Source organism: Conger conger, chromosome 15 (assembly GCF_963514075.1).
Source record: "Conger conger chromosome 15, fConCon1.1, whole genome shotgun sequence".
In the NCBI taxonomy this organism is placed as follows: domain Eukaryota; kingdom Metazoa; phylum Chordata; class Actinopteri; order Anguilliformes; family Congridae; genus Conger; species Conger conger.
This window is the reverse complement of record NC_083774.1, coordinates 6,126,015-6,195,571: the sequence shown is the minus strand read 5'-3', so window position 1 is coordinate 6,195,571 and position 69,557 is coordinate 6,126,015. Positions and strand designations below refer to the sequence as shown.

The 69,557-nt window shown below is 48.9% G+C and overlaps 4 protein-coding genes across 6 annotated transcripts; 3 read left to right on the top strand and 1 right to left on the bottom strand.

Moving 5' to 3' along the window:
• The first annotated feature begins 959 nt into the window (after nt 1-959).
• si:ch211-256a21.4 (uncharacterized) lies at nt 960-4,762 on the top strand. Of its 2 annotated transcripts, none has more exons than XM_061222609.1 (3): nt 960-1,522; nt 2,818-3,033; nt 3,745-4,762. In XM_061222609.1, exons 1-3 carry the CDS (start codon nt 1,348-1,350, stop codon nt 4,059-4,061), a joined length of 708 nt encoding a protein of 235 aa, XP_061078593.1. In that variant the 5' UTR covers nt 960-1,347; the 3' UTR covers nt 4,062-4,762. The 2 variants fall into 2 exon arrangements, with proteins under 2 accessions (XP_061078593.1, XP_061078592.1); XM_061222608.1 differs by having other exon boundaries at nt 2,794-3,033.
• Nucleotides 4,763-26,001: 21,239 nt separating this feature from the next.
• rag1 (recombination activating 1) lies at nt 26,002-32,304 on the top strand. The gene is made up of 3 exons (XM_061222514.1): nt 26,002-26,327; nt 27,854-29,001; nt 30,539-32,304. The coding sequence occupies exons 1-3, from the start codon at nt 26,002-26,004 to the stop codon at nt 32,302-32,304; spliced, it is 3,240 nt and encodes a 1,079-aa protein (XP_061078498.1).
• A 3,309-nt stretch (nt 32,305-35,613) lies between these two features.
• On the bottom strand, nt 35,614-39,168 carry rag2 (recombination activating gene 2). The gene is made up of 2 exons (XM_061222268.1): nt 39,054-39,168; nt 35,614-37,540 (listed from the first exon to the last, which is right to left on the bottom strand). Exon 2 carries the CDS (start codon nt 37,525-37,527, stop codon nt 35,908-35,910), a length of 1,620 nt encoding a protein of 539 aa, XP_061078252.1. The 5' UTR covers nt 37,528-37,540; nt 39,054-39,168; the 3' UTR covers nt 35,614-35,907.
• On the top strand, nt 38,034-48,611 carry iftap (intraflagellar transport associated protein). Of its 2 annotated transcripts, none has more exons than XR_009705011.1 (6): nt 38,034-38,177; nt 41,365-41,501; nt 43,247-43,356; nt 45,259-45,313; nt 48,134-48,379; nt 48,496-48,606. XR_009705011.1 is itself a non-coding variant. In XM_061222269.1 (6 exons), the coding sequence occupies exons 1-6, from the start codon at nt 38,167-38,169 to the stop codon at nt 48,583-48,585; spliced, it is 537 nt and encodes a 178-aa protein (XP_061078253.1). In that variant the 5' UTR covers nt 38,035-38,166; the 3' UTR covers nt 48,586-48,611. The 2 variants fall into 2 exon arrangements, 1 of the variants encoding a protein (XP_061078253.1); XM_061222269.1 differs by having other exon boundaries at nt 38,035-38,177; nt 48,134-48,267; nt 48,496-48,611.
• Nucleotides 48,612-69,557: the final 20,946 nt, after the last annotated feature.

Genomic DNA, 69,557 nt, shown 5'->3' with positions numbered 1-69,557 from the left:
TAGCGTCTGTGGCTGGATGCTTAGGGAGGGGGGAAGTGAAATTACTGTAGTTTTGGGGACTTTCTCTCTCGCCGAGAGGAGAGTTCGGTAATTTTGCGACCGGTTGAGAAAGTGAAAGAGAGCTTGTTGTTGCGGATGTTTTTTTGGATTGTCAGGTCAAGCGGGGGGGCGGGAGGGGGGTCGACGTGTTTTCCCCATTGGAGGGGGGAGAGGGGGGGCGTTCGCTGAGGTGAGAGGGTGTTCTCACCGCTCACCGTGTGGAAATGCCACTGTGACAGTATATCGTCATGGTTACAGTGCGCCCCTGCCGAAGTCGGGTTTCCGTGGCGGCTACTGTGATCTTTAACCCCGCCCACCCCAGCGGCGCCTCATTGGTCACTTTCGTTTGCGGGGGGGGTTTCCGGGCCCGAATATGTGCTACTGAACCCAGGTGACGTCTACGCCGGTGGGCAGGGTGTGGAGAAGCGTGAGTGTGCGTGCGCTCGTTCTGCCGCTGGATGACGTCTTGCCGGTCATGCATCAGACCGAAACAGTGCGCTCTCTCTCTTTCTCTTTCTCCTTCTCTTTCTCGTTCTCTCCCTCTCCTCTCTCAAATTCAAATTCAGACGGCTTTATTAGTATGTATGGAAATCAACCGTTGTTGCCGAAGCAATACAATACTTGTTTTAAAAAGCCGGTTCGTTCAGTAGGAGCTTTGCGAGTCCCTGTCAAAGCCTGCATGGCATTTCCTCTGTTTTGCGGTGGGGGGGGGGTGGGTTTCACTTTCCCCCCGCGGCCTACTGTAGCTGTGAGTCACGGTGGGGTGGAGGGGGGTCCTGGAGAGTTTATAACCGCAGTGGGGGCCGGGGCGGGTATTTCCACTGCAGGGGGGCTCGGTGTCGTATGACGGCCGGCGGAGGGGCGGGGCTAGCGGGGCGTGTGGGAGGCGTCAGGCGGAGGTGAGTGGCGCTGCGGTCGCTCGTGCTCTCATTCGCTGTCCTGACTGCTCGTGTGGCGCTACGTACGGACGTGTCTGAGCGAGCCTGAGACCCGCGGCGTTCTCCGTGCGTTTAGTAACGCTCCAACTCGTCCAGCGAGACGGTCCGCCCTGTCGTCTCTGCTCGTCTCTGAAGCCCCTTTCGCAACGGACCTGCGCGGACGGAACGAAACGAGAACTCTCAGCGGTGAGTACGTGTTGTGAAATATTTCACCGTCGCTGTGGATCTGGAGCTTCTCTGGCGTCTCGGAGCGGAGAAGCGCGCTGGTCTGAGGACCTCCCCGTGGCTGGGCTTGCTGTAACATCCCTGTCAGAGCTGCTGTTGGTGCTCACCGGGTCTGCTGTGTGTTCCCCCGTCTCTCAGCCTGAAGATGATGAAGGCCCTGGAGCTGGACGACCTGGCAACCCGGTTCCGCTTCGCGGAGGCCAGTGTGGGGGTGCTGGGGTGCCTGTCCGTGGGTTACGCCGTGTGGACGCCCTGCTGGTTCGGGGGCCGCGGGCTGTGGACCGCGGAGAACACCACCACGGGCACTGACTCGATCCAAGGTATGTGGTGTGTGCGTGTGTGTCTTTGTCTCTGTCTGTTTGTGTGTGTGTGTGTGTCTTTGTCTCTATCTGTTTGTGTGTGTGTGTGTGTGTGTGTGTGTGCGTGTGTGTCTCTCTGTCTCTCTGTCTCTCTGTCTCTCTGTCTCTCTGTCTCTCTGTCTCTCTGTGTCTGTACACATGTCCCTGCTTGACGTGGAACAGTTCCATATCGCAGCACGATTCTGTGTTTAACTTTGTGAGGTATTGTTTTATAATGAAAGGAGGCTCAGTGTATATCTGAAGTCATTATAGGGTGCCTGTACTTATGGCTGTAATACAAAAATCCTGCACCTTTGATTGTTTTTAGTTTAACAATAGTTTAGTTTCCTAATTTACTCTGGGATCTGCCTCAGTCGATTGATTGGCTTTGATTGGCGGGTGATAACTGCGCCCCGTGACTGTTGTGCTGGTGGGTGGAAATCGGGGAAGACGCTTCGATCTGTCACTCATAGTTAAGGTCAAAGTTAAAGCCCCCCGCCCACACTCCGTCCAGTGAAATTGTTACTAAGATTAGTGAAATCCAGACCGCTGACGGAAATGTAGGGGCTTTTTCTGGGTGGATATTGAGAATAACCGCGGGGGGATGTGAGGGCCAGTGTGAGGAGCAGGAATTTGAGGGTGTGAGCACGTGCTGGCTTGTTCCTGGCCCCTCTGGGTTGTTTTCACTCTTAATTACTTTTCACCTGCTCTCCCGAACCGTGTCTGGACAGATTGAGTCCGGGACTTCCCCAAGCTCTGATCTGACTGGTCTTACTGGGCCCTCAGCTTTGGGAACCCCAGGGAATAAGTGGGGCTTTTTTGAGAACATACATCAGGGATTCTTGTGTGGTTGTGTGGTTGTGTGAAGCAAATGGTTGCGATTGGTTCAGCAAATGGCGATCCTTCATCCCATACAAAAACCTGCCAATCGAAAACATGGCTCTAAAACAGAGAACCTATCACGACACCGCCGAAGGTGAGCGGTACCTTTTTGAGCTGGGTGTCAGTGAGGTTTTGGACTCTGGTGCCGTGTTAAGTGTTCACAGAGGGAGCAGAGCTCTGAGACTCCGGCAGGCTGTAACTGTGTGGAGCCGCACAGCTGTAGCAGCTGGAGTTCCTGGCGGTTTGGCGGGTTGGGGCATGTTCTGGAGACGGGTACGGAATAAGAGTCGCCTGGAGGCACAGCGCATACCTTCCACCATTATTCACCACCTTCTTCCTTCTTCTCTCTCTCTCTCCCTCCCTCTCTCCAGCCCCCTCTCCCTCCCTCTCTCCAGCCCCCACTCCCTCCCTCTCTCCAGCCCTGGAGGCCGAGCAGGTCTTTGCGGTGCTGTCCTTCCTCATGGCGCTGGCTTCGGGCCTGCTGTGCCTGATCTTTGCCTGCTGCTGGACGAGCCAGACAGTGCGGTCCTACTCCAACACCCGCGCCCTGCTCATGGTGGGGCAGGCGCTGTTCCCCACCACCCTGATGCTCATCACGCTGGCTCCCACAGGTACAGTGCATTACATTACAATAATGGCATTGACGCTCTTATCCAGAGTGACGTACAGTTGATTAGACTAAGCAGGAGACAATCCTCCCCTGGAGCAATGCAGGGTTAAGGGCCTTGCTCAAGGGCCCAACGGCTGTGCGGATCATATTGTGGCATACAGCGTTATACTCAACCACAATTATACTGTCCATAACGATACCAGCATCTATTTATTTTATTTAACCAAAAGAAATCTATTTTTAATCAGTGTCCTGGCCAAGACAGCCAGCAGCACACACTGTATTCGTGTACGTGGTTACAGACAGACGATATAAAATAAATCAGATGATGAGAATGACAGAACACGGAGTAAATGCTTGTAAAACCAGGGACAAAACGGTCACAGTGGCAAAGATAGGAACACCGTTAGTCGAGTACAGGACCGCAAAGGGGCAGGTGAACTTACGGAAAATAAGCAGTTGTAGGAGCTCCAGTATTTCTTTTCCATTCTTTTGGAACGATAGTAGGCTTTGTCCGTGTCTATGGCTACATACTAGCGTACTATTCATACTAATTCTCAGGTTGATTTTCATTTAAGTGTAGTAGGAGCAGTGTGCCACCTATGCAGTTTCGAACACAGCCATTGTCATTGTGTTTTGAGGACAGAGCTGCGGTCGGCTGATTTGATTGGCCAAAGGTGTTCCTCACTTCCCCCTCTCGTCCAATCGGCAGGGTTCTTCTTCCTGGTGTGCTGGTCCCTCTTCACTAAGCAGCACTGGGAGGAGATCAGCGCTGACCCGGGCTCGCTGGGCTCCTCCTATTGGCTGGGGGCGCTGGGCTGGGCGCTGCTGCTGGGCGTGTTGCCGGGCGTGTTTCTGGTGGAGCAGTGCCTGGTGCCCGACCCCCTGCCACAGCTGAGGGAGGCAGCGGAGAAGTGGTGGCGCGTGAGGGCGTGTCAGCCCTACGACCCCCGCTCCTTCAGCGAGGGCCACGCCCAGACGGACTCCGCCTTCCTCCGCGGGGAGAAGAGGTACATGTCCTTTCCCTGATCCCGGTTTGGAGGGGCGACTCAAAACGCGCTTTCACTCGTCCTCACGCCCGATTGGTTTCCGAGGAGGGGCACTTCACTACACTTTCACCGGCCCCTGTTTGATTGGCTCGGAGGAGGGGCAACTTAAACGCACTTTCTTCCGATTGGCTCGGAGGACTGGTCTATTGAGCGTCTTCGACCCCGATCCTGCTGTCCGGTTGGCTGAACTGGGGTTGGTTAACGGGGTGGGGGCCGAGGATGGTTCGAGGGGCACGCCGTGGGTCAGAATTCATGGCAGCCCTCTCACTACGTTCTCAATGGAGCTGTCCATTCACCAGCGTGTGGGCAGGAAAGAGACAACCTCACACTGGCGTTTCTGTGGAGCGGACCTCATTCTGTGGCTACGGCCATCAGCTACGCCAGGCAGCTAATGATGGACCTGGGTTGAGCCACTGTCTGCTGGGAGGAAGAGGATGAAGAGGATGAAGAGGAGGAGGAGTGTGAAACCACTTCCTAATGAAAGACAATGCCAGAGCGTGCTCGGGAATTTGTGGGGTGTTCTTGAGGGCATGTGGCAAGCAAAACTTTTCAATTTCGACTGTGTGCACGCACGTGTGTTTGTCTCTGTGCGTATGTATGCATGTGCGTGCGTGTGTTTGTGCTCACATGTTACTTTGTGCTCATTTATGTATGCATGTGCGTGCGTGTGTTTGTGCTCACATGTTACTTTGTGCTCATTTATGTATGCATGTGCGTGCGTGTGTGCGCGTATCTCTGTGTGGGCACATGTGTTAGTCTCTGTGCTTGTGTGTGTGTGCGCTCGTGTCTTTGTCTCTGTACGGATATCTGCATGTGTGTGTGTCTGTGCACACGTTACATTGTGCTCATTTCTATGCGTTTTCTCATTTGTGAGAGCAAGAGAAGGTCATGAACTTTAACTCTTGTTGTCCTTACCTTTCCCATGGTGCCAGTATATGGTGAAGGCGAGACTTTATAATGTTCTTCATTAAAGCCCTCCCCATATAAATCACACTAGAATATCATTGTCACTTTTCTACTTGTTTCGAGAGAAAAAAGAGAATAATTTAACAATGAAAATGTACTAATATTTCCTGCAAGGCTTGTCATGTAAAAGTGTATCTTATCTTATGTGACAGTTCAATGCTAGATATTTATTGTAATTATTTTGTAGAAATTGCTGTTAATTTCAGACATGATAAAAAGGGATGAATTGTCTCCTTGTACAGGTTATGCTGTTAAATGTGTTTTATAATAAACCGCAACTTGACAGGCCCTCGTGATTTGTTGTACATTGTGTTCTCATGCAAAGATGAGCGTTCAAATTCTTACTGTTGGAAATCACTTTTTGTGTCACAACAGCGCCCCCTTCTGCTGAGCAAGGTAATCAACAGCCTTTTTATGCTGGCTCTCACAGCCAACATTAGCATTTCACTGGAACTGGAAGTCCTTTATGAATGACTGAGTAGGGGGCTATTTGCAATTATCTATTTAATTATCCATTTTTCATCTGCTTTTGACCATGATATGAAACCTATTTTCCATCACTTCTGGTGTGGCAAAATTGATCTTGTTCGAAATGGGATTGTATGTGCTGTGTCACATCATCTGTTGTCTTCCCTGGGTAATGCATCACTATTTAACTTTTAAGGGGCTTTTAAAAGTCCACTGAAGCACTGGTTCTTGGTATAATGATGGGGAAGGCAGTTGAGATTTGAGACCTGACTGCCCCAGTGTGAACAGGGTATCTATATTTAGTCAGGGCTTTGCTGTTAAGGGGTGCATGTGGTTAGATCCACTCAGCCCCCCCTCCCCACCTCATGTAATATAGTGACTTTTGTTGGACCAGTGCCCCCCCCCCTTGCCCCCCACGTTGACTGCAAAGAGGACCCTAAAATATTGGCCTACTGGCTGAAATCTTCACTGTTCTCAGAAGACTGATCTTGTTGGGAATAGATGTGCACACCTGGCACTGGGAAATAACTGTCTTATGGAGGTAATTTGTTGTTAACGATCAAAGGTTACTGTAAGGCCGTATATACATAATGGAACTAAATTAAAGTGCTGATGGTGGCGGCTATACGAAACAATACACACACACACACACGCCTACAGTAAGCGTGTACACACACACATGCATACAGTAAGCGTGTACACACACACGCATACAGTAAGCGTGTACACACATGCATACAGTAAGCGTGTACACACACACACGCCTACAGTAAGCGTGTACACACACACGCATACAGTAAGCGTGTACACACACACACGCATACAGTAAGCGTGTACACACATGCATACAGTAGGCGTGTACACACACGCACACACACACATGCATACAGTAGGCGTGTACACACACACACACACACACATGCATACAGTAGGCGTGTACACACACACACACACACACATGCATACAGTAGGCGTGTACACACACACACACACACACATGCATACAGTAGGCGTGTACACACACACACATACACACATGCATACAGTAAGTGTGTACACACACCCCCACTCCTGCGCACAATGACCAAAAACCGAAACCATAATGACACCTGCCAAAGAGTCAGGTGGTTCCCCGGGGGTCCTCCCCAAAATCCCCAACCTCACCAGTTTAATAACAGTTCATAAACCCGATGATGGTATGGTGAGTGTGGCACAAAATGGCAGCCGTGCATCACCCAGGTAGGTGCTGTACATCGGTGGGGAGTTTCCTCATAATCACAAAAAAAAAAAAAAGTGATTTGAGTTTAGAGAAGTTCAGTGAATATATGAGGAATTATCTTCATCCAGCGCATGCTGTTATTTGTGTATTACTTCTTGGATCACTCGAGCTCCCCTGTCTTTGTTTATTTTTTTAAATTCTTTGCTCGCTCTCAGTTCAGTTGACGGTCGTCTGCACAATTTATGGCTATTTTCAAAGATGGCTGATCTTTAGCAGCAGGATGGTTTCTCTGTCTGTCTCTCAGCTTCTGTTTCATTGCCCAGCCCACCCGGGGGGGATGTAGCTTTGGGACTCTTTGGGGAAAATTTGGGAAAGTTTCCACGCGGGAGTCCAAACTACGGAGTACTCCCACAGGATTATTATTATTATTTTATTTTTCCTTTTATAATTTTTAAGTCTCTCCCCCCCCCACCCACCCCATGCGTTCAAAGATGTCCAGCTTTGGTCGTGGCTGTTGATTGGATACTTCGTTCCCGTGCCAACCCGTGTTTATCAGCCGCTCGGCAGAGGATGTAAAAAGCCGCACTGCCGTAATTTATTTATTCTTGTTTGGGTTTTTTTTCTTTTTTTTTTCACCCCATCCCGCTAAAGTGAGAGAATTCATTTGATCCTGCTTCTCCATAATTGGGCATTAATCAGGTTTTGAACTAATTAACAGGCAGTTCCACCCTAATAGCAGCGAGTAATGAGTCGGTTATTAAATCTTCTGAGAATTGTTTTTCAATTTACCAATAGGGTAGCGCTTAATTATGGGCTGTGGAGGACGCAGCGCTCTTTCAAAGGTCGTGGAAACCTGACCGTGCGATCCCCATGCCGAGTGGACCCGCCCGGCCGCCCCCGTTTCATCTCAACAAACAGGGGCGAGTGAGGGCCCATCGATTATATCGGCAGGTCCATGCGAACGCCTGCTGCTCTCTCCGCGTAAGGGGGCGTAAGGGGGGGAGCCCCTTAGCCTCACGCGTCCATCCAACGCTAATGAAGGGCTGAGCTTTGGTCGAGAAACGGCTGCCTTTGACTGAACAGCCTCGAGTGAAATGAGCGTGGGAACGAGAGGGGTTTGTGATCGGCGTGGCCCCCCCCCTGGTGTGTTCGCGCTCCGTGCAGGTCAGACGGGGGTGAGGGACCGCGATGTCCGTGATCCTGTAATGGCTGCTCGTCTTGTGCCATCCGCAACCGGACATGGCTGAAACCGATCACAAGGGCGGCACAGCAGTTGGCACTGTTGGCTTGCGAGAAGGAGCTTCCGGACGGTTCCGGTGTCCTCCCTGTGTTTGGGTGGGTTTCCTCTGGGCACTCCAGTTTCTTCCCATGCTGAAAGGCATGTATGCCAGGTTAGGTGTACTACGGTTGCCCTTGACCAAGGCACTGGCCCTCAGAACGGGAGTTGATCCATGGGAACTGCCTTGTGGCTCCCCCACTTCTCGCAGTAGCTAGGATGGCTCAAATGCAGAGGACATACGCTTGTATGTCTCGTGTATGACTCGTGTTCCATTGGAAAAACAAAATGACTGACTCTGGCCATTTTTTTTGTTTCGGGGTGGTGTGACTTTTGCTTCTGTCCTGGTGTACTAATTATTGGCCACACCCATTTGCCCTTTGACCTCTCTTCTGCGTTTCCTGACCTGTCCTACGTCGCATGTGCATCATCGCTCTCTCCACTGACCCTCCTCTGTGGATCTCTGACCTGAGTGACAGGCTGATCCAGGTGGTGTTGATCACTCGCTCACACACACACACACACACATGTGCGCACACACACGCGCGCACGCCCCGGCGACGGGCGTGAAACGACGACGAGGCCGCGTTGGCGTTCCTCATTTCAATTAGAGCTCAATTACACAGCCTTGTCCTGCTAATTATACACCCACTTAAACGTGTGTGCTTAGAGAGATAAATAAATAAAGATGCCGGCTGCCAAAACAAGTTGAGGCTTAATCAGATTCCAGAGCCCGGCTCTCTCTCTCTGCCTGCCTGCCTGCCTGCCTGCGTGCATGCATGAGGGACGGAGCAGGTGCCTTTCCACTGCTTTGCCTTTTGGTGGCGCTGTTGTAACACATTTTTTTTGTTAAGTCTTCTTTCCGTGTGAATGAAGCAAAAGATATTTCCCCTCTGCCTCCATTTTATGATTAATGAAATCAAAGAAGATGAACTGAGCCCGTTTCTGCGCGTGTATGTGCGTGTTAGTGAGAGTGAGCCTGAGTATCTGTCGGTTTTTTTTATTGTTTATTAATGTGTGTATTGGTGTGTTTGAGTATGCGTGTCCCTGTGCGTGTATGTATTTGATTGAGTGAGGGTGTGTGCGCACTGTAGGTGAATCTAAGTGTGTGTGTGTGTGTGTGTGTAAAAATAAATGAGTAAATGTTTTCATAATGTCAGTTAAATGTTCCCAGACCTTTCTAGAATGTTCCCACATTTGAGATACTTAATGCTGTTTTGACTGAAACTGCCAACAGAATATCCTGCTCATTTTTTTTCCTGTGCACATCCAGTTTCATTCGGCTCTGCTAAGGAACAGCGCTTACAAACGTAAGGCGAGACTCATATTTCAGTTTCACCTCAGTGCTTTCTATAATTCTGCCACAGCTTTCATGGTGGCAGGAGACAAGAGACAGAGATGGAGGGAATTTGGGGGGGGGGGGGGGGGGGGTGATGATGTCAAGAAGAGGTGAGGTGGCGCGGTGTGGTCCAGTTGCTTAATAAAGATGTGAAACTTTTTGACGCTAGATGGTCGCAGTCTGCCTGGCGCCAGTATGTCAGGCTATCGGTATGAGTTGTGTGTCGTGACGGACAGGCGAATCACGGCCTGTCTGTCTCCCATCAACGCAAATTGGCTTTTGCGAAACGCGCCACCGTCCCCTCTAGCTTTCACCACATTGTTTGAAATCCTTTCGATCACCGAAAATCTCGATTTGATTCGGCCTAAATCTGCGGTCGTCAAGAGGGGAGTGCTCGGGACTCTCAGACCGCAGCTTGTCTTTTTTCCCGCTCTAAATAAGAACTTGTCAGGAGCGAACACCGCGTCCTGACGTCCTTCAGCGAATATCTGCTCTGTGCTGCTCCGGCGGAATCTTAAACATGCCTTTGCTTGCAGTAATGGGCCTCAGTTCTGACTTCTGCCGCTGATTGCCTCTTGTACGGAGAGAGAGAGAGAGAGAGAGAGAGAAACAAAAGTGTTTGAAGGATTCTGCATTTAAGGTCAGAACCGCCCCTGTGCAGTTCAGGTGCCAGCGCAACACTCGCTCCCCTCCGTCTGCGGTCGGATCGTTTGGCGGGCGCGCCGGCTCTCCAACAGACTGGCCGTCTCGTCTGCCTGACAATGAAGCTATTCCGCCACGTTATATTCATCGACGGGCGCTCGCACAATAGCAAACTGGTTAGTTTCCTTATCTCCGACTGTAACCAAGGAAATTAAATGACTAATATAATCACAGTTTTCCTCAACTGCGTGAGGCTGCTTTGCATATAGAGTGCCTTCGCGTTAGAGACAGGAGGCGGTGTAGTTACTCATCTGTCCGTAGTAATGGGCTCTGCTTTACACGCAGTGGGAACACAAGGCCTCCTTTCACAACAACAATGGCGTTAGCGGAAGTGCAACAGGAGCCTCGGCACAAAACGCCGTCGCACCCGAGTAAACTCTGCTCCCCCTTCCCCTGCCCTGTACAGGCTGCCACAATGTTGAGCATTTCAGTTGTCCCGCTAACAGGGAAGTGAGTAAATGGATCAGCGCCTGGGACTGCTGACTTTCTGCCAGAATTTGTGCAGATCCGGCCCACAGTCACTTGCTGTTGAATCCCCGTGAGTCTGGATTGAAAGAGTTTGCGATCTCAGGTTCAGTGTCCTCACACAGCCAACACTTGAATCTGACGAGGATAGAGGAGGAAAAGAGATCTGAAGGAAGATGGGGGGATGATGGTGACAGAGAGCAAAGGGAGGATGGAGGGATGATGTGACGGAGAGCAGAGGGATGATGGTGATGGAGAGCAGAGGGAGGATGGAGGGATGATGTGACGGAGAGCAGAGGGAGGATGGAGGGATGATGTGACGGAGAGCAGAGGGAGGATGGAGGGATGATGTGATGGAGAGCAGAGGGAGGATGGAGGGATGATGTGACGGAGAGCAGAGGGAGGATGGAGGGATGATGGTGATGGAGAGCAGAGGGAGGATGGAGGGATGATGTGATGGAGAGCAGAGGGAGGATGGAGGGATGATGGTGACGGAGAGCAGATGGAGGGATGATGGTGATGGAGAGCAGAGGGAGGATGGAGGGATGATGGTGATGGAGGGCAGAGGGAGGATGGAGGGATGATGTGATGGAGAGCAGAGGGAGGATGGAGGGATGATGTGATGGAGAGCAGAGGGAGGATGGAGGGATGATGTGATGGAGAGCAGAGGGAGGATGGAGGGATGATGGTGACGGAGAGCAGATGGAGGGATGATGGTGATGGAGAGCAGAGGGAGGATGGAGGGATGATGGTGATGGAGGGCAGAGGGAGGATGGAGGGATGATGTGATGGAAAGCAGAGGGAGGATGGAGGGATGATGTGATGGAGAGCAGAGGGAGGATGGAGGGATGATGGTGACGGAGAGCAGATGGAGGGATGATGGTGATGGAGAGCAGAGGGAGGATGGAGGGATGATGGTGATGGAGGGCAGAGGGAGGATGGAGGGATGATGTGATGGAAAGCAGAGGGAGGATGGAGGGATGATGTGACGGAGAGCAGAGGGAGGATGGAGGGATGATGGTGACGGAGAGCAGATGGAGGGATGATGGTGATGGAGAGCAGAGGGAGGATGGAGGGATGATGGTGATGGAGGGCAGAGGGAGGATGGAGGGATGATGTGACGGAGAGCAGAGGGAGGATGGAGGGATGATGGTGACAGAGAGCAGAGGGAGGATGGAGGGATGATGTGACGGAGAGCAGAGGGAGGATGGAGGGATGATGTGACGGAGAGCAGACGGAGGATGGAGGGATGATGTGACGGAGAGCAGAGGGAGGATGGAGGGATGATAGTGATGGAGAGCAGAGGGAGGATGGAGGGATGATGGTGATGGAGAGCAGAGGGAGGATGGGGAAAAGATGGAGAGAGCAGAGGGACATGAAGGAGAGAATGGGGAAGATGGAGGGATGTTGCAGAAGGAGAAAAACACTGAACCTCTGCCAAATTATTTTTGTGCGTGCGTGCGTGCGTGCGTGCGTGTAAGCCCTATACCTTTTTCAAGTGTGTGATGTTAGCTGTCCTGGGTTCTTGGTGTTGCATGTTGGGTTTGCATTGCTTACCCACTAACAACCCGCAAGGTTGGTGGTTCGATCCCCAGTATAGGCACAATAAGATCCGCACAGCTGTTGGGCCCTTGAGCAAGGCCCTTGAGCAAGGCCCTTATCACTGCATTGCTCCAGGGGAGGATTGTCTCCTGCTTAGTCTAATCAACTGTACATCACTCTGGATAAGTGCGTCTGCCAAATACCATTAATGTAATGTAATGTAATGTAATGTAATGTGACATTATTTAGATTTAAATTGGAGGTTCAGGGGTAGAATCCTCACAGTGTAGTTTATTGGTTTAATGGGAAGATGGGCTTGTAACCTGAAGGTTGTGGGTTTGAGTCCCAGATATATACTATGTAATAAAAACAAATGCTAAAAGTCGAATAAGATGCTCGGGGTAAGACGCTCTGATAAATGCCTGCAATGTACATGGCTAGCCATTTCCTGAGCTGGCTAAGTTTCAATGCTTTCTCTGTGGGAGCCATTTAAACACAAATATCCATCCATCCATCCATCCATCCATTATCTTAACCCGCTTATCCTGATCAGGGTCGCAGGGGGGCTGGAGCCTATCCCAGCATACATTGGGTGAAAGGCAGGAATACACCCTGGACAGGTCGCCAGTCCATCACAGGGCACACACACTCATACCTATGGGCAATTTAGACTCTCCAATCAGCCTAACCTGCATGTCTTTGGACTGTGGGAGGAAACCGGAGTACCCGGAGGAAACCCACGCAGACACGGGGAGAACATGCAAACTCCGCACAGAGAGGCCCCGGCCGACCGGGATTCGAACCCAGGACCAGTGCTACCCACTGCACCATCCGTGCCACCTAAACACAAATATATATATATATATACATATTTTTTATTGCAAAAATATTTTCTTGTCTGTGTGTTTGCCTTCTGCCCACCCAGTGTCAATAAAGACCTCGCAACATGAACATAGTTTCCCAAACTTTGGGAGAACATGAAATCCACCCCCCTTCCTGAATATAATCATGCTATATTGAGTCATACGATTAGTGTCCCAACCCACCCCCACCCCCCATGTTCTGCAGATTTGGTACTTCAATTCCGACATCCTGAAATAGCAAAATTCATCTCAATTGAAAATGTGGCAAAGAGCCAAGTTTCTGAAACACAGAGCATACACTGAACGGATCTGTAAAAAAGAATAAAAGTCTGTCTGTGTACCAAATGAATAGCCCTCTTCAAAATTCCAGGTTTTTTTTTTTTTCTTTTTCTTTTTACGTAATGTTAGCAGATACAACACAAGCCAAGTCTGTCCTGTTTGATGTTCAGCTGGTTCACTGATTGCTTTCAAGTCTCGATCATTAGACGCAAGTCTTGCACACTACGAGCCAAACTCACACACCATTGTCGAGGGCTTTTCTAAAACATTTTGAGTGGGACTGAACATGTCCAAATCCCACCCTACGCATTGCTTACAAGCCCGCACTGCTGATTCCAGAGATAGCCACGGTTCTCCTCCGAAACACAAGGGGGCCCCAGCTGCTTCTTTTCACATCCTGCTAACCTACCATAGAGCAGAGTCAGAGGAAGACCATTCAGTTGGCTTGAAGTGCTGTCCACAGACACTCGATCAACTAGTAGTTTTCTCATAATGGGATTGGTTTTATTGCTTTTGTTTGGCTATGTAAACAGTTTATTGTTGTTCCTACTTAAGTGTACACGCAGGGAGCACTTTGTTAGGTATTTATTCAACTTAGACTTATTGGTCTTCTGCTGCTGTAGTGTTTCCACTTAGACGTTTGTATTGTGTGTTCAGAGATGCTCTTCTGCATACCACTGTAGTAATGTGTGGTTATTACTACAGTGGTATGCTTCCTGGAAGCTATTACTGTCAGCTTCCTGTCAACTTCGACCAGTCTGGCCCTTCTCCTCTGACCTCTCTCATTAACAACACATTTCTGCCCACAGAACTGCTGCTCACTGGATGTTTTTTGTTTTTCCCACCATTCTCTGCAAACTCTAGAGACTGTTGTGCTTGAAGATCCCAGGACATCAGATTTCTTCCCCATTCTGACAATTGGCCTGAACAACAGCTGAACCTCTTGACCACGTCTGCATTCCTTTATGCATTTAGTTGCTGCCACATATTTGGCTGATTAAATATTTGCATTGACAAGCTGGTGTACTAATCTATCTAGTAAATTGGTCACTGAGTGTATATAATTCTTTCGCATTGTGTTGTATAAAAATATTTAGATATAATCCATCAGCTAAATCTACAAGGCCCAAGCCCCAAATCTTTGTTGTATTCTTAGCGCTTGAAACTGTACTTTCCTCTGGGGTCTTTCAGCACACTTGTCCCCGGTTATAAGTATGTGCGCTGAAAGAAATGGGGCTTAGTTTCATATTTTTCCCTCCTCCCCCAAGCATCAGTAAGTGTTTATCGTAGAATGTGCTCTCCTTTACGACTGGAAGATAGAGACTTGGGGAGGGAGAGGGAAGGGGAGAGTTAAGTAAGGAGCCAATTCACTTGAATATTGCAATCGGTGCCCTGTTTCACAAACAAAGATCACTGCGTTAGCTGTTTACCTGCACTGAGTAAGCCCTGGTGTCCTCCTGATAATCTGGAACATGGACTGAAGTGGGAAGAGCCATTCCAGGTTTTTACTCGACACCCTTATCCAGCTAACTCACTCATCCAGCTTTGTGAAATACTCCCCGGCTCTAATGACCTCCCTGCTCTCCAACAGAGGCTGGGCAGCATGCGAGGGTGGTACCGTGGCAACCCCGTCCCCCCTGCCCCCGCCCCCGCCCCCGCCCCCCCTCGTACCGCCCGGCTTTGCTGCCCTGGGGGTGGAGTGTTTGACCCAAATTTTGAGTTTTGATCGGCAATGTGATTTATCATTTTGAGCGCTTCTCGCAGATGCACTGATACTGTGTTTTCTCCAAGGATAACACCCCCCTGCAATCCCAGGGGCTGCTCAATTCATATTTTGTCCCAGACCTATTATTAGAGGATCTCATTTATTTATTCATTTATTTATTCATTTATCTCTTCCGCCTTTCTGTGAGAGGGTGTGTGTGTGTGTGTGTTTGGGGGAGCGTTCTTTTCTTTTTTCGAGGGGTGAGCATGTAGGAATGAAAAGTGATTTGAATTGGAGACGTTCCCTGGAGGGCAGGAGGGATGAAGGGAGTGAGAAAATGGAGCCGTGCGGGGGTCAGATTGATAGAAGCAGAGGGAGGGGGGGGCTCAGGCATAGAGATGTTTTCTTCATCATCATCATCATTATCATGCGGAGCTGATTGTAATCCGCTCTCTCTCTGTCTCTCCGTTCTGCATTATTCATTCACGTGCGGGAGCGGCCCTGTGTCGACGCCAGCCTCCTACCCCACACCTCCCCTCTCTGTACCCCCTCTCTCTACCCCCTCATCAACATCCCCCTCTCTCTACCCCCTCTCTCTACCCCCTCACCAACATCCCCCTCTCTCTACCCCCTCTCTCTACCCCCTCACCAACATCCCCCTCTCTCTACCCCCTCTCTCTACCCCCTCACCAACATCCCCCTCTCTCTACCCCCTCCCCAACATCCCCCCCTCTCTACCCCCTCTCTATCCACCCTCACCCACCTCACCATCGGAACCCGAATCTGCCTTCTAAACGGGACCGTTGTCCTCATGACCGACAAAATGTATAATTGGTAGCGATGGCCAGCACGTCGGTGGAATGTCCTCTTCACCCAGTCTCGGGAGAGGGCTGATAACTTTTCCCCCTCTGAGCTGCAGACATCGACAATTATGTAAATGTTGACCCGACGTGGATTTCATGCGAAGCCAGCCTTGTGTGCCCACCGCTAACCCCCCCCCCCCCGCCCCCCCCCAACAACCTCCCCATTCCATCGCATAATTACAACAGTGTGGATTGAATTAAAGATCTGGCCTCTGTGAATCAGCTGGTATCTTGCGCGCGTTGTCCTCCGCGTGAGTTATAATACCGCCGTCAGTGAAAAGGGCAGGACCGGCCTGGCATTTCCAATAATAGACTGTATTTAAAGGACAGAAAGTAATGATTAGATAAGCACAGAGGTGTCCTGCTGTTTGTCTTCATTGTGAGTCCAGGCTTCGGGGCCTCAGCCCAAGGCGGGGGGTCTGGTGCCGATGGAAACGCACACGCTCACAGCTCTCTCCATGTTTCCATGACAAGGGCATTGTCTCCTGTGATCCAGAGAGAGAGGGAGAGAGAGGGAGAGAGAGTGTGTGTGTGTGTGTGTGTGTGTGTGTGTGTCTGCTTCCTCCAGCCCCCAAGCTTACATTCCACCGCGTTACATTCACTGAATTCCCATTAAGTGACAATTTATGGAACTTTTGAAATGTAAGGGTCTTAATTTTCTGCATCCGTTTTCATTGAAATGAGCGCATAACATGAGTGAGTGCGTAACAATTTAACAGCTGACTTTGTGAGTCGAAAGTTCCAGAAAATGAATTAACTGGTCTAAATATGCACTCAAGCAAATGGAGATTTGTTGTAATTTGTGCAAAAGAATTGCTCAATTATTGCAAAAGTTTTTTTGACATTTAAAAAATTGTCACACGCCAAAAATGAAGTAACTTGTCACTGACGCAGCAAGTAAAGCTCACTCAAACAAAGCAGGAACACTATTGTAGAAAAAAGAAAAACAGTTGGAAACACCTGTGTTGTGGTGGCTCCATGGCTGTTTTGTGTGAGTCGTAACGCACGTGTATCGCGCTGAAAGGTTAATTTACCGGGGCGTGTTTGGAGAGAGATGTTCACTCAATGAATAGAAAATAAATTGCAGTGGCAGCCAAATGTGAAAATAGTTTTGTGTGATTCCTGCTGTCTGCAGATTGCATAGTTCTGCATGTGCTAAAGCTGTGATAGACCAGTAGTGCCAGTCCTGGGCCCTGACAGCAAATTAATCAACAATAAATGTATTGGAGAACTTTGACTTGGTGGGCAATTGATAAATATGAATAGCCAACGGTTCTGTACACAGTAAAAATACTTTGCAGAATAGGTGTACCTGTAACCCTAACCCAACTTTTTACCCAGTTTTACCCAAACAGTGTTACCCAACCTCTTCCACTGTCTGCCTGACTTTCCCATGTGTACATGGAGGTTAATTCTGTATTGCCGACCATTGTTCTCCTTGAATAATTTAGTGGCAGAAAAACAGCAAACAGGATGGTGGATGGTTAATGTGGCTCATTGTGGTGTTAAAAATTTCACGGTGCAAGCATAAGGAGATGGAGATGGAGTCAGAGCAGAGAGTCGGAGACTGTTACAGTATTAAAGTTACAGTTAATTAATCCAGAATGAAAGGTCATTCGTCCTAGTAACAGAGGCTGCCTACACACACACACACACACACACATGCACACACCACACACCACACCACTCCACACACACACACACACACACACATGCACCACACACACACCACTTCATACACACACACCTCTCCACACACACACACATACACACACACACACACACACACACACACCACACTGCACCAGACTACTCCACACACACCACACCACTCCACACACACACACACACACACACACACCACTTCATACACACACACACACTCACACACCACACTGCACCAGACTACTCCACACACACCACACCACTCCACACACACACACACACACACACACACACACACATGCACCACACACACACCACTTCATACACACACACACCTCTCCACACACACACACACACACACCACACTGCACCAGACTACTCCACACACACCACACCACTCCACACACACACACACAGACACACACACACACACACACATGCACCACACACACACACACACACGTACCACACACACCACTCCACTCCACACACACACACACACACACACAGACACACACAGACACATGCACCACACACACACCACTTCACACACACACACACACACACACACACATGCACCACACACACACCACTTCATACACACACACACCTCTCCACACACACACACACACACACACACACACGTACCACACACACCACTCCACACACACACACACACACCTCCCATGTTCCCCTGCAGTCCGGTTGGGTTTGTGTTGAGTCTTTACACCGTTTGTCACTAGCTGGCTCCCTGCCACCAGTGCTCTCTCTTTATGGAGTCATAGACTGATGCTCCCTTTCAGAGCTTTGCTTTAAGAGAAATGGACAATGAAAACTGAAGATTGTATTTTTATAGATCGGGGAGATTGTATTTCACTTTCCAGAACAAAGAATTTCTCGGGACATTTTTTTAATTTATTTTTTATTTTTTTAGTTTTTTTTGGAGGAAGGGGGATTGTAAATTTATCTTCTTTCTTCTGTGATAGAGTCACTGGGGAAAAGCAATCAAAAGGAGATTGAATATAGAGGGGCTGGATGTGTGAAAGGTGAAAGGTTGAGGCTCAAGTGAAAACAAAAGGTTGATACGAGCTCGACTTTTATGATCTTGGCGCGTGGTCCAAAGCGCAATCCACAAGTGCATTCACGGCATGGCCCGATCCTCTTCTGCTAGTTTAATGGTGGATAGTTTTAGAGCAAAGTGAGGTGGCAAAGTTCACAAGCGCTGGGCTTGGTGGCTTAAATAATTAAAAATGTGTGTCTCGGGACAGGCGTTCCACGAGATAAAACATCTTCAACGGAACGCCGTCTTCCACACCCTTTGAAGCCACCTGTCTTCACACCTTGGCAGATTGCTAATATAACGGAAGATTTAGCAAGACTGGGAGAAGACAGATTAACCTCTGTGGGAAGGAGACCTCAGAAGACTATGAGCCATGGCCACGCCTCGTTTTAAGACCCGCCCACCTGCAAGGGCACGAGGCCCGTCTCCCTCTCCATCCTCCGCTCATCCTCACTCCATCTCTTTGTCCCAGGAGTCCTTTCTTTTTTTTCTCATTTATTTCTGTGCTTGTTTCCTTATTCTTCTCTCTCTCTTTAAAAATAAATAAATGTTTGATTTATTTCCATAGGGCATATTTCCTCTGTGAAAGCCTCTCCCTGGTCTCTTTGTCATTCGAGAATAATAATAATAATAATAATTTTTTTTTTAAAAGACCTTGAGAGTAAATTGCAGCCTTACGCTCCGCGGGGAGTGGAGATGAGTAAAGGCGGTAAAAATAAGTAATTAAATCCATAAACGCATAAATAACTAACGTGAGCTTGATTAGCGAGGGACTATTTCTCTCTGTCTCCCCCCCCCCTCCCTGCCTCCGTCTCTCTCTCTCTCTCTCTCTCTCTCCCTCCCTCTCTATCTCTCTCTCTCCTCCCTCTCTATCTCTCTCTCTTTCTCTCTCCCTCGCTCTCTCTCTGTTTTGCTGAACAAAAGCACAACAGCTTTGTGTGCCAGGTGAGAGGGGAAGCCATCTTGTCTCTGGAGCAGCAGGTGTCCTCACCAGGCCCCTGACACACTTAAGCGGCCTCTCCACGCAGAGATCTGCAGACTCCGCACGCCAGCTGGTTGTTTTTTCCCTCTCTGCTTTTACCACGGATCAAACTGCCACTGGTGTTTTGACTTTCTTTGTTTTTTAAATGCCAATAACCAGCCAATCAGCTGGGGCTTTTGCGGGAAGGGGCCCTGGAGGTCGATGAGTGCTTGCAACCCCCCACACCTCTCCCCCCCACTCCTGTCAGCCTTGACTGGAGCACTTCCTGTTTCCTGTCCGCCGTCTCTGTGGGGATTCCAAACAGTGTTGGGCCTCACAGGTCACCATGTGCCACCAGTCACTCGCTGGTCTGAACTGATCCTCTTGCTTGGCCACAGCACAATGGGTCAATATCCACTACAGGCATTTAGCTGATCAGATAATTTTTGCGTTGTATCCATTCGAACAGCTGGATATATCTTAAACTTCGAATTATGAGGTTCTACCTGTGTTCTGAGCGGTTTTGAGATATTGAGCTTCAAAGATTCCAAACAGAATGAGCCCAAAGCCAATACAACCTTTTAAATTTCACATCTTTGCTAGGTAAATTTACTGCCCCTATAAACAACATATTTCTCTGTTTTTTGTCAAGAATGTCAGTTAGAACCTTAAAATTCTAAGGTGTCGATATTCTGATGGCAATGGTGGCCTGTAGCGTAGTGGTTAAGGTACATGACTGGGACCCACAAGGTCGGTGATTCGATCCCCGGCGTAGCCACAATAAGATCCGCACAGCCGTTGGACTCTTGAGCAAGGCCCTTAACCCTGCATTGCTCCAGGGGAGGATTGTCTCCTGCTTAGTCCAATGAACTGTACGTCGCTCTGGATAAGAGCGTCTGCCAAATGCCATTAATGTAATGTAATGATTCTGGTTAAGTACAGTCCCACAATCAGTACAAACCTGCAACCATTAGGTTACAAGCACATTTCCTGAACTATACTACACTGCCACCCGTAGTGGTTCACAGTGGTCAAAGTGGCCAGTAAAACCCGCAGCACTTCCACACCTTTCAAGCGTCATGGAGCCTCATTGTCCTGTCGCTCGTTCTGACATCCACTTGACTTGAAGGACGGTTGGCTGTTTTTTGGCTCTCACTGCACCATAACACCCCCCTCCCCCTCCCCCCCCCCTCCCTTTGGTGGTTGACGGGATGAGACCCTGCATCTCTCTTTGTCAAAATGACCGCCAAGCCCAACCCCATTCCACCCCACAATTGTCAGGCTTTCACTGGACAGGTGAGGCACTACAGTCATTACTGATGTGTGAGGCGGGGGCGCCACCAGGGAATTTGGGGCCCTGTGAAATGGAGCCCTGATCTCATTCCCTCAATTACAGCACATTATTTTGAGGGCCCCTTTCAGTATGGCCCTTGGAATCATGGTAACCCCCCCCCCCCCCGTACGGTGCTCCAGGTATGATGGGTCGTAGTGATTGTTTCCCCTGCGCTGCCTGCACTGAAGTCAGGGTGGAATAAGAGTTTGGCAGTTTGCAGAACCTCAACTTCTCACTGTTAATGCTAATGTACTTCAGGGCTTCAGCCCGCCTCTGCTCAGATCTGTCGGGTGCAACTCTTAGAAGTGCCAAAGCAAATATAAAATGTTTATAAGGCACACACAGTCCTGCCTTGATCATCTACAGCCTCCTTTCAAATGTTTAAATTCAAGGCTGTGGTTGGGTATCCTGGTGTCACGGAAACGGTCAGGTGACTGTTTGCAGCCCATGGTCCGGTTGTCAACTGCCACCAGACATTAGATTAAATCTGCGTGTGAGTTCACGCACCGTGACTTCAACCTGCATGTCCATCTCACAATATTCTCCGTAATTATTATCCTAACATAACTTGTGTGGGGAAATGAGACCTCCTGGGAATAAAATGGAAGTTTAAATCTGCAGTTTGATTTTCCCAGCGTACAGTAAGGGTTTCTGAAGGCTAGTACTAAAGGTATGCTGTGTGTTTCCAAACCAGTAGACCTGTCGTTGAATTTACAGTACTTATGTAACTGCTATGCGTAATGCCACTAGCACTATTCCTGTTACTATGCTGTGTGTTACTTTCCAAATCAGTAGACCTGTCATTGAATTTACAGTACTTATGTAACTGTTATGAGTACTGCTACAAGCACTACTACTGTTACTGTGGTTACTACCACTACTGCTCCTACTACTGCTGCTGCTGCTACTACTGCTACTGCTACTGCTACTGCTACAACTACTTCTACTGCTACTACTACTGCTGCTCCTACTACTACTACTACTACTACTACTACTGCTACTACTGCTACAACTACTGCTGCTGCTGCTACTACTGCTACTACTACTACTGTCACTACTACTACTACTACTACTACTACTGCTTCTACTGCTACAACTACTGCTGCTGCTGCTACTACTGCTACTGCTACTGCTACTGCTACTGCTACTACTACTACTACTACTACTACTGCTACTACTGCTACAACTACTGCTGCTGCTGCTACTACTGCTACTACTACTACTGTCACTACTACTACTACTACTACTACTACTGCTTCTACTGCTACAACTACTGCTGCTGCTGCTACTACTGCTACTGCTACTGCTACTGCTACTGCTGCTGCTACTACTACTACTACTACTGCTACTACTGCTACAACTACTGCTGCTGCTGCTACTACTGCTACTACTACTACTGTCACTACTACTACTACTACTACTACTACTGCTTCTACTGCTACAACTACTGCTGCTGCTGCTACTACTGCTACTGCTACTGCTACTGCTACTGCTACTACTACTACTACTGCTACTACTGCTACAACTACTGCTGCTGCTGCTACTACTGCTACTACTACTACTGTCACTACTACTACTACTACTACTACTACTGCTTCTACTGCTACAACTACTGCTACTGCTGCTGCTACTACTACTCGGGCGGCCTGTAGCGTAGTGGTTAAGGTAAATGACTGGGACACTGGGACTGGGAAATGCAAGGTGATCATTTCTGGGACTGGGAAACTCAAGGTTGGTGGTTCTAATCCCAGTGTAGCCACAGTAAGATCCGCACAGCCATTGGGCCCTTGAGCAAGGCCCTTAACCCTGCAATGCTCCAGGGGAGGATTGTCTCCTGCTTAGTCTAATCAACTGTACGTCGCTCTGGATAAGAGCGTCTGCCAAATGCCAATAATGTAATGTATAATGTACTACTATTACTACTACTGTTACTACTAACATTGCTTTCAATGTAGGTGGGGAAATTTAGCTTTTTTAATTATGGAAAATGATGTCTTCTCAAATATTTTAGTATAAACATCAAAAATATAAAATTGGTACTTCCAACATACTGAAATTTGCAAAGATCATCTCATTGCACATGTTGTCAATGTGGCAAAATGCCAAGTTATTGAGATACATCAAGCCTGCACTGTATCTGTCAAAAAAACTCTCAAAAAACAAACAGAAATGTTCCCCACAGCGTGTCTGTGTACCAAAATGATGCAACGATGCAACAGTATTAGTCGTACTAATGTTACAGTTCAAAAGAACAGCTCCCTTCAAAATCCCATGTTTCTTTGAATTAACATTATAGGAAATGCAGCACAAGCCAACTCAGTCCTGTTTGATGTTTTGCTGGTTCTGTCATTGCTCGCAAGTCTAGCTCATTAGGCGTGAGTCTCGCATACTATGGGCCAAACACTCGCACAACACCCTGAAGGGCCTTTAAAAAATTTTACAATTTTCTGTATAAACATACACAATATCAAATCTTTACTTTCTGCAGATTTGGTACTTTTAACATCACCATGAAAATGTTTAAAATGTGGCAAAAAGCCACAAGCCAAAGTTACTCAGACACACTAAGCATATGCTTGTATACATCTCCCTGTTGAAAATTCCAAAGCTGGTCAAGCTGGTTTGAACTGTGAAATGTAATGTAATGTGTTTTTGACACTTTTAGCTACTACTACTACTACTACTACTACTACTACTACTGCTACTACTACTACTACTACTGCTGCTGCTGCTGCTGCTACTACTACTACTACTACTACTACTACTACTACTGCTGCTGCTGCTGCTACTACTACTACTACTACTACTACTACTGCTACTACTGCTACTACTACTACTACTACTACTACCACTGCTGCTGCTGCTACTACTGCTGCTGTTACTACTACTGCTTCAACTATTACAACTGCGACTACAAGTGGGGGGAGGCTGCTTCCATGCCCTTAGAGCTTAGAGTTGCATTAACCTCCAAAACAATGTGTTAGATCTCTCTCCCTCTCTCTCCCGTGTAGTTGGGGCACCTGGTTGAGGTGGGGCGGTTGAGGTAAAGGGTGTCTGTGGGTAGCCCAGCTGAGGGGAGCCGTATTTTGCTTTGGGGGACGGTGGCAGTGGGGGAAGGGGGGGACACACTGCTATCTCTGGTGCTGATCTCCTAACCCCCAGCTCAGGTGGTGGAGAGGGCCCCCCGGCTGCCGGGGGCTCCCTGTCCCACCCCCCCCCTCCCCTCCCCTCCGTTCGAGCGACGGTATAAATACGAGTTGAACATCATCCCAACCCAGGGATTAACGCCGATCCAAGTCACTGGCACAGTGGCTGAGGAACAGACAGACATACAGCGGGCTGCTGACTCCAAACAAACTCAACCCCCCTCTTGGTCCCCTATCCCCCCCCCTTCTTGTTCTCGTCCTCCCCCAGGGGAGCAGAGGCCAGCTGACACACAAACAAGGTAAGGGGCCAGATGACACTGTCTCGAGTCGGCTCAGCTGTGCGTTGTTGACACGAGAGTAGAGCAGAGAGAAAGGAGCCAGAGGACAGTGCCAGGAGTGAAGCCGCTTTATATAAACAAGAGATCCGAAGGAGGACAGACCAGGGACACTGCTAATGCCACAATGTGTGTGTGGAGGGGGCGTTATGGTAAGCAAGTTAAGCCACAGCCGTTGATATGGTTAATGAAACGATTCATTGATTGACTGCATTTTTTTTTTTTAAGGAGGAGGAGGTAATGACTGTTAAATGACTGTTATTTTCCTTGATCTGAGACACGGGCAGCATATGTGATAGGCTTGGGGAGGCTCGACCTTCCCCTAGTTTCTAATAAATAATTTCAATTAAAATTGGCAGAGTATTCATTGACAAACGGACTCTTGGGCCGGGCAATAGAGTCAACAAGAGCAAGTAGTCTTCGGTGGTCTGCATAGCAATCCAGTTGAGGACGGTTTAGTGCGCGCGCGATAAAGGGATGTTATCTGGACTGCCCCAGTCAAATGAAATGGCCCCTCCTGGTCACTTTAGCTTAAATGGGATGAATAGGGAGGCTGATTGTGGGGGCTGAAACTGAATTATGCAGAACGTGGAGCCTCCCTGCTCTTTGGTCCTGTTAATATTCTGCCCAAGCAACCTCTGATCTGTATTCCTGCACTGCGCCGTGTAAGAGCATTTCTGCTGGGGTTTTTTTTTTTTTCTCTCTCTCTCTCTCTCTCTCTCTCTCTCTCTCTCTCTCTCTCTCTCTCTCTCCCCTCACTCCTCCTGTGGAGAGTCTGCCCTCCCGCATTAAATGCTGGTCCCACGGCTCACGGGGCCCTGCTTTTTCGGGCCTCTGCCAAGAGCGGGCTGTGGAATGATGGATTGACAGTCGCAGTGCCGGGGTCGAAGCTGTCCGTTTAGCGAAGGCGCACGGTCCGGGCGGAGAGGAACAGCTGCTCCAGGCCTAGGGAGCCGCCGGAGAGGGTCGATGTGAACTTTTTAGGGAACGTTGTCTCTGTCGTACGTTATACAGGTGACCTGAATGTCCTATGTCGAGGGCCGGAGGGTTACAGGTCAGGTGTGAGTGAGAATGCTGCAGATAGACCCTCGGGATGGGTTTTTTTTTAAAGACCGTTTTCCAAAACGATGAAGTGAAGTTCAGGACATGGGGACACACCTGGCTTTGTTATGAAATACTGTGCCCACCCCCCCCATCTCCCCTAGGGGTCTCGCTGACATTCGCAAGAGTGCAACAGCAGTGTCCTGACTATGCATCCTCCGAGTTTAAAACTCCAGCTCTGTGTTCTCTCCCTTCTACCCCCTCCCTGTCAATGTCTCTGCCCCCTCCCGTGTTGATTTTTGCTCCAAGCGACTCCTGTGCCGGGAGAGAATGTGATGTATGGGCATTACTGTGACTATTGTAAAATAATTTAGAACGCGTCGTTGTTATACTCTTCCAGTATAATATTGAATGCTGATTTGCTGATTGAAAACAAAGGGGCATTTGTCAGAACTGGCATGGTGGGTCTGATCTCTGTCTAAGCCAGGAATGATTATGTCCTGTGACGTGCATAACATGACACGTGGCACACGGCACATGATGCAAGCTTGTGTGTATTATGCAGAAATGTGTGTTTTCTGTTGCTACTTTTGAGTGATAGCTGTTCTGTGCCGTGTCAGTCATAATCAACCTCTCTCCTCCTCCTCCTCCTCCTCCTCCTCTCCTGCAGGACCTGAGGCTACGCGTATGCAATGGGGACAGACCCCCCCATACGTTCGGTGCCTGACGAGCTCCAGCACCCCTACTCCAAGTTCTCCGACTGGAAGTTCAAGCTCTTCCGCGTGAAGTCCATGGAGAAGGCACCCCTGCCGGCCGAGGGGCCCCTCGGAGGGCTCCCGGCCCCCCAGGTCGCGCTCCCCCGCCCCCCAGGGATGGAGGGGTTGGAGCCCGAGCTGGGACGGACCGGGAGCGTGATGAGGCTCTGCCTGGGAGGGAAGACCAAGGAGGTGGTGGAAGGCCCGGGACACCGCGTCGACCTGAAGCTCCTGGAGATCGACACCCACATGAACCACCTCAGGTACGTCAGGTCTAGGTCACATTACGCTACATTATTGGCATTCTGGCAGACGCTCTTATCTAGAGCGACGTACAGTTGATTAGACTGAGCAGGAGACAATCCTCCCCTGGTGCAATGCGGGGTTAAGGGCGTTGCTCAATGGCCCAACGGCTGTGTGGTCCTTATTGCGGCTACACCGGGATTAGAACAACTGACGTTGCGTGTCCTAGTCAACCACTGTGCCACAGGCCGCTATAGGTCTACCATAGGTTATACACAACGTGCTTCTTTCAGATGCAAAGTGAAACGGGGGTTGTTAGACCTGACACGCTGTGGTCACTAAAGATCCCATTACACTCACGGTGAAGAGCAGGCATGTCCTGGCTGCCAACCTGGCTCTCTCAACCTGCTCCCGAATCATGCCCTGATTTCATTGTGTGGAGAGTCTCCTTTCAAACTGGAATGTAGTCTAGGACGAGGCTTCACCTTTGTCTGTGAAACTGGCCATTTAACTTTGATAAAGCTGGTGATGAAACGTGAAAGGACTTCTGGAGCTCCCTGAGTCTTATTACTTAGCAGAATGTGCCGTCGTTTCAAAATAAATATGTTGTGCTGATTATTGATGAAAGTCCACAATTCTTCAGCTCTCAGTAAACTGCGGGAGTTTTTACTGGTGTCTAAAGGATTAAAGTGGTTCAGATTCAGTTATTTCACCCAGTTTTGCTCCCCGCTGAGAGGGAGTTATGAATGAATCAATCTCAGGTACATGAGGGATCGCAGATGCTTCAGTGATTCTCGATTCTCGTTCAGGTGATGAATTGTTTGATTAAGGCATCAGATTGGGGGACATTTTCTCCCTCTCCTCAACACAGTCAGTCTTATCAGATAACAAGGCCTCTCTCACCTCTCCCCAGCGCTGAGATAACTGCACTCCAACCACTCACACTGATCGCCAGATTATTAATTACAAAACCAAGTGTAAAAAATAAAAACACACACTGCTCAGACCTTCTGAGTCATTAATCAATGAGCGGCAAATTAACTTTGCAGCAGTGGAGACAAATTTTAGTCGGTCTAAAAAAGATTCTCAGGGTAGTTTAAAAAAAAGGAAGACTGGGGTGTTGCATGGCATAGCCTGTAGAGCTCTGTCCATATGCTCATATGGGCTGCGACTTTGGCGGTTCGAATCTGGCCCCGCAACCTTTGTCACATGTCTCTCCCACTCTCCATTCTTCTGGTCTCTCTGCACCAGTGGTCTCCAGCCCTGGTCCTGGAGAGCGACTGGGTCTGCTGGTTTCTATTATCACCTTAAAATCAGCACCCTGTTGAGACCCAGGTAACCAGGTGAGGTGAGTTAACTGTGTAATCGAGTTCTCTAATAGATTAAATAAGTGCAGTGTAACAATAAAAACCAGCAGGCCCTGTAGCCCTCCAGGACCAGGGCTGGAGACCACTGCTCTGCACTGTCCTGTCCTATAAAGCAGACAAAGCCTTGGAAAAAAAAGTAAGACTGAAAGTATTTTTTTTTTGTTTTTGTTTATTGGCAGGAGTCTGTGTCGGCTCTGCGGCCTGGCGTTGGCGAAGGCGCAGGGGGGTCCGGAGCACGAGGTCCAGGGGGTCCTGGACGAGGCCAGCCGCTTGTCCCTGCGCAGGATGGGCTGCAAGGCCTCCACCTGGCCGGAGGTCATCCTGAAGGTGTTCAAGGTGGACGCGGCGGCGGACCTGGAGACGGTGCACCCGCCCTTCTTCTGCCACCGCTGCTGGAAGGCGGCCATCCGCGGCGGCGGCTTCTGCTGCTTCTCCAGGACGCGGGTCCTGCAGTGGAGGCCCCACTCCGCCCAGTGCCCCCTCTGCCACCCCAAAAAGGCCTCCCTCAAGCGCAAGGGCCGGAAGCGCTGCCGGTCGCCCCGGGCCACCCCCCACCTGGCCAAGAGGGTGAAGACGGACCCCCACGACCGGGGCGCCGGGGCGGGGGCCGGTAGGCCTCGCCGGCCGGGGAGCGAGCAGCCCCCGGGGGGCCGGGCGTTGGTCAAGGCTGGCCTCCAGAGGGCGCTGTGGGTGAAGAACATCACCCGCTGCAAGAGCGCCCACCTCAGCCCGGACCTGCTGCTGGAGCCTCTCCCCGCCGACTTCCTCCGCGCCGTTACCTGCCAGGTGTGCGATCACCTGCTGGCCGACGCCGTGCAGTCCCCCTGCGGCCACCTCTTCTGCCGCACCTGCATCCTGAAGTTCAGCCACGCCCTGGGGCCCCGCTGCCCCGCCTGCACCTTGCCCTGCCCCCCCTCCGAGCTCGCTCCCCCCGCCAAGGCCTTCCTGGCCGTCCTGCAGGGCCTGGTGCTCCGGTGCCCCAGGCCGGAGTGCGAGGAAGGGGTACGGATGGACGTGTACGCCGGCCACTGCCTCGCCCACCGGAGGGAGGAGGACGAGGACGGCGACTTCGGCGGTCCGCCCAAGGGCCGGGGCCCCGACTACTACCTGCCCGTCAACAAGGGCGGTCGCCCCCGGCAGCACCTCCTGTCGCTGACGCGCCGGGCGCAGAAGCACCGGCTGAAGGAGCTGAAGGCCCACGTCAAGGCCTTCGCGGAGAAGGAGGAGGGCGGCGACGTGAAGTCCGTGTGCCTCACCCTGTTCCTGCTGGCCCTGCGCGCCGGGGGAGAGCACAGGCAGGCGGACGAGCTGGAGGCCATGATGCAAGGTACGGCCGTTCCCACGGCGACGCCGAAACGCGTTGCCGTTTCCTTTCTGCGTTCAGTCTTTCTTTCCTTTTTTTCCCCTGCTGCTGCTTTTTTTGTTTTTGTTTTTGTTTAATTTTTTTCTCGTGTCGTGGCATTCAAAATCATTTTGTTGTTGTCCTACCGCCTTTGTAAATGCACGTCAATTATCCTGTATAATTTTCACACTTCTGTTTTTGATCTTGAATCTTGCGACTCTGATGGAATGCTTTCAGGCACAGGGAGAAAAAAAAAACAAAAAAAACCCCAAAACAACTACAACAACAAAAACAGAGAGAGCTAATTCTTCACTGTGTGTCACAGCTGACCGGAAAAAAAAAACCCACAGTCTCCCCCCCCCTTCCTTCCTTCCTTCCTTGTCTCTCTATCTTTCGCTTGCCTCCTAATTCAAAACAACAGCGCTTGTCAGAAGCCTGTTTAGATGAAAACAACAGGAGTGTGGCTGGCGTCTGCCTGGCTGAGGCGCGGGGAGGGCTGTGTGACGGTAAATGGCGCAGGCCCCGGGGCCCCCAGGGGCCCGCGCGGGGCCAGCTGGCGTCTGTTTTCATCTGACGCCAATAGATCAGGCCTGCCAGCTTGCGCCGCGTCAACCTCTTGTTCTGGCGGTGACTCGAATAATCATTACAAATGTACAATTTCCCTGGGAAATATTGTCACTGCTGTAATTATCTCTACCTTTTTTCTTTCTTTTTTTTTCTTTCTTTTTTTTTTTCGGGTTGGTTTGGTTTTCCTTAAGAATAAGGCTCTAAATGTCCTGGAAGGGAATGCTCTCCGTCATCGTTGCAAATTGTGCTTTTGTGCTTTTGTGCTTGCGTGAACTTAATCTAAATTCATGTCTTTCTCTCTCTCTCTCTGTATCTCTTTTACTCTCCCTCTCTCATTTCAATTCAAGTGCTTTATTGGCAGGGTGCAGAGTAAGTACGTGCTGCCAAAATGAGAACGACAATCATCAAGACACGAGTGCAAAACAAGCGGTCCCCTAGGCGAATCTTGACTGTATCATCAACAACAATGGCACTTAAAGTTTTAACCAGACAAACACATTTCTTGCTTAATTGCCTCCACAAGGACCTCGAATAATTATAATAAAATGCAAACAAAAAGATTATTAACGACAATCATGTTAATACTGACAGTGCGAGTAATGAAATAAATAAACGCAGCGCTGATTTTCACAGAGTCTCAGGCAGAAATGAATGGCGCTGCAAGGCGCGCGTAGCTAAGCTCCTGAACGAGGTGAGGGGACCAAGCTCTCATGTTTTTCTTTCAGCCGATATTACCCCCCCCCCCCCCCCGCTCAATTCATGAAAGTCAAATTCAGAAATTTGCCTTTTTGGCACAAGAACACACGTTCTGTGTTTTGGCAAGGCACATTCTGGAATAACAAGTGACAAATTCAAATGGAGCTGAAATATAGATGAACAGCGCCCTCGCATTAAGTAGCACTTATTAAATATTAAACGTTATCGCTGTCTTTTTGTGTTTCTTTCTCCCTACCAGGCCGGGGGTTCGGACTGCACCCCGCGGTGTGCCTGGCGATTCGGGTCAACACCTTCCTGAGCTGCAGCCAGTACCACAAGATGTACCGCACGGTCAAGGCCACCAGTGGGCGCCAGATCTTCCAGCCCCTCCACGCGCTGCGCAGCGCGGAGAAGGAGCTCCTCCCGGGATACCACCCCTTCGAGTGGCAGCCGGCCCTCAAGGGCGTGTCCAGCCTGACCGCGGTGGGCATCATCGACGGCCTGTCGGGCTGGTCGGCGTCCGTGGACGACTCGCCCTCCGACACCATCGCCCGGCGCTTCCGCTACGACGTGGCCCTGGCGTCGGCCCTGCGCGACCTGGAGGAGGACATCGTGGAGGGCCTGCGGGAGCGGGGCCTGGAGGACAGCGCCTGCACGCGCGGCTTCTCCGTGGTGGTGAAGGAGTCGTGCGACGGCATGGGCGACGTCAGCGAGAAGCACGGCGGCGGGCCCGCGCTGCCCGAGAAGGCGGTGCGCTTCTCCTTCACGGTGATGTCGGTGTCCGTGCGTCCCGAGGGCGCCGCGGAGGACGTGACGCTCTTCCAGGAGCCCAAGCCCAACTCGGAGCTGAGCTGCCGCCCCCTCTGCCTGATGTTCGTGGACGAGGCCGACCACGAGACGCTGACCGCCATCTTGGGCCCGGTGGTGGCCGAGCGCGACGCAATGAAGGAGAGCCGGCTCATCCTGCCCGTGGGCGGGCTGCCGCGCTCCTTCCGCTTCCACTTCCGCGGCACGGGCTACGACGAGAAGATGGTGCGTGAGGTGGAGGGCCTGGAGGCGTCGGGCTCCACCTACATCTGCACGCTGTGCGACGCCACGCGGGCGGAGGCCTCCCGGAACATGGTGCTGCACGCCGTCACGCGCAGCCACCGGGAGAACGGCGAGCGCTACGAGCTGTGGCGCTCCAACCCCTACGGCGAGTCGGCGGACGAGCTGCGCGACCGCGTCAAGGGCGTCTCCGCCAAGCCCTTCCTGGAGACGCAGCCCACCATGGACGCGCTGCACTGCGACATCGGCAACGCCGCCGAGTTCTACAAGCTGTTCCAGGACGAGATCGGCGAGGTGCACGGGCGGCCGGCCGGCGCCCCGCCGGGCCGGGAGGAGCGCCGGAGCTGGAGGGCCGTGCTGGACAAGCAGCTCCGGCAGAGGATGAAGCTGAAGCCCGTCATGCGCATGAACGGGAACTACGCGCGCCGGCTGATGACGCGCGAGGCGGCGGAGGCCGTGTGCGAGCTGGTGCCGTCGGAGGAGCGCCGCGGCGCCCTGCGGGAGCTGATGGAGCTCTACCTGCAGATGAAGCCGGTGTGGCGCTCCACCTGCCCCGCCCGCGAGTGCCCCGACCAGCTGTGCCGCTACGCCTTCAACTCGCAGCGCTTCGCCGACCTGCTGTCCACCACCTTCAGGCACCGCTACGACGGCAAGATCACCAACTACCTGCACAAGACGCTGGCGCACGTGCCCGAGATCGTCGAGCGGGACGGCTCCATCGGCGCCTGGGCCAGCGAGGGGAACGAGTCCGGGAACAAGCTGTTCCGGCGCTTCCGGAAGATGAACGCCCGCCAGTCCAAGAGCTTCGAGCTGGAGGACATCCTCAAGCACCACTGGCTCTACACCTCCAAGTACCTGCAGAAGTTCATGGAGGCGCACAGGAACTCCGCCAAGGCCATGCAGGCCACCATCGACCCGGTGGAGAGCCTCGACGACGGCGACGTCGAGCTGGATCCCGCCGACACCTTGGACTTTTGAGAAGTCGTTTCGCCGAAATAATCAATCTTTTATTTTATTTTATTTTATGTGCCACCGTGTGCCATCGTATCAGACAGAGAAATGGCTCTGTGTGCACTCATTTCGCATTTGTTGCATGAACAGTATTCGCTTTTTCCGCATAGCATGGGTTTTCCTGTCTCCCAGGTCCTCTTGCTTGTGGTGAAAAGGGTTTCATTGTGGCTGGTAATTTAATTTACGCTAAAGTGGCTTTAAGTGCTGCATAACCCACAGAGGTCTGATGAGAGGGGTTCCAGTATAGTCCATATAACACTTATAATAGGGAAGACAACACACTTTAATGGAGGCATTTGCGCCTTTTATTTTTGTGATATATTTCTTTTATGTGATTTCTTTGTTTTATTCATCTTGATTGATTCAGTTGATGCCAAATAAGTGAAATAATGTGGTTTTCACTTTTGCTAGTTTCTCAAGTTCACGTATTCAAGAAAAAACAAGGAGGAAATACATTCTTGCAATTAACCAGTTCAAATGGTCCTGGTCGGACCATACTTTATTCTATTCCTTGTGCATATAAAAGTCTGAAATTGTATTTTTGTACTCCCGGTGAAATATTGGGTAGTTTATTGTACTGCTGGGCTGAGACACATTCATGAATTTAAACAGAAAGGTTATTTATGGAAAAAGATGAAAGCATTGTAAGTCAGGGACAGGTAATTGTGTTAAAGGAGCATACATTTTATGACTTCTGCATTAATTTATCACCGGGTCAGGAAATGGAATTACAGAAACTGAAATTGTCTTTGTTTCATGAGCGCAAGGAAAAATGATTGCTTTAGTGACTCGGACTGGGATCCCATGGTGCAGAATGACTTTGAAATCCCCTTATAGTCCGCGGTATTCGCGGAGCGAGAATACGACCATTCTACCTTGATTCCTGAAGTGAAAGAGGTTCCATTAATTTACATGTGAATATGTTTATTGCAAAAATATTACAAAAGGAGGCTTTCTGACAGGAGTAGGGCGGCGTGTAGTGTAGTGGTTAAGGTAAATGACTGGGACACGCAAGGTCAGTGGTTCTAATCCTGGTGTAGCCATAATAAGATCCACACAGCCGTTGGGCCCTTGAGCAAGGCCCTTAACCCTGCATTGCTCCAGGGGAGGATTGTCCCCTGCTTAGTCTAATCAACTCTACGTCACTCTGGATAAGAGCGTCTGCCAAATGCCAATAATGTAAAGTTGAGGGTTTTTTTGTGGGGTTTTTTTCTCGGGTTAATTTGAGACTCTGGTTCTGCGTAAAGGGAATATTTGTAATAACAGCTGTCCTTATTTTCCTGGCACGGACACACTGGCACATGAACTCTCTCTGTCTGCAGTGTTTGGGCCTGGAGACAATCTGTCTCCTGTCAGCGCTGTTTGGCAAACGTCTCCTATCCGCCGCTGCCTCTCTCACACTTTCATTCCGTCGCAAAATTGATTTTTTTCCCCACCCCTTCCATTCTGAATGAAGCCGCGCCTTTTATTTGGCGGCTGGAAGGCCTGTGGGGGGAATTGAAGTGAAGGAGAGAGAGAGGGAGCGAGAGAGAGAGGGGGAAGAGGAAAAGAAGATGTTAGAAGCAACTTTTGATTTCGTTGTCTGAGTTTGTCTGAGCTGTCTGTTTGCCATTTTGGCTGCGGTGATTTTTTTCTTTTTCTTCCCCAAGTGATTTGTGTCATTTTTAGCTCTGTAACTTTTCGCAAGCAGTGTCAAGCAAATGATGTAAGTGCATAGTCCTTGGGGCTTTTGTAAGTATTATGTAAGTATGAGTATGGCAAAAAAATGACATTTAAAACATTTTGTTTACAAGGAACAAGCCTAATACGATATCCTCTTCAGTACTAATTTTATGTTTATATTGCTGATATGTGTTAAATATTTGATGATGTTTTGCTGTTGAATTTAATTCATTGAAACACGCAAAAGGGATGATGCTGTTTTGCATGGATGAATATTAATTGAGCATTCCATCTTCTTTGGGATTTTTCCCCTCACATTATTAAGTACACTAATGCTCAGGCACCATATGTCACGTGTGGGAGAAATCCACCCCGTCATTCTACTGTTCAATTTTTCTTTGCAATTTTTGTAATTTTGTGGTGAAGTAACCTTTGATGATTGGTTTTATTTTTTGTATTTTTGCACCAGAAAGGAGGAGTTTACACCACTACTTATGCATTTACAATATTCTGCAATATTATTTTGTATGTAACAATGACTCATGTGAAAAAAGTACACTATTCCATCTGATTCATTTACTGTAGCGTAGCAGTTTATTTGCTGCCAAGGTTTATTTGCTGCCTTCATAAAAATGTTTTTATTTCATGATAAAACACTGTTTTATGTTTCCAAATGTTTTCATAACGGTAAATGTTATTTGACTTTTTTTTTTTTTTAAACACACCGTGTTGTTGTTGTTTGATGAAACAATAAATAAAATTATCTTTGAGTACTGCAATACTTCATTTATTTTGCACTTAACTGACATCCACAGACAGGTGTACAAAGCCAAATTCATACAAAAACAAGTACACACTATTCAGGTCCTTAAATTCTCAGCAGGGTGGCAGTGTAGTACGGTTGTTCGGGAGTGGTTCTTCTGCTTCTGAGGCTGTACTCTAGGTTTGATTCCCAGGTAAGACACTGCTATCACATGCTTGCATACCCTGGATTAGTTCAGTGTAGAGTATGTCCAGCTGTTCACATTTAAAAAAAGCTATGCAGGTCACTTTGTATAAGAGTGTCTGCTAAATGCTATAGAGGTAATCAGAAAAATGTATGGGTTGTGGGAAAGTGGTATGAGTTATGGAAATACTATGAAACAATTTCTATTATGGTACAATTTTGGCAGCTGTGCAACATAGCTAGGAACCCATGCCTTCTTTGTGTACTCGTCTATATTGCATATTTTGTCCGGGAGAGCTCTGGTTATATCCCTACCTGTGGGACTGCACCCACACAAAATGACCTAGGAATTATGAGATTAGAATTGAATTTGCCATTTGATCTTTTTAAAAATTCCATATATGTTCTTTTAGGTCCCAATAGTACAATACATTAACAAACGTCTCTCTCTCTCTCTCTCTCTCTCTCTCTCTCTCTCTCTCTCTCTCTCTCTCTCTCTCTCTCTCTCTCTCCCTCTCTCCTCTCTCTCTCTCTCTCTCTCTCTCTCTCTCTCTCTCTCTCTCTCTGTCCTCCACATATACACAGGCAGGAAATTGCATACACACACAAAAAAACACAACAATGCAATTAATTTGACCATCTTTATTGATTTTTTTCAACAAGTAATTTTCCATATAAAATTAAAAACATTTTCAATAAACTGGTGCAGAACTGAGAGAACTGAGGTCGCCCAGCCCAGACAAAAAAACAAAATGTAAATGAAACTTTGGCATTCTAAAACAATTCTTAAACAGTCAAAAATGTAATAAGCAATCACAATACAATCCTTCACATGCTACAATATGGAGTATTTTATTGGCACCTGCCCCTCCCCACCGCCCTCGCAACCACCACACAAACCCAAACGCGGTATCAACTCTGAGAATATCACTCCAGCGCGCGGCAAAACCCAAGGTCCGGCGTCAGTCGAACAGCCTCCGGAGGAAGGTCTTCTTGGCCGGCGTCATGTTCAGCTTGACGGGGGCCTTCCGGTGCTGCTTCTTCAGGGGCGTGCGTTTCAGGGGCGGCGCCGCTCTGGCGGGCGTCCGCTGCGCCTCCTGCCAGGGCAGGCCGCCGTGGTCCTGGCAGAAGTACTTGCTGCTGCTCTGGGAGAACTTGACGAGGAGCACCTCGGGCATGTCCATGCACTGCGCGTGCACCCAGTGGCCGTCCTCGCCCTTGGAGCAGAAGATCATGGCGGGCCGGTGCAGCTCGGTGGAGTAGTACGGCTCCCAGGTGTTGGGGTCCACCAGGCAGCCCGGGCAGCACTTGGCCCAGTAGCCCGCCTGGGATTCGTCCTCCTCGTCCTCCTCGTTGTAGGTGTCGCCCTCGCCCTCGCTGCTGTCCTCCAGTTCGTGCGGCTCCCGCCCGAAGTAGAGCTCCTCCGAGTCCTCCAGAGGCGCCGAGTCCTCGAAGTCCGTCGACTCCTGGCTGCAGCCCTGCGCGGCGGGGTCCTCGCCGTCCGCCTCCCCCTCCGGCCGGAAGCTCACCTGGTAGAAGCAGTGGGCGTCCGGGGGAGCGGGGACGCCGATGAGCGCCTGTCCCTGGCCCAGGCTCCCGCCGAACCAGGTGCGGCTGTGGCTGATCTCCCCGGTCCACGGCGGGGGCTCCTGGGGCTCGATGTGGATGCCGGCGTCGTCCAGCACCACCCGGCTGCACTCCAGCCGCTTCTCCGACTCGGACCGGTACCCGCCCAGGATGATGTACTCGTGGTGGGCGGAGCCTCCGGACGCCCCGCAGCTGACGGGCGTGGCGATGGGGCTGGTCAGGCAGAGGCCGGAGTCCAGGGCCTCGCAGGAGAGCAGGGGGCTGCCCAGGAGGAGCTCCACCTTGAGGCGGAACAGCCGCGGGGGCCGGGAGTCGGAGTCCAGGGTGTGGCCCCCCAGGATGTACACGCAGTCCTCCCGGGCCAGGGCCAGGTGGAAGGCCTGCCCGTCGGTGAGCTCGGGCAGCAGGTGGGCGGTGCAGCAGCCGAACTCCAGGTCGACGAGGTACACCAGGGGCAGGCAGTCCACCACGCTGTTCCAGGTCTCCGTGGTCCTCTCGCCGGGCGGGCGGTAGGAGCGGCCGCCGAACAGGACGCAGGCGGTCTTGCCGCGGCTCCTCACCATGCTGGCGGTGTGGCCGTACCGCGCGCCCGGCACCTCCCCCGAGAGCTCCGTCTCCCGGCAACGCAGGGTCACCTTGCGGTTGCACCCGCGGCTGTCCAGACCCAGCAGGTAGAGGCTGGAGGACAGCTCGTTGTTCGGCGTGCGGCCGCCGTGGATCAGGTAGCACTCGGGCTCGCCGCCGGCCTGGGCCTCCACGCGCGTGACGGCCGGGGCGCGCAGCGGCGGGAGGTAGCAGGAGTCGTTGGAGAAGGAGATGGCCCTCAGCTTCAGCTGGCCCTTCTTCAGCCGCACGCTGAACACGCCCGTCGGGCAGGACCGCTTGGGCCAGCCCTTCTGCCCGAACAGGAAGACGGAGCCGTCCAGCTGCAGGAGGGAGCAGCCGGGCTGCAGCAAGCTCGCGCAGTTCACCGCCGTCACCAGCTGCAGGGACATTCTGCCCGGAGAACTGTGCGGGAAAAAAAACCAAATCGGGAAAAATACCGTCAGCTTTTTTACAGGTGCAATAGGTCATTTCGGACTTCTAACGGCCAAGAGAGGAATAGCATTGAAACGCCATTGGCTGTGGCAGTTAGAACAATTTTCAACCAATGAGCTTGAATTATTGTACAGTTATACAATATCCAAATGTCATGTTATGACATAAGTCTTTAGTCACTATATTTGTAGCTTAACTTAACACAAGTGAGACCCAGCAGGAATCTAGCTGAATTGTAGCTTAGCTTAACACAAATTAAGTCACGAATAGTCGAGGTAAACTTGCTACATTTTATTTCTGTCTATTTATGATATTTTTAAAAGTTGTATAATTATAATAACTCATGATTTAATTTTCGCATTCTGATTTATGCCGCAGTGGCACCAACACACGTACTGTAGATACAAGTGCTACTACAAACACCGGAACCTTTGTTTAATAAACTATGATTCTTCAGAGGCTCCGATCATAGCTGCAATTCTACGCGTTGGAGAACGTAGTCTTTCCCCCCGTTCATTGTTAACTATGGAAAAGCACAAAGACTCGAATTCCCAGTGTGCATTGTTGGGCCGCGTCGTTGCTTGGATTCTGAGGGAATGTTTGAACGGTAATGTAAATCAAGAACTTAACGCTACGATCCAGGGAAATAATTAAAATATGGTGTAATTTGTGTGGAGGTTTAAACGATAAAGTGTATAAATCACATCGCGTGTTAAATGAAAACATACGGTTATTCAACTGGGTAGACAAACAGCTAGCTTTTATAATGTGTACTTGTTTGACGACCAATGTACCTGTAGGTAAGTTAGCTAGCCTAACCTAGCTAATGATGTTACCGGCGAAGAAGTACATTGCAAGGAGATTAATAAAGTAACGAATAAACACTATTATTGGCAAACTGGCGTTTTATACGTTTGCTATATGCTTAGCCATATTTGTGCCTGGCAGTTTTGGATAATCGCGGAGTACGTTACTGATGTATTCCTAACTGCCTATCCTGTCGTTCTGTTAACTTGGCAATGTAGGTTAAGTCCTGCAATGTAAGTTACTCCTGAAGTCGGGTAACCTTTCACTGTAGCTGGTCGTCTAACTGGTTTGATAGAAAGATATGGCACCGTTGGTTAAATGGTTAACAGATGATATTAAGAGTGAGCTAAAACACAAGACAAATATGACTTGCTTCATATAAACGTAAATTGTAACGTTATGCATACAATGCATTCAACAGACAGCAAGCAAATGGTCAACATTGACACTGACTTTTATTGCCTAAAAGGGGCATAGGCACACTTTGAGTGCAGTACTTACAAGAAGACGAATATGGTTAATTCATGTTAACGTTTATTAACACAAATAATACATGTAAAAAAATAAAAACTAGATAAGGAGACTAGCTTGTCAAAACACAAAATAATTTTTAATTCAGCCAAAATTCTGTATAATTGCTACTCTTGCAATCGGCTCATCTAAACTCGCGTCTTACCTTGGTTAGAATATATAGGACGTGACCGTTCTGTCTTTTGTCCCCTTTGGAGGAATAGGATTTGAAGCAGTTGTGTGTCTGTAGAAAGTCAGTCAGTCAGTTAGTGAGTCGTCTATATGGTGCTTGGCTGACTTGTGTGAACATATTCAGATGTTGAGGTTAACTGTCTGTGACTGCACTCTGAAACAGGTGGCCCTGTACCAGGGACGTTGCTTTGTTTTCTTTGAACAATAACACGGTGTATTGTGATGACTGAAGTCAGTGATGCTTGCAAGTAAATACGCCTAACCGATGTCCGCGTTTACATCTGCAGTTTGCCCACAACATAGATTAAGCCGATTCAATTTGGCTCTTCAAGGCTTCACAGAAAATAGGCTTATCCTGTGCCTAATTCAAGGCAAATATTAAGAATATTTGCTAAGAAAATATTTCTCACGCATTGATTAAATATGCAAGAGTGTTGTTGAAGTCCATATCGGCTATTTTATGATGGCTACATTTCTTTAGCAGGATCCTAAATGTTTTTTATCAAGTTTTCTCTCTTTTTTTGCGCATCTGTGAAAAGTCAAAACGAGGCAACGTGATGCCACGGCACCTCTCCTCCTGACTTTTCACATTTGCATTACTCCAAGAAGGTCTTATATCTCGGAGGATATTTACCCAGAAATAACTCTGTGTTGCTACAACAATGCAACTCACACAGGGTAGGCTTAGACACCTGATTAATTTGGTGTAACGTGTCAAAATAATTCACAGTGCAGTCCATTGGGAGCATAAATCATGTATGAAGTTAAGCTATTGCCAGAGGTAGGGTGAAGTTGTAAGATTGTAGGTGTAAGATGTTTGAAGAGTCACTTTTTTTATGCTACCCAGACCTGTGTGTTTTCCCTCAAGGGAGAGAGAAAGAGTGTGATTTTGAAGCAGATGTCTGGCTCATTAGCATTGTGTTTCACTGTGTGTGTGTGTGTGTACTGTACATTTGTATGTGTGTATGCCTGTGTGCCTGTTTGTCTACGCGTATCTGTGTGCAGGTGCATGCATGTGTTTGTGTGTGCGCATGCATGTCTTTGTGTGTTTGTATGCATGCAGGTGTGTGCACGTGTGTTTTTTTTTTCCCCTCTTCCTGTCTTTTATGGAAAAACAGAGTGAGCCTGTGAAAGGATGGTGTGTGGCTGTTCCCTGGAAGATCATTAGAACTATGAACACAAACTGCAGCACACCAGTACCTCTCTACTGTACTGGGAATGCCGAGTTCAGTCAGGAGTAGAGAATTTGGGTGGGGGTGGGGGGTAGACGAGGAGGGGGAGCAGCAGGGTGGAGGGGGCGGGGGGGGGTGGGGTGGTGTGTAGAGTTTCGGTGTAGCGGTAGAACTTGCCCCCGAGTCAAAATAATGATACAAATTTTTTTCCTGCTGAGACGATTTACTGTGGGAATAATCCCGTGTACCGCGCTCAGCGAGGCGCGGGGTTTCAGCACGAAAACAGATTCGCTCTGCGCGGCTGTTCTCCTCCGCGGTGGCCCGCAGGCCTGAGGGGCGCGGTCTGGGGGACGTTTACCTCCTTTGTGCTGTATAATTGATAGAACAGAGTAATTAGAGTACGGGAGCACCTGTTTCTGTTCCACTTAATGTTTCCCGCAATTTGCCCCGTCTTCCCCCGGAAGGAAGGCTTTTGATGAATGAAGGAGCGACAGGCCCGCCGTTGCCGCGGTGTTTATGAGTTTTTAATGCCGCCGTAATCACCTGCTCCTGATGGTGACTTTAGCCCAGTGTCTGAGCGATGGGTCTGGGGTACTACCGGCCTGAGTGGCTGCCGTTCGTCTCGCTTTATGATGATTGACCTCTCGTCTGATGGAGGTGAACAACCGCGCACGTCGCTCTGCTCTCAGGGGAATATGCACTCTCTCTCTCTCTCCGTCTCTCCGTTGCTCTCTCTCTCAGCTCTCTCTCTCAGCTCTCTCAGCTCTCTCTCTCGCTCTCTCGCTCTCTCGCTCTCTCGCGTCTCTCACTTTTTCTCTGGCTGTCTCTTTCTCTCTGTCTATCGATCTGTCTATGTAAATGTAACTAGGGGCTGGGGATAGGTTTTATGGCAATTTTGGAAAGTTTTGCGTTTCAATAAAGGAACATCACACACCTCCCTTTCTCCCTCTTTTTTTCATCTCTTTCTCTCTCCCTCCCTCCCTCTCTTCTCTCTGTCACGCGCTCATTCTAATCCTCTTTCCTGCTCTTTTGTTCTCCAACCTTTTCACTGTCTCCATCCTCCCTGTCCTGTTCTCCTCTCTCAATCGGTTGTCCTGTGTTCCTCCTGAACAGGTCGGTCAGGTGTCCCAGAATGCCTGTGGTGGAGGGTGGGCATGGTGCCACGCCCCTGGACCCGTCCGTGAGCCCCGCCCTCTCCGCTCAGCAGACCGATGGGCGCCTCCTGGCTTCTGTCACTCACCTGTCCACAGGTGAGACCCGGCAGGAATCTCCCGTCAAAAGCAGCAGCTAGGAGAGAAGGATGTTCTCTGTCTACAGCAACGCTACTCAACTCCACGTCCTGTGGGCCGCAGGGCTCCTACCGTGCGCTGCACCGTCTGATTTCACTGATTATCTGAACCAAGCAGGTACAGTAATGAGTGAGGTCAGGTGGTGTTGCGCACGGTAGGAACAAATACCTGCAGACAGTGCGGTCCGCAGGAGTAGTGCTGCTCTACGATCTAGGAGTGCTATTGGCCTAGTCCACGCCACTGGTGCTCATTTGGGCTCAGTCGGTGGTTCCCGACCCAGTCCTGAAGTACCCCCTGTTTTGCTCCTCTTTTGCACACCTGATTCAATGAAGAGCTTGATGCTGACTGGTTGAGTGGTAAACCGACCTACTTGACTACATGAAAACATGAAGCTGGTATTGGAATGGCTGGTATAGGTGTGTGTGATCAGAAAGGAAACCAAACCTGGCAGGGCAGGGGGTTGTGGACGGGGCTGGGTAAGTTGCTTATATGAACGCTCTGTTGCATTGTTAAATTGCTCTGGATAAGAGAATCTAGCGATGTATTACAGTTGTTTTTGGTGCTGTTTATCTGGGGTTGTTTTCACAGTGCATTTTCCTGTGTCCGTCTAATTCCACATTATAACAGCCCACGCACATCCCAGAGGTTTTCTGAGGTGCCGGGCAATAAAAAGTTGAATGCCCACACACTACTTCTCAGGTTTCTTATGCTGTAAAAGCTGGTCCAGAATGCTGCAGCCCGCCTGATCACCAGTCAGCCCAGGTCAGCTCATGTCACCCCACTCCTCATTGGCCTCCGTTGGCTTCCTATTGCCGCACACATCTGCTTCAAGGCCCTAGTGTTGGCATTTCAGGCTGCTAAGGGGACTGCCCCACCTTACATACAATCGTTAATCACTCCCTACTCCCCTGCTAGACCACTCCGGTCTGCCAGCTCTGGTCGCCTTATGGTTCCCTCTCTATGAGCACCTGGCGGTCAAGCTGCACGTTCACGCCTGTTTTCTGTTCTGGTTCCTCAGTGGTGGAATGACTTGCCTACCACTGTCAGGACAGCAGTATCCCTCCCCCTATTTCGACGCGGACTCAAAACCCACCTTTTCAAACTCTACCTTAGTCCTCCCTCCTGATTTCCCCCGCCCCCTTTCTGATATCCCTATCCCTCTTGTCTAACCCCCCCCCCCAAAAAAATTACACTTATGATGACTATATGTTTAGAACAACACTTCATGTGTATTTTACTAGTTATGGATGTGTTGCTTTAACTTGTGGAAGAACCTATGCACTTGTAAGTCGCTTTGGATTAAAAGTGTCTACCAAATCACTAAAATGTAAATGTAAATGTAAGAGGACCAACAGCTGGGCAGCCTTTAAGGCTAAGGTGCTTGACTGGGACTTGAAGGGTTGGTGGTTATGTGGGTCCCCAGTATGATCAGCACAGCTGTTAGGCCCTGAAGCAATTGCTCATTAGTACCAGCGCAAATAAGTTAGTTAGTTACTTTGGATAAAATCACCAGCTTAAATAACTGTTATGTAATGTAATGAAACTACGTTGTGACCAGAATCCGGTCTTCGTCAGGTTGAAGACCGGATTCTGGCTTCGACGTTGTCTTTCACAGCATATAAACAAATCACGATTGGGTGCCGTTAAGTCGTGCGCGGGCGTTCTTGGCCTCTCACCCTCTGTGCCGTTGCTCCTGCCACCTACAGGGGGCGTGACGGGCAGCTCTTCCGGACACCGTCCCGCCCGTGAGCGGGAGGGAGGGAGGAGAGATGGAGGGATGGACGGAGCTGAGGACAGAGGCAGGAGGATGGGAGAGGTACAGTGTGGCAGGGAGCTTCTCACGGATCAGGCTGAGGTCCTGGCCTACTGATCTCCTCCTCTTTCCCTCTGAGCTTGAGTGACTGTGGCTTAAAACTGCTCCGCCCCTGCCCTGAACCCGCCAGGAGGTTTAATACCCCCTATCCCACCCCCCAACCCTCTCCCTCTGCGCTCCCTCTTTCTTTCTGACCTTTGAACCTTTCCCCCCCTTTCTTCTGCTCCCTGTCCTCACGAAACTCATAAGTAGTTGTTTTGTAGATCAGTGGGCTGTCAGTGGGCTGTTTGTAGATGTGTAGGTGTTTTGTAGATTAGTAGTTGGTTTGTAGATCAGTTGGTGTTTTGTAGATGAGTAGGTGGTTTGTAGATGAGTAAATGGTTTTTAGGCCATGCAGGCCATAATTGATTCCATTTTATCAGCATGTTTACACACATACACACATGCACTTACACACACACATATATGTGCATGTGTGTATATAAACGCTGTATAAAATGAACACCTTATAAAATAACATGGTGCAGTGTATACAGAGAGAGGAAAGAAAGAAAGAAAAGAAAGAAAAAAAAAAAAATTCTCATCTGTATTCTTGAAGGCGAGACCTAAGAACAGTGTGCATTGTAACGGGCACTTCATTGATATTTGCCTCTGAAATTGTGAAGACGGCTTTCTTCAGAGTCAGTCCCTGTTTACACAGAATCATACGCCCATCGCAGGTTCCATCGTTGGAACATCACGTCCTCCATTTTAAAAATACTGAGCTCATCCAAACATAACCCTGTTTTAAGATGAAGGATGCTTCGTTTGCAGCATTGAACACTGATTCAAATCGCTGGCTTTATGTGCTTGAAGCCCTTGCTGTTCTGTATTAGACCCCCCCCCCCCCGGGGATGTAAAACCTAATAAATGTGTCCGAGTGTTCGAAAGCGGTTTGGAGCCGTGTTTGGGAAATGGGAGTGTTGGATGAGGAGTAGCCGGGCGTACGTGCCGTGGTAAGTTGGTTATCAGTGGACGGAATTGGCTGGGCATATAAGCACCTGATGTGATCATGAGAAAATAGCATTCAGCAGAAACGGGCTGGGAACAGCGGGAGGGAATGTGTTGCACGTAGCGATAGGTTTTCTGATTCCCTATTTTCCCCCTCTCTAAAACAGCCATAAGTGAGGGAAATATTGCCATGGCAGTATGTACACGGTGTGCAGAGCAAGCTAAATAAGGTAAAATGGAAGTTTTTGGAATGTTTAGAGGAAAGTTAAGTATGGCATAGATAAGTTTGCAGTATCCATGGTTACCATAACGTGTGGTTCATATCTCAGTTGCGATAGGGTGCGTTTGAATCCCTAGCCCGTGAAGCATAATCCCCATTTATCCAAATTAGATGACACGCGCACCGGTCCTTGCATGCCAAATGCGAAAGGGCAAGCGCCTAAAATGGTCTTTACAGCATCTTTAAAATTACATTTGATGTATTGCTCAATAATACATGTCAGGCGACATTTTTGTTTTGTCTCTACATTGTCTTCTTTCTCCGAAGTACATCGCTATGGCTGGATTATCTTAGAAATATAAGAATTTGATGTAGTAATGGTTTTGTTTTGAATGCAACGCTGGTCTTGACTGAGCTTTTGTGCCACCGCCAGTGACCACAGATGTTACTAAATCCTCCAAAACGGAATAATTGCAGACAGAAACTTTGGAGTGTGTATCATCTGCTGTATTTCAGCATAAATATGTTGTGTGGATGTGTGACTGATGTTAATGTCTGTGTTTTTTTCCCCCCTTAAGTGAGAGTCAAGAATAATGAAAGAATGAAATTGTCAAAGAATAATCAAGAACGAGAAAAATATGCAGACCTCTCAATCGTTGAACATGTTCATATGATATCTATTTTTTTCTTTACAGTTGGACTACCTTGATCTGACAGACTTCTGCCGACACCAGAATGACCTTGCAGAAGGTACCTCCCTTTACGTTTTAGGGATTTTCTTCAAAAGCAATTCAATAAGAGCTTTTTAATGCATTTGTCCCACTAGTTGCATGTTATGCTATCCTTTTAATCTCCTGTTAATATAGGTTTGCCTTGCCCCACATTCCCTATATTTTGAAACACTTAAAAAGATTATACTTTTACAGTAATGTTGTAAAATAAATAATCTTATAATATAAAAATCTTAAAAATAGGAAAATTATTTTTTTCTGCGCACTATTGATTGAACCTTGCAATGTTATTTCACGGAGAGTGCTTTCTTTAATAAAAGTGGCTAGCAACGAAGATTTTCAGAACGCTTAAAAGATAAGTGCATTTAAAAAGGACAACGTCAGCAATTAATGTATATATTTTCAATATTAGATGCAAATTGTGTTCAGCGTTTCCTCCCCGAGGTTGGAAGGTATCTCGGGTTCACCTCAGAGTTAACGCGGTTACGTGAATATCATGTGTGTATTATTAGAAATTAGCGCCATCGTTCCGGCTGATTTAAATATATTTCCATTCATAATGCATATTCACTGCATGCAAATGCAGCCGGTGACCTCTCATTGGAGACCGGGGCAGTGACGGGCGTGGCCTGCTTTAATGCGCACGTCATTGTCGTTAAGGGCGTAGCGGAACACGCTTGCCCTGCGATTAGAGCGAACACGCCCTTAATTGTCATGACCTTTAATAAATTACACCTCTGTGTATAGGCTCCTGGAGCTACCTCCATCTTGCTTAGGGGGGGGAGGGGGGGTGTCTCTGTGTCTTTCTGTGTCTCTCTGTGTCTCTGTGTGTGTGTGCGTGTCTCTCTCTGTGTCTCTGTGTCTCTGTGTCTCTGCGTGTGTCTGTGTGTCTGTGTGTGTCTGTGTGTGTCTGTGTGTGTCTGTGTGTGTGTGTCTGTGTGTGTCTGTGTGTGTCTGTGTGCGTGTGTGTGCGTGTGTGTGTGTCTGTGTGTGTCTGTGTGTGTCTGTGTGTGTCTGTGTGTGTCTGTGTGTGTCTGTGTGTGTGTTTCTGTGTGTCTGTGTCTGTGTGTGTGTGTCTGTGTGTGTCTGTGTGTGTCTGTGTGTGTGTGTGTCTGTGTGTGTCTGTGTGTGTCTGTGTGTGTCTGTGTCTGTGTGTGTGTGTGTGTGTGTGCGCGTGTGCGTGTGCGTGCGCGTGCGTGCGTATGCAGGGAGCACGAGGCTTTGGTCAGGCCATGTAAATATCTGGGCTGCAGTCAGCCAGCCGCCACTCTCCGGAGCCGACTTTGGGAAGGGCCGGTGTGCTGAACCCTGGTCCTCTTTAGCATCGATGATTATTCATCCTCATCAGCCTCGCTGGGGGAAACAGAAACGCAGAGGAAGAGAGGCAGAGGGTAACCTGAAGGAAAGCATGTGGAGACTGAGGGACTATCTTAATTACTTTCAGCGCAGGATCGATTGATCTTAAATGTTGGGCATCGTGCGGAATGCATGAGGAGCTTTCGGCCCGGACGGCTTGGCAAGGAATGCCGTGCACGTGTGGGACCTTAGTCAGGGATTTTTTAATTACTTTTTTCATCTTTTTAATCATGGTTCTTTTTACCCCCCTCTGGTAAGATACCGTGCTCTGCATCGTGACTGCCTGCCCCACCACCACGAACAGCCTTCTGCTTGAGGGGGGGGAGGGTTTTGAAATCTCTCCTTGACCAGTTTGTGTATGTGCTGCTGGCAGGCTGGAGGCCTGTGTGGAGGACTGGGCTGTGTCTCCTTCGGCGCCTCACGGCTGGAGTTTGAACCTGCAATCCCCTGAGCACTACCCTCCCATGTAGTTACACCCCCCCCCCCCACTCCCACCAGCCCACTGTAGAGCCTTAACCAACACCTCCTCTCCTCTCCTCTTAATTAATGGCCTCTTCTAGAGAGTAATTAGTTGTTTAATTAAGATTTCCATTGCGTTTATTGCTGCCAAGTGCTAATGGAGGTTCCTTAGCAGTGTCAATGGGGAAGCGGTAGGGGACTGTCAATATTTAACGATCCCTCCTTTTTAATTTATTCATGTTCTCTTTTTATCGTAATGCACCATGCTAAGCGCTCACTCATTTTCAGTCTTCTTTTCAAATTTAATGCAAAAAAAAAAAAAAAAAACTCAAAACAAAAAAACGAATTGGGATTGTGGTGTGGCTGTAGTTGGTCCCATTTTCCTGAGAGTACCCTGGTCGTGTGACTGGTTTTGGCCACTTGAGCCTTGTGCGGCAGGATTATATTTCTCTACTGCCCCTGCTGGTGCGGTGGTTGTACTGCATATTGCTGATTCAGTACAGATTTCATGTCTCCCTGGTGACAAATTTCCATCAGTTTATATTCCCCTGCCATGACAACAAGCCTGATTGGAGCATTTCCACTGGTTGGGCTTCCTGCCTCAACGTGTCTATGAGAGGGGATGTCATGGGTAATTTCAGGGTTCCTTTGTCTAACTTGTAACTTGTTAAGGCAGAAGGCCCTCCTGCACACATCATCCAGAGAGGCTTAGAAATGAGTGGCCCCTCGTCATGTGATCATGGTGCTCAAGGAGAGTGGCCCTCGTCATGTGATCATGGTGCTCAAGGAGAGTGGCCCTCGTCATGTGATCATGGTGCTCAAGGAGAGTGGCCCTCGTCATGTGATCATGGTGCTCAGGGACAGTGGCCCTCGTCATGTGATCTGGGTGCTCAGGGGACAGTGGCCCTCGTTATGTGATCTATTGTGCTTTTGTTAACTGCTTTGTGAGGTGCGTTCTTCATGGTTTTTCTCTCGCGGTCATCGTAATCACAGTTGTTTCTCCTCTCCCCCCTCTCTACTGGAGGTGTTGCCCTCCCTGGGGAGGTGGCAGAAGACCCCCCTGCGTACACGCCCTCCATCTGCCGACGCACCGAGCTGGACCTCCGCACGAGGCCTGTCCTCGAGCCCCGCACACAGTCACCACGCCCCGCTGTCCAGGTGAGGGAGCGGAGTGAGTCAGTCAGTGAGCAGTGTGCATGAAGCCTCCTACCACACACCATCAGCACCCTGGCAGCCAAGTGCTCTGCCTCATTCTTCTTGTCCTGTGATTGTACGGTGATTTTGTGTCTCGACTGATATCCTGAACTCCTGAACTGTATGTTGTCGCACGCCTTCAGTCAGTTCTGACGCTCGCGGTTGCCATGGGTTTCTGTCTCCTTCTCTCAGACGGAACCCGACAAGGTCCTCCCGTTCAGCTTGGACGCCGGCTTCGATTACGATCACGTGGCGCTGTCCCGAAAACACCCGGTGCCGTGACCCGACCCGACCCGACCCGACCCGACCCCCACGAAACCCAGGAACCCACACGCCAACGCGCCCGCGCCCGCCAAAACCATCCGGGCCCCTTTCAGCGCCATTCTCCCCACTGACCAAGAACTCACCTTCTGGGTTTTTTTTCCCCCCCAGAACATTTCACTTCAGAAACATCATCGCTTACTAGAACATTCCACCCCTATGGTCAGGCTGAAGTAATCCAGCCACGAGTCTTTACCGAAGGTCACTTTGTTTTGGGTCCGCATACCTGGCGCCCTCTCCCGCATCAAGACGCTTCCTCCACCCTCGGCGAAGAGGAGCGAACGGCGGTTGAGAAAACGCGGCGCGCTCGCCTCTCCGCCGATAATGGAGACGCGGCGGCTGAGAGCTGTCTGGATTTCCCGCAGGGTAAATACGCTCTGCAGTAATTAATTTCATGGCACTGTGTACAATGCCTCGCCACGCTCCCGCTCTCCGTCGAGTGACTGCTGCTCCGAAATAGAAATGTTCCTGGAAGAGGAAAAAAGTCATTTGTTCACGGTACACAGTCGTATAATAAATCGTACCTGTTTCTCTCTGTTATTTCGGTGTCACCGCGTTCTGTACAGTCTTTGTTAAAAGTTCTTATTTTATTTTATTATAAATGTTTTTTTGTTTTTTTTTATGGTGATTGAAGTTCTTCTCTCTGATGGAGGCTGTGCGCAATCTAGCTAGACACGAGCTAGTGCGCTACTGCAGAGTCAGCATTAAACGGCACATAGTGTGCTACAGGAGAGTTGGCATTGAACACCTCACAGTATGCTACTTGGAGTTAGCATTAAACACTGCAGTGTGCTACATGGAGTTAGCATTAAACACAACACAGTGTGCTACATGAGTGTTAGCATTAAACACTGCAATGTACTACATGAGTGTTAGCATTAAACACTGTAATGTGCTACATGGTGTTAGCATTAAACACCACAGTGTGCAACATGGAGTTAGCATTAAACACCACACAGTGCTACTTGGAGTTAGCATTAAACACTGCAGTGTGCTACATGGAGTTAGCATTAAACACCACACAGTGTGCTACATGAGTGTTAGCATTAAACACCACACAGTGTGCTACATGAGTGTTAGCATTAAACACCGCAGTGTGCTACATGAGTGTTAGCATTAAACACCGCAGTGTGCTACATGGTGTTAGCATTAAACACCGCAGTGTGCTACATGAGTGTTAGCATTAAACACCACATAGTGTGCTGTAGCAGAGTTAGCATTAAACCCCACATAGTGCGGTACTGGAGAGTTTGCATCGGCATAGTCGTTTGTGAAAGATTTTTTGTTTAGTTTGCTGCTTATGTCGTCGTAATGTTCGATGTTGATTCCTGTGTAGGTGTGATGGTCCACATGCTGGCTTTCTGCTCAGTCTAGACTGAACCTGAGAATAGCACGGGCCACCCCCTGTGTGAGCACAAAGCAATGTTTTAAAGCACTGATCCCTGTCAACTCGCTTTAAAAGCAGTGCAGTGCACAGTTGCGCCAGGCCTGTCTCGAGCCCAAGTCATTTCTACTTAACAATTATTCCCGTCAGCTCTGACCTCGCTTTTTAAAGTGTAAGATCACAGATATGTGACCAGAATGCTCTTAACTCAACATTATGATGCTGACGTAATAATCACTACATTCAGTAGAGAGCAAATAAATGGCTCGCTCAGGGACACTTTGACATACCCAGCGCGGGATTGAACCGGCAACCCTCCCCAACTGCCACCTGAGCCAATGTCTAGAAATAGTTCTACGTATGAATTCAAAGAAGCCTGCCTCAGCCTCTAGGAAGGCTTTAACGTGGCAGAAAGAGTCTGGGAGGGTGGCGGAGGCGAGAAGTGACTGTTAGAGGAACGTTGATGTCTCGGGGGTCAACGCGGGACATCTGTGTGGCGCTGCGATCGGCAAAATGTACGGTGAAACTAGTGAGCGTTTCGCCGAGCCTTAATGTCAACGGTAACGCGGTATCCGTAGGCCCATCTCCTGTGGAGGGGCGGGGCGGGGGGCACAGCCAGCGAATTCCCCACCGAAAGATGCGCCCCGTCGCTATCTAGCACACGCATCGTAACCACGGGCCTTGGCGGTTGACGCAGCTGCTCTGTTGGTGGGGGGGGGGGTTGGGCAGATACGGAGGGCAATCCACCCCCCCCTGCCCCCAGCACAGGTGCGTGTATTGTGGGTCACCAACGGTTTCCCCCCCCCCCCCCCCCCAGGTGAGAGGGAGCGATGCCGTAACCCTTTTCACAGCCTGGCTGGGATGCGCTGCCGCTTGAAGTTCACAGGAAGGCGAGGGTGTGTGAACGAGGCCTGGGCTTCTCTGGGGGAGCCGTGCTCTTCCCCCCCTCCCGAGGCGAGCGTGGGTTATTAAAGGGAAGCGTCTGCTGAGTCACAACGGCACCGCGTTTCACAGACGTGTTTGTTTGCCGTTTAGTCGCAAATTGGTGGCCATTTAGCAGCAATAAACTGTTCCTGAGTTCTTCCAGTTCACCGGGGCGACGTTGGCTCAGGTGGTAAGAGCAGGCGTCTAGCAGTCGGGGAGGGTTGCCGGTTCGATCCCAACCTGGGTGTGTCCCTGAGCAAGTCCCATAACCCCCAAATGCTCCTGACGAGCTGGTTGGTGCCTTGCATGGCAGCCAATCGCCGTCGGTGTGTGAGTGTGTGTATGAATGGGTGAGTGAGAAGCATCAATTGCACAGCGCTTTGGATAAAGGCGCTATATAAATGCCAACCGTTTACCATTTACTTCCTTGCTCCTCCCTTCCCAATCCTCTTCCTCTCTTCTGGGCTGGTGCCCTGCTGTGTTCCCCTCGCCTGCTTCTCCTCCGCGTCTCTCCCCGTGTTAGGCGGCCGCTCACAGGATGTCCTTCACGCCACAGTGCCTGATTTATCAGTGGTTTTATCGGGGCGGGTGGAGTGGGTTGTGTGCAGTGCCCACCCGAGAGGGCCGTCTGCCCACGCCAGAGAGACCCGTGAGTGCACAGTAGTGTCCCACTAATCGGCTGTCTGCACCACAGGCAGTCAAGTTTAGAGATGTGCGTTTACCTGCGGAGTCGGGGGGCAATCGTGGATTAAGTATTAGGTAACCAAACCTCCCCCCCCCCCAATCGTGTACCCAGCAGCAGCACAGTATGGTACCGAGCTGCACCCCCCCAGCACCGCTCCAAATGCCCACCCCAGGATGACATTCTGGATTACGCCACTGTGTGTTTTCACCTTTGTGAATCTGTGCAGTAGGCAGGAAGTCGGAGAGTCAGGCCGAGGCATCCGCTCCATCCAATAACACCCGAGTTTTGCAAATGGACCAGGCTGTACTTGGCGGGAATGGGCAGTCAGCGCTACGTAGCCACGCTAATCTCTTTATCGATGGCGTAATGCGATTGTCGTCCTTCCCATTAGCCCTGTGCGATGGCACAGAGATGGTCGAGGCCGGTGGACACTGATGCTGAGCAGGGCCCAGACACAGACGGGCTCTGCTCTCCGGTGCCGGCGGTAGCCAGAGATCTCAATTACCCTGAGATTGTGCTGCCAATACGACCACCACTGCTTATACATTTATGTCCTGTCGATGTGCTTTGAAATTACCAGTAATCTCGGCATATTCAATCAGCAACGCGAGTCATATTTAAATGCACCAGATAAGGGGTTTCTATTCTCTCTCTGTCCTTGCGTGAGACCGGATAGGGCTAGACAGATTTTTATCTGTGTGTAACTTCAATTATATAATCATGGGGTAATTTTGTCTGCCTTACGGTCTTTGTTCGCAAAAAGGCCGAGCTTGCTGAGAAGCCTCCTTTGTTGATATTTTGCATACGTGTTCCCCGTCCAAACTACTTTTTGGGATTTTATTTTTTTCAAATATAAATACTGTGCTGGGATATTATATCAATGCTTGATGGTTGTATAGGAAAGCCAATATCTCCCAATATATGTGGTTTAATGCTCTCTATGGTTGCTTTTATAAACGTGTGTGATTTTATCATTTTAGCGGGTGGTCCATATAGCCGTGCGTGTATAAGTTAGCAGGGACGTAGATTGGACCTAAAATAAAAAAGGTGAGGTGGTTAGTGGAGGGCCGGGCTGGGGTATCCGCTTTCTTTCCCCTTAATTTAATAATTTAATTGAGGATGAATATTTGAGTGGAACTGCTGTACATATGCCTCGAGAGTAGGCTTACATTTGTAAAAATATTAAAGATCTTAAAATATTAAAGACTTAAAGATTAATTCCCCTCCTAAAAGGATTGCAACTGATGTTCTCACTAAAGTTTGAAATTAAATATAAGCTTTGGAAATGGACAAAAAAAAACAAAAAAAACATGACCTTGGTGTCCTCAGTAGTAGTCATCCATTTTCAGGAGCTAATGCTCCTATATAGGAGCACTCTAGAGCCCTGTTAGCAAGGACGTAGGGCTTGGGCATATGTATTTGTGGGGACACAGTGCTGGGATGTGTGCATTAGTGAGGACACAGTGCTTGGTTTTGTATATTATTGAGAGACGCAGTACTAGGAGGTGTGCATTAGTGAGAGATGCAGTGGTAGGGTGTGTGTGTGTTTGGTGAGAGCGTGTTTTAGTGAGGACACGGTGCTGGGGTGTGTGTGTTAGTGAGGACTCAGTGCTGGGGTGTGTGTGTTAGTGAGGACTCAGTGCTGGGGTGTGTGTGTTAGTGAGGACTCAGTGCTGGGGTGTGTGTGTGTGTTTTGTGAGGGCGTGTTTTAGTGAGGACTCAGTGCTGGGGTGTGTGTGTTAGTGAGGACTCAGTGCTGGGGTGTGTGTGTTAATGAGGACTCAGTGCTGGGGTGTGTGTGTTAGTGAGGACTCAGTGCTGGGGTGTGTGTGTTAGTGAGGACTCAGTGCTGGGTTGTGTGTGTTAGTGAGGAATCGGTGCTGGGGTGTGTGTGTTAGTGAGGACTCAGTGCTGGGGTGTGTGTGTTAGTGAGGACTCAGCGCTGGGGTGTGTGTGTTAGTGAGGACTCAGTGCTGGGGTGTGTGTGTTAGTGAGGACTCAGTGCTGGGGTGTGTGTGTTAGTGAGGACTCGGTGCTGGGGTGTGTGTGTTAGTGAGGACTCAGTGCTGGGGTGTGTGTGTTAGTGAGGACTCAGTGCTGGGGTGTGTGTGTTAGTGAGGACTCAGTGCTGGGGTGTGTGTGTGAGTGAGGACTCAGTGCTGGGGTGTGTGTGTTAGTGAGGACTCAGTGCTGGGGTGTGTGTTAGTGAGGACTCGGTGCTGGGGTGTGTGTGTTAGTGAGGACTCAGTGCTGGGGTGTGTGTGTTAGTGAGGACTCAGTGCTGATTTCTCCCCTGTGTATGTGGAGGTCCTGCTGTTTCCTCCATCTGGTGTCACTGTTGCCTCAGCAGAGCTGTGTGTTCCTGTGGCTCCCTCATCCCGCCGTTTAACTGCGGTAATAAATAGCAGCGGAGTGGCGCAGCGCACTGTCACCTGCGCCGACAGCGCTGTTTATAACCGCTGGCTGCTAGCGCCCCGCCCAGCCCAGCTTAGCCCAGCCCAGTTTAGCCCAGCCCAGCCCAGCCCAGTTTAGCCCAGCCCAGTTTAGCCCAGCCCAGCCCAGCTAGCCGAGCCCCACCCCGCCTGGCAGCCAGAGTGATGTGGGCAACACCATCTCTCACAGAGGAAGGTACGCTGCGTGCACCGATTCTCTCATACTCACTCATTCTCTCACAGTGACAGTTACACACATATGTGCTCATGGTGGGCCACACTTGAATGCTTGAATACTGGCTCTTTTACAGACACGCACACACACACACACACTCACACATGACGACGTACACACCTAGATGCACAGACGCGGATGCACACACACACAGATACACACACACACACACACACAAATACACACACATAGACGCACACACACACACACACACACACACACACTTGCTCGCTTTCAAATTGTCGGGAGAAAATGAACTCTCAGGCACTTCCTTTGCAGGTGCGGTCCTGTTCAAAGTTTACAGAAAGGTTTTGTGGACAGATGAACGCACTCGTTCTCCTACCTGTATGCTCGTTCACGGCAGACACGCAGGACTGCAGAAACGCAGACCGCTCGCGGGGATATACGCCCCGGCCGATTGATGAAACCGTATTAATGTGGACGGATGGAGGGGTGAATTAGATCGAAGGACAACATTGTGTTTCCAGTGGCCGCCCCCCCGCGGTTTCTTCATCTGAGCGGCTCAAGGCTGAAGCTCCTCGCAGCTGGAAACCGGGTCTCTTTCACTCCGCGGCGCGCTTTCAGCCGAAACGCGTACGCCTCCCCGCCAATTTAATGCCGTTTCCTCCGCGTGAACAATAGCAAAAAGCCAATACTGGAATTTCATTCCTGCCAATTTCCTGGCATTTGTCCCAGTGGAGAAAGCAAAAACTTCAGTGCTGCTGAGAGCAATGTGATGTGTGAGTGACGGCCACAAGAAATAGCAAATCCATCAAAAGGTGGACATGGATAAAAAAAAATATATATATATATATTTTGTAGAAAATATGTAACTGGTGTACTAGCATTATAAGAGCTAAAAGTTACCTGGATGTGATAGATTTCATCCAAGAGGCCTCATATTTTTTAATGTGGCTCCCAGAAATAAGTGCCACTTAAACATCATTACAAACAATGGAAGTGGCCATATATTTGCAAGGTCCTTAGCAACATACAAACTGGCCTTCGGTATGAAAGTTTTCTTTGAGTTTACAGTAAATGGATTACTTTACCATAATTACATCTGTAAATTTTCCTAGTACATGGCCCCAAAGGTTTTTTGTGCGTTTCATGATTCTCTTACTGGAGGTTATGAGTAATTAATCCACAGCAAGCAAAACCTCAGGTCAACTAGTTGTGCTGACAGGGCTGGTGTTGAAATATGTAACGTAAGTCACATGTAATGTCAGTCACGCAGTTTATTTGAAGAATCTAAGAATTTATTTAATGCTCTATATACAAAGACAAATGTAAATTTTACCTAAATCAATAGATACCTCATCTGGATAGTTTTCCAATGGTGACATGCCCAAATGTTTTGCTAGCTTAGATACATTTCTGTAACATGTTTACATTGTTCATACTGCTTGTTGCCTGCTTTTCATAATTATTATGTGTTCTACTCCAACGTACATGAACTGAAATTAATTTTTAGCTCCCAGTATTTTGTCATTAACGGCACGGCCCCACTGCAGTCATCGAACATCAGCTAGTTGTACAGACAATCGGTCAGGTCATTCAGAAAATAAAAAGTAAACTCAGTAATAAGGCGCTTGTCATCCATTTGTGCGTGAAGTTTTGGCCGGAGGTAGCTGTGCACGTTCATGACTCCTGTTGTACGTGCACGATCGTGTAGCCAACGTGAATAGCCGCCCACTTTATAATTTCTATGGAGATAAGTGAGGAAAAAAAAACAAGCAGAACGACTATATTTCTCATTAAAGTAAATTCAGAGTGTCAGCCATCGAGAAATTAACCTTGGCGATTCTATCATTTTGACGCTGCCATCGAACGTGACGTGATGGCTACAGTGGAGCCACTATCGTTAATTGCAATGGATTCATTCGATGGCTGCTGTGGGGCCATGAAATCGAGTGTTCAAAATAATATAATTGCCATATTACTGGTTCCATGCCTTTTAGAACTCTTTTACTTATCTCTGCCAACCCAAACTGCAAACTGAGATATGCAAAGTGTCAGTGTTGCTATATGTATGTAATAACCATTTTCTTTTATTATTATTCTGTGTTTATTCCTGAGATATAGTCTTAACATTGTGATAGATGCAGCAGTTTGAAGACCAGTTTAAATCAAAGCTGACAAGAGGGCCTAGTATAGTTAGGCAAAAACCTTGGAGCTTAATTATAAATACAATAGCAGCTGTACAGTAATCCATCGTATAAAACCTCTCCAATTTGTACGACGGATTCGCCCAGCTGTACATTTTGTACCTTGTTCATTGCAAGGTATGATATTCTTTAGGTCGGCCAGACCTTGCAGAAATCCTTCAGAACTCTCCCTGCACTCACATTGTGTATGCATTATACCATCCACTTCTTTCATTGTATTTATTTATTTATTTATTTTTTTTTACACATTTTTCTTTAGTATTATGACTTGCAGCTTCACATTTCGGAAGACCGGAGATTTCGCCCGATGTGAGATGTGGTAGGCTTCTGTTGCTTTCTATTCTTTATTTTTTGCAGCAGTTGCGGGCTTTGGATCAGGCCGTGTCGGCGGTTGCGGCGGTAATCGCAGTGTGAGACATTGCTGGCCGTGATGGGGTCCTACAGGTTAATGCCGGCCCGTTGGCAGGCAGCATCTCCCTGACGACTGGGTGTCTGCATGCTTTGGGCCTCTGCTACATCAATAAGATCTTGTCATCTCACTCTAAGTGTACAACCCCTGCGCATTCACCTTTTCTGTAACATCGCCTCAGGGTTCGGGCGCACTGCCGGAGTGGTACTCTTAAGAGCCAATCGCCACCCTTGTCTACCGCCGTTCACTTTCTTTAGGAGAAGGAAGGCACTTTGTGACTTTGTAGCCATTTCATATCTCTTGAGAAGAATTTTAATTGGAGGATGCAAAAAAAAAAATGAAAATGAAGAAGAACAATTAAAGCCAAAGCAAACAGGAAGATGCACATCCATAACTTTGAAGATTAAAAGTGGCTTTGCATGTTTACCAAACCTAATCAAACCCCCCCCCCCCCACCCCCACCCACTGGTAGAATGTAGATAACTGATCCGATGTTGAGAGGCTTACCACGTACGTTCCTCTGTATAAATAACCCAGTATGATGCAATAGGGGACACATGCATCCATAGTCTTACCAGTGCAAGAAGTACCTTTGGTCCCCCGGCTGCTAAAACTGTGATGGAACGTCATTTTCTCTCCTGGTTCAGGAAGCCTGGTGTCAAAGCGAAAACACGGCATGCAAATGACACAGATTCTTCTTTTGAGTTCTCATTTGTAATGTTATAATGTGTGCGTTTCCCGTCGGCGTTTGTGTGGATATCGCGTTGTTCGCATCCGTTATGCATTCTCTGAAATATGAGAGGTTGTTTTTTTTTTTTTTGTTTCATTTGATTACTTCGCCCTTCTCCTTCCCCCCCCCCCCTTTCCGCTTTTCAATCCCCCTGTTTCTGTCGCTCAAGCCTGATTTACGCGCATGTGAAATCATCCGCTCATAAAAAAAGCATGATAGTAAAGTATCTTTCCCCAGGGGATGGAGATGAGCCGGCTGGGGGGGGGGGGGTGTTTAACTCTGGAGGATCTGTGTATGAAAATTCTCCCTGGCCCCGCTGGGACTTGGCTGTCACCTTGGCGTTGCCGGAGAGGGAGTTGATTGTCTTTTGCAGGGGGCCCTCCGGGGAGTCGGGAGCTCCCGGTTTTCAAGATCACGGTGTCACCGCGGGATGAAGAAGGACCGTGTTCCTAAACCCATCAATCTGCACTTCTTGCACTTGCTTGTCTCTCTCGGGAGTAAACTCTCCTTCTTCGGGGAATTTCCATGCTGCTGCTGCTGCTGCTGTTGCTGCACTTGTGAAGTCGCTCGGTATGAGAGCGTCTCGAAAATTGCGATAAATTAAGAGTTTCAAAGACGGCAGAAACGGGAAAGAAAATCACTTGAACTGGCGAGGAATGGGACACAGACACTGGATACCAGGGCTCCCCAACCCTGCTCTTGGAGATCAACCATCCTCTAGATTTTTATTTCAACTCAAATTCTACTAATTCCCAGCTCCATGAGATGTCTAGCTATTGAATAAGGTGTACTTTGTTTAGGGTTGGTTGGCAGGTTAACCTACAGCAGGGACACTCAATCTTTCCTAGAAAGGGCTGGTGTGGACAGTTACACATCTGATTCTACGAATCAAGGTCCTGAGCGAAGACTCAAATGATTGATTAGTAGAATCAGGGCCATGTTCAGCCCCGACAGGTTTATTTGAACAGAAATGGTTGTGTGTTGAACATCATGTTACAAACGGTGGGCGGCCTGATTAACATGGTACAGTTTGCTCCTATGGCATTCGAGAATACGTTCTCAGGCCTTTAAAGCATAGGCCCAAGTTATTATTGATTTTGGCTCCACCCATGACACACCTACCAAATGGGAGCAAACGTAGCTGAAAGCCTGTTGCAAAACGTTGTACACCGTTGCGAGAAAATGTATCGTTCAGCATGGAAACCGTTGCGAAACGTTGCAAATTTTTTTCTGATTGAATGTTCCCCAGGTGTGTAACTGCTTGGTTGGAACAAAAAGCCAGCACCCACTCTGGCCCTTTCTGGGAAAGGTTGAGTATCCCTGACCTACAGGATGGCAGATCTCCAGGAGTTGGCTTGGGCAGCCCTGCTCTGTACGGGCAAGACATTCAGCCCTGCTCTGTTCAATGTGGAAAGGTCTGTCTGTGGCTGTTGGACTTGGTGGCTGTTAACACTCTGAATAACAGCTGTGCATACATAGCGTAGCGTTGCTTCTAACAGCTATGGGGTTAAATTCTGCTGCCAAGAGCGAACGGCGTAGGTTGATCGTTTCGAGCTAAGAGTGAAGGTCCACCGCAAACAGCTTGCAAGGGCTTTGAACTGTGACTCTTGCAAGTCATGCTGCATAACAAGATATCATTAGCTCGCAAGGCTAAAGACCACAAGATCACTAATATGTGAAACTGATCAAATTCTAATTCACACTCCGGTGGGGTGGGGGTGGGGGTTATCACCTCTTGAGGATGTTCACATGTCTGTCCACTGAGTGCCCCAGAACTTCCTGTTAAGCATGTTGAACCTCCCAAGTTCAGGGAATTCAGATGATAGTGGGTACACATGCTGTAGCTGAATATCTATTCAATAATATTGATCTGTGTTCACAATGCTGCTGGATGAATAACAGGCGAAAGGGAGTTGGGGGGTGTTTGGAGCTAAAAATAAATGTATACTGCAACCTGAAAATTATGACCATACTAAAACATGTACTTTCAGGAAAGCAATTCATTAAGAACATTTACAAAATTAGATACATCTTAAGAGTTGTTTGCTGAGGTTATGTAAATGGGATGTTCCTGTCCCTTTCCGTGTAGCCTAACCTCCGTGAAAGTGGACATTCATCCAGTGTGCGTGTGTGTGTATGGTATCTATTACACACGTAATAGGAAAGCAAATGGTCCCCTTGTCTCTGCTTGTAAAGTCTATTAAAATATTTACATTTCTTCTTTCCTTGTGCGTGAAGAAGGCTATCGGGCTGTTTTTACAATGAAGGGCGGAATTTTGATTGCCTTCAATGAAAACATTCTTCAGGGTTGACAGTTCAATCAAATTGTGTTTTGTTTAAATTTTCATTCTCTCATTAAGAGACATTTATAATGCATAACCACCAGATAGTCTCCAGGCAGTGTTATCTATCTGCGACTATCGCGCATGTGTTTTGCATTGCACTTAGGAGCACTCGGTACCTCTGGATTTAGCCTCACAATATAACATGGACTACAAATGTGTTGGCTCCGTTTAAATTTTTATTTAATCGGACGTTGTTAATGACATCGAGCTGTTTGTAAACGGATGTTTGCCACAATACTAGCTCAGCTTGGCCAATGCCTGTGGTGCGATTAAACGGCGGTTTGTCTTATTTGCCTCTATAAGAAAGGCTGACCCATATTGGCAAGAACATTGGAGGATAAATTGAGTGTGAAGATTGGACGGAATTAACCTCCACTCGTCTCTGAACGCAACTCTCCTGCCAGTGCCAGAAAGGGCCCTGACGAGAGTGCTTTTTTTGTGCGCTGATTTGGGCATTAAAGTTCGATTTGGCAAAGCTAATCATGGGGTTTCGCTCTTGGGACCCCTCTGTGTCTGAGTAATCACTGCATTGTGTTCAGGGTAAGGACAGGTAGCTGGTTTTTGCAGACCGCATCCCCGTGGATCTTCGCGCTTCACCTTTTATGAGAGTCTCACGGAGATTAAACAAATTGTACAGTGGCATTAATACAATGTAGGCTAAATCGCAAAAGGTTCCTTGGTCTTTAAATTGTCCAGCAGCTTTGCAATGGTGTTACACGTTTAACCTGCGCACATATTATGCCTGCTTAGTGCAAGCCTAACCAGCTAACCAATGAAATCTAGTGTGCTTTTAGCTGGTATCCTACAGGACTTTCATCTTGCTATGTTTGCATGGAAAACCTGTGTGTACATGTGTTTATGTAAGTGGTAAATGGTTAGAATTTATATAGTGCCTTTATCCAAAGTGCTGTACAATTGATGCTTATCATTCACCCATTCATACACACACTCACACACCAACAGTGATTGTCTGCTATGCAAGGCACCTAACAGTTTTTGTTAGTTTGGCGGATGAACACTATATACTGTAAATAGGCTGTGAACTTTTTGTTGTTCTTATTCTTCTGCATCTTAACCTTTCCCTCTCCTTCTTGTAGTTGCAGATCTTCTAGAATTAGTTGTTCTAGTGGTAGTTCTTCTAGTTGTAGTTCCTCATCGTCTTCCTGTTCTAGTTGTAGTTGCAGTTGGTTTTTGTCTCCTTCTCCTACTTGTAGTTCTTCCTCATCTTCTCCTTGTTCTTGTTGTTATTCTTCCTCGTCTTCTCCTTGTTCTAGTTATAGTTCTTCCTCATCTTGTCCTGGTTCTGGTTGTAGTTGTAATAAGGGATAGTTATACTGTCACGGCTGGTTGAGGTAAGGCCCTACAGAACATGAGAACAGGAGTCTTGTGGGTGTCTCTGTCCTGCTTGCACGTGATGTGTTCAGAATAAAACTGATCTTTTATCTGAATCACGGCAGACCCTGCGGCCCCTGTCCTCCTGGCGACCCGTGTAGAAGAGCAGCACTCCTACAGGGGGGGTAATTTGGTGGGCGGTTTGCCTTCGGTATCTGAGGCTGGGTGGGGTGAGTAGGTTGGTGGAGGTGGAGGTGGGGGGTTGTGAAGAGGCGAATGATGCGTTTCGCGGGAGGTCAGGGGACCCCGCCTGCTGCCGGCCTCGGCAGGAAATTAGGTTTTTCATTTCCCGTTCCCGCTATCTCCCCCATCTCCGCTATCTCTGCTCACAAACAAAATAAGGGTGCCCTCTCCGCGGCCCCCCTGGTGCCATCTGCACGGCCCACTCCGGCCGGTTCAGAGGCAGCGTAATCGCTGAGTGCCATCTACCTCACGCTCTGCGCAATCTGGCTTGCAAATGATGAAACGGACAGGCAGGGGCTGTATAGAGACCTGTTTGAAGAGGGAGGGATGGGGGGGGGGGGGGGTGTTGGATATAGGTTGTGTTGGGTGGGGGTTGAGGGTTGGGTTAGTTTTGTTTGGGCCTGTGGGGCCCAGGCCCAGGGGCCCAAAGTCCCCAAGAGACCTGTTTGAAGATGGATGGAAGGGGTAGCGGTAGGATGTGGGGGTTAAAGGTTGGTTTGGTTTGGGGCCTGTCGGGTCCTGGCTCAGGGGCCTAAAGTTCCCCAGCGTACCTCGCTGTGGAATGCGTGCTACTTTCTCTCCGGTAAGGGAGGTGCCCCTGGTCTCAGCTTCACGTGGGTTTAGTGGCAGAATTTGAAGAAACCACATTTATTCTACTTACTGGATTTTATTTTGGTCCTCTCTTTCTTCCAGAACCTCCTCCCTACCCCCCGCCACCGCCCCCTCCTGCTCCTCACTCCTTCCTCTCTGCAGTATGTCTTTTTTTTTTGGTGTGTGAGAGGTGTTTTTTGGAGAGTCCCCGCTGTGGGACTGGCAGCCCCGGCCCGAGTCCTGTTTCCCAGCCGCTTCTGTTTGAAATGTAAATGTGACATTTTGCCTCACGCCGCCGTGCGAACGGCACGGTCGTTCCCCCGCTCCGAGGGCTCGGTCCCCCCCCCCCCTCCGCGTCCGGCCTGTTTATCGCGGCGGAAAACTCTCAAGTGTCACAGAACTTAAAAAGAAGAAGGAACTTAAAAAAAAAACAAAAAAAAAACAAAAACAAAGGAAGGCCAAACAATTAAAAATGCACATATTTATCTACCTGCTGCAGTCGCGGGAATTGATGCCAGGCTTGGTCCTGGGGTGTCCTCCTTGCTGACGATGCAGTACTCTTCTGTTGGGTGGGGGGCGGCTCTCTGGGCTGACTCAGCTCTCTGCGATAGCCTGTCAGGCTGTTTTATGAAGTGAATGGCTGTCATAAGAAGGGCGTTGTCATTTTTCGCGCGGCGGGGCTGACCGATGGCTTCGGCCCACGCTGCGCGCGGTGATTTGTCGCGCTTTGCCTCGCCCGTGTCCGTCTCGCACTTCTGAACCCGCGTCTGCGTGCCGCCACGTCTCGTCCTGTCAGCGCACCATCCTGCTGGTGTTCTCCGTGCCGCGTTAAGCCTGGGTGGGGGTGGGAGGGGGGGAGGGCTTGGGACTGTGCCCTGAGTCAGCCGGTACGGTACGTGGAGGTAAATGGCACAATGATGCATTTACTTATTTACAGTAGTTAGTTACTTACTTATTTCCTTACTTGTTTAACCATGAATGCACCTGTGAGAATGAAATCTCTTTTGCAAGTAGGACCTGACATTGAACTCGAAGTTAACCAACAGGACTCGTGAATGGGGAATGAGACGGTGAACGATAACAGTAATTGGAGAGCAGAGCAGAAGTTAAAAGCTGGAGCACTATTCAGTCAGCGCGTCATGGGCCGCCTGTAGCGTGGTTAAGGTAAATGACTGGGACCCACAAGGTCACTGGGTAGATTCCCAGTGTAGCCACAAGCCATTGAGCCCTCTCCTGCTTAGTCTAAAATCAACTGTAAGTCGTTCTGGATAAGAGCGTCTGCCAAATGCCATTAATATGATGAATTTACGTCAGCACTCTGGCCAAAACCTTTTGCTGCCTTTAGGGGCCTCTGGCTCCACCCATCCTGCTAACACATTTGGCTTCCGGTGTAATCATGTGGCGGTCCCATCTGTTCCCCCCCCCACCCCTCAGACCTATGGAATCAGTCACCATGCCCCCCAGGGCACTGGCTGGCTGGCTGGCTTTCTTTCTCTCCTCATTGCTCAACAGCACCCCCTCTGGCTGATCAGGCAACTGCACCGACCATCGCCTGCCTCGACTGTCAGCGGTGTATTCAGTGTGTGCCAGTACTGGTGAGTTTAAACCAACTTGTTAATGGAGCAGGCAGTGATGGCACTGATTTGCAGACATTATACCATCGTCTCACCAGTGTCTGCCTGTCCAGTATTGCCCCTCACATACTGGTAAGGCGATGGCAGGGGTTATCCGATCACCCGTTGAGCTTTTGGAGTACTCCGGACAGTGACACACCTCTTCCTTTTATCCTGTGGTCTTTTTCCAAACACGTTTGATTTCCATTTTAGGTTGATCTTGACTTTGTGTGATGCCCACGGGAACCACTAGTTGGTTCTTACCAACTACCGTTGGGGTTCATTGCATTACATTACATTATTGGCATTTGGCAGACGCTCTTATCCAGAGCGACGTACAGTTGATTCGACTAAGCAGGAGACAATCCCCTGGAGCAATGCAGGGTTAAGGGCCTTGCTCAAGGGCCCAACGGCTGTGCGGATCTTATTGTGGCTACACCAGGATTAGAACCACCGACCTTGCGGGTCCCAGTCATTTACCTTAACCACTACGCTACAGGCCGCTACAGGGTTCGCACGGTGAGCAATTCAGTTGATGAGTCGCTCGAGTCTCGAGTCTGCTACACTGAGGGCGGGGGGGAAGAGCTTCATATGGTCTCCTCTTCCTGTAGCTGCACGTTTTTGATGCAGGAAAACCGAGGCAATACACACTTCATCAACTACTTCTGTTTGCCGTATAGCCTACACATTCAATTTCGATATAATTATGCTATGGCATTGATAATTACTATTGGTTACTGTTGCTAGCGCTTTGAACCAAATTTCACTGAGGCGAATTTGATGGGCTATACATCATTCGGTAAATGTGTTAAACTAAACTTTCAGTTAGTTTGTTTTCCTCCTTTTCATGAATGTTTTTAGGGGAATTTCTTAATGATTAATTTGGCTTCATTGTTACCTCTTTGGAAAATGAACCATGAAGAAGAAAGTTGCTAGCACAAAAATAGTTCACCATGGCAACCTCAGCCCTGTTGCTAGGGTCATAGGAAATGATGGGACTTCTGGCAACTGGTCCACGAGGTTGCTCCCTGCTAGACTTTGTGCAAAGTTGCCTGATTTTTGATAACTTGTGTTGCCTGGAAACAAAGTTTCAGCAGCCTCCAGACATTTATGTATTGCAGTTATTCTGGGAGAATAAACTTCATAAGAATAGATACTTGGGGCGTTTGAAAGACTAAATTTGCACAGTCACAATCCATGTAGAATTATGAAAAATAGTACTTTATGATCCTGCCTCCATAAATAGTTGCGCAGTGCTTGCTGATTATATTTCATGCAACCCTTTTCTTTGTAAATGAACATGAAAAAGTTCATAATTCTTTAATTTGAGTTCCCTCATCAATTGTAATACAGTTTTTGTGGGTGTAGAGTCCAGTGAAAATGATAAAATACTCTGAAAAGCAAGCCAAAACACACAACAATTAATATCAGGAATATGGCACAATAATCTGTTTTACTGCTCCAGTAGTATGTCACAATCACAATGTGCATTTGTTAGGTTGCTTAAGGTCAGGCACCAGCAGGGTCAGGGGTCATCCCCTTTGCTCAGTGGAATCAGGTTCTGGGTTCAAGTCCCGGACAGATTCATATTTTTATGTTCTTCCTGTGTTTATGTGGGTTTCTTCCATGCCCTCTGGTTTCCTCTCCAAATCCAAAGACATGCAAGCCAAGGTGAATATTGGCCTCGCTGGCTATCTCTGGCAATGTAGCCAGCAATGTTTTACCTTTCAGCAATGTTTCTAATATCAAATGAACATAAACAAGAAATTGGACACTTGGCCAAAAGAGATGACCTTGCTAGCCTGCTAGCCAGCGCACGCAAACGGAACCAAAAACCGAGCAGCTAACTGGCATCCAAGAAGTAATTACAGTGGAAAAAACTCAAGTGAAATAGTGCACCAGGTGATAAGGGAATGCAATCCAGACAATCGTGTGCCGTTGGGCCCTTGAGCGAGGCCCTTAACCCTGCATTGCTCCAGGGGAGGATTGTCTCCTGCTTAGTCTAATCAACTGTACGTCGCTCTGGATAAGAGCGTCTGCCAAATGCCATTAACGTAATGTAATGTGATGATTTGTGTTCAAATGACGATGTGAACACGATCATTTGCAGTTAACCTTGGCGTCTGGGCTACCGTATTCTACTCTTTCATCTAAGTTTGGTTTTAATGTGAGTGTCAAAGCGTGTTTTGTTTCTTAAGGACAGTGGCTTGACTGAGTGGCTGTGCGCGGAAGATTCCGGCAGCATTCAGCCTAGCTCAAACGGCGGGGTGAACGGCGTCTCCAGGCATTTAAAAAAAGAGGTGAGCGACTCGCAAGCCCGACCTCAAAAAGAGAGAAAAAAAATCAATCAAGCAGAGCTGGCTGATTGACTGCTTGCTGACTGGAGGTGTTTCTGTGGAGGTGTCAACTGCAGAACAGTCCGTTTCATTCTGCCTCCTCTCAATCTCTCCCTCCCCCATTCCCCCTCTCTTTCCCACCATACTCTCACCCCCCCTCTCTCTCTCTCTTGCTCTCTGTCTCCCCCCTCTCTCTCTGTCTCTCGCTCTCTGTCTCCCCCCTCTCTCTCTCTCTCTCTTGCTCTCTGTCTCCCCCCTCTCTCTCTGTCTCCCCCCTCTTTCTCTCCCTCCCTTCCTCCCCATTCCCTCTCTCTTTCCCACCATACTCCCACCCCCTCTCTCTCTCTTGCTCTCTGTCTCCCCCCTCTCTCTCTGTCTCCCCCCTCTTTCTCTCCCTCCCGTTCCTCCCCATTCCCTCTCTTTCCCACCATACTCCCACCCCCTTCTCCCTCTCTCTTGCTCTCTGTCTCCCCCCTCTCTCTCTTTCTCTCGCTTACTGTCTCCCCCCCTCTCTCTCCCTCCCTTCCTCCCCCATTCCCTCTCTCTTTCCCACCATACTCCCACCCCGCCTCTCTATCTCTTTCACTCTCTCTGTCTCCCCCTCTCCCCCTCTCACCCTCTCTTTTCCTCCCTCTTTTGCTCTCCTCTTGCTTTTGCCTCCATCTCCCTCTCTCTCTCTTCTGCTCCCCTCCTTCCCTCTCTCCCCCTCTCTTCCTGTCCCTCTCCCTCGTTCCCCTCAATCACATGCGCTCGATTTCCATTTTAAACGCTTTTGTAGGTTTTTAAAAATGCACATTGCCAAATCTGATGCATTTAATTACATTGCAATAAAACAACTGAAGTAGAACAAGTGAAATAGTAATCATAATAATAAAAGCACAAAGCATAATTACAATGCTAACAGATTACAGTGGGGAATAATGGCAGTAAAAGTAACATTAGTGAAGTATGTACTCAGTACTCTTCCTTCATCCTCCCGTTTTTGTCCCCATCTCTTTCTCTCTTCTTCCCTGCCTTTCTGTCCTGTCTTTCACCTCTCCTTAGTCTCTCACTTTCTCTCTCCTCTCTCTCTTCCCCAGTCCTGCGGCCTCCCTCCCTCCTTCTCCTTCACATCTCCTTCTATCGCTCTCTCTTACTCTCTCTCTCTGCCCTTCTCAGCTGTCTCTTACCCCCTGTGGACAGATGCGGTCTCGAGAGCCACACTCTTGCTTTCTGATGTCTCTTTAATCTTGTTCTTCTGTGACCTTCGGAAAAAGAAGAGGAAGAGGAAAGTTCCCTTCCCCCCCCATTTCACCAGACTGCAGTTTGGAAGTTGGGCTCACACAGACAGGAGGAGGAGGAGGAGGAGGAGGAGGAGGAAGAAGAAGGCACTTCTTGTGCCCGACCGACCTGTGGTGTTCTCTCTTCTTCACACCGAGCTGAGGTACTTCCCGTTGGTCATACAAAATGAGAAGGCTTCGTTAAGGCCGTTTGGTTACCCTGCTACCCTGCTCGTCAGTGAATGCAAAACGGAACGAATGCAAGCAGCTCGCTAGCAGACTATTGGTCATTTATTTTGTTAAGGTTAGCTTGCTTACTGATTTAGCCAATTGCACTTCGCTTTTACGATTATATAATTACAAGCTTTTTCATGTGTCACCCCTATCTGGCCTTCATCTGAAAATAAGTGAGATGTGGGCCATTGCTGTAAATGTACAGGATATTTCTTGAGGAACCAAAAATTCGGGGGTGCCTAGAAACCGACTTCCGTCTTGAGCTCAGAGGCGTAGTGACAGCAGGTCTCGAGGGAGCCCCCGCGTCCCTGGACTCTCTCCAGCTCCCCGCAGGGCTGTGGCCGCAGACCCAAATACACCACAGTGTGGGACCTTGTGGGACCTTGCTCCTAACATTTCCCAATTGGTCTCCAAGAATCCTCATTCTGTTCTAAAGGAACGGAGAGCAAATGTTTCTACCTGCGAAAAGCGGAGATAAGTCAAATTTAACCTTATATTTTGACTTGAAATCTTATTAAGTGAAACTTACTTACTTTCTTTGTTTTTCTTTCTAAACAAGATAAATTATCAATGAGGTGAGACTGTCTCATTTCACAATTTGCCATTAGGATAAGGAGGTTTAATTTGTCCAACAAACGGTAACAAAAAACCAGCTAGTATTTTCTACTAGAGAGAAAAATGAGTTTTTAAGTCTCATTACAAGACTGAAACAAGACATTTATTTGCAGTGCTGTTGAAGGCCCCAGTACTGAGCATTTTCTTTCTGTTCACTTAATGCAAGCAACTGTATTTATATAGCACATTTCATACAGGTCTGCAACCCAATGTACTGTACATATACAGATATAAACAGAAACAAACACAGAAGGAAAAAAAAAAAAGCAGAAACATTCAAAAGATAATAATTCAGAATTGAATAAAGCCAAACATGCGAGCATGGTTTTCTCTCTCTCCCTCCATCCCTCTCTCCCTCTCTCTTTCCTTCTCTTTCTCTCTCCCTCTCCCTCCCTCTCTTTCTCTCTCCCTCTCCCTCCCTCTCTTTCTCTCTCCCTCTCCCTCTCCCTCTCCCTCCCCCTCCCTCCCTCTCTTTCTCTCTCCCTCTCCCTCCCTTTCTCTCTCTCCCTCCCTCCCTCCCTCTCTCTCTCTCTCCCTCCCTCCCTCTCTCTCTGTCTCCCTCCCTCCCTCTCTGTCTCCCTCCCTCCCTCTCTCTCTCCTTCCTCCCTTCCCCTCCACTCCCTCTCTCCCTCTCCCTCCCTTTCTCTCTATCCCTCTCTCTCTCTTTCTCCCTCCCTCTCTCTCTCTCCCTCCCTCCCTCCATCTCTCTCCTTCCCTCCCTCTCTCTCTGTCTCCCTCCCTCCCTCTCTCTCCTTCCTCCCCTCCCCTCCCTCCCTCCCTCTCTCTCCCTTTCTCTGAGATTAAAGGCTGAGGAGGAACGGTGGTAATTGGACACGGCTCTGCATTGTTCAAGGATATCTCCGCAGACAGGGCCGAGCTTTCAGGGCCCTGCTGAGTTCTTTTCATACTTTTAATGCAGGATCTAATCTGGTAAGAATTATACTCTTCCCCCAATGACATTACAGACAGCCACGTCTCACTTTTATCACGGAGGCTGCCGTGCATCCATTCTCCCGCGTCGCCCGTGATATTTCTCAGCCTTCAAATACACAATGCCGCCTGTGCCATTACTTTATCAGACACATTTTAATGTAGGCCCTCTCTCCCCCCCCCCCACCCCCCACAGATAAGATTATTTTTAGGCTCTACATATTGATATTACTATATTTTGAAAATGGCCCATTTGTTGAAGCCGTCAACTTTTAGACACCGCGTTGCTTGAGCATCTTCCTTTACACCTATGAATACGCCTTCTTGGTGCCTAATGCCGTTTTACTAAAAGAGTGGTCCTGCATCCTTAGAGCATTTTGTTTTTTTCTTGTCTGTTGGTATTTCATGTTTCCCATAACTCTGTACTGTAATAGGCAGCGCATCCGGAGCGATTTACATTTATAGCTG

What these genes read in the sequence shown, in the direction of transcription:
- si:ch211-256a21.4 (XM_061222608.1), top strand. Translation starts at nt 1,348, where the DNA reads ATGATGAAGGCCCTGGAGCTGGACGACCTGGCAACCCGGTTCCGCTTC. An exon ending in GGGCACTGACTCGATCCAAG is followed by an intron (nt 1,523 to 2,793) that starts GTATGTGGTGTG and finishes CCCTCTCTCCAG; the next exon opens with CCCCCTCTCCCTCCCTCTCT. An exon ending in CATCACGCTGGCTCCCACAG is followed by an intron (nt 3,034 to 3,744) that starts GTACAGTGCATT and finishes TCCAATCGGCAG; the next exon opens with GGTTCTTCTTCCTGGTGTGC.
- rag1 (XM_061222514.1), top strand. Translation starts at nt 26,002, where the DNA reads ATGGGGACAGACCCCCCCATACGTTCGGTGCCTGACGAGCTCCAGCAC. An exon ending in ACCCACATGAACCACCTCAG is followed by an intron (nt 26,328 to 27,853) that starts GTACGTCAGGTC and finishes GTTTATTGGCAG; the next exon opens with GAGTCTGTGTCGGCTCTGCG. An exon ending in GCTGGAGGCCATGATGCAAG is followed by an intron (nt 29,002 to 30,538) that starts GTACGGCCGTTC and finishes TCTCCCTACCAG; the next exon opens with GCCGGGGGTTCGGACTGCAC.
- rag2 (XM_061222268.1), bottom strand. Translation starts at nt 37,527, where the DNA reads ATGTCCCTGCAGCTGGTGACGGCGGTGAACTGCGCGAGCTTGCTGCAG.
- iftap (XM_061222269.1), top strand. An exon ending in TGTCACTCACCTGTCCACAG is followed by an intron (nt 41,502 to 43,246) that starts GTGAGACCCGGC and finishes TGCCACCTACAG; the next exon opens with GGGGCGTGACGGGCAGCTCT. An exon ending in GAGGCAGGAGGATGGGAGAG is followed by an intron (nt 43,357 to 45,258) that starts GTACAGTGTGGC and finishes TTTTCTTTACAG; the next exon opens with TTGGACTACCTTGATCTGAC.